At 48.9% G+C, this 71234-nt stretch overlaps 1 protein-coding gene across 1 annotated transcript; it reads left to right on the top strand.

The window, feature by feature from the left end:
* Positions 1-31808: 31808 nt before the first annotated feature.
* On the top strand, positions 31809-57114 carry LBH (LBH regulator of WNT signaling pathway). The gene is made up of 3 exons (XM_036262768.1): positions 31809-32040; positions 34505-34607; positions 54574-57114. The coding sequence occupies exons 1-3, from the start codon at positions 32015-32017 to the stop codon at positions 54760-54762; spliced, it is 318 nt and encodes a 105-aa protein (XP_036118661.1). The 5' UTR covers positions 31809-32014; the 3' UTR covers positions 54763-57114.
* The last annotated feature ends 14120 nt before the right edge of the window (positions 57115-71234 follow it).

Genomic DNA, 71234 nt, shown 5'->3' on the forward strand with positions numbered 1-71234 from the left:
GACTGGTCAGACAGAGACTGGAGTGTTACAAGCAAGGAGCACCAACGATGCAGGCAACCACCAGAAGCTAGAAGAGACAAGGGCGGCTTTTCCCTGGAGGAACAGAGTCCTACCGACACCTTGACTCCAGATTGCTAGTCTGCGGAGCTGAGAGAGAATGTATGTCTATTGTTTTAAGCAACCCCCACCCCCCGTCCCCATTTGTCATGGCAACCACAGGTAGCTAACATGCGTGTCTTGGACTTTGTTGGATATGGGGTAAAACCTTGCTCTTGTTACTGACAAGATGGGTGAACTTGGACACTCCACCAACTTCCTTGATCCTTGGATTTGTTATCTGTAAAATATGATAATAGCAGCACCTCACGTGCTGTGAGGATTACACCAAGTCATTCAGGTACGGCGCCTTGAACCTGACCGCTTGACTGGACTCTGGGGAAGTGACTGAACCAGGCTGGGCTAGGGGAGGGCAGCAGGCTCCGAGTTCCTCTTCCCCGTCACCTCCCAGTGCCGTGTGAAGCGAGGCTGACCAGTTCTTTATCTTGACAACTGCGGTTCACCTACGGTAGTGGCTGGCGTGTTGTAGTATAGTGATGCTGTTGGCTGAAGTGCACCGCTCCCTGACGTCAATCACACCTTCCTTCTCTGGCTGAAGGGTGATGCTCCAGAAAGATTAGGCTTGAGACCCGAGACCCACGTGCTGTTCCTGGCTTAGGGACTTGCTCTGTGACCTTGGGATTTGCATCTGGTGGGAATAACACCACCACCTTCTGCCACTAAAGGCGCTAATAAAAATGGATGTGTTCTTTTTTAAAGCTCTCTGAATAATGGAGCAGAGTTAATAAAACACAAACCAAATGAGCTATAGATAGAGATGGAAATTTGGATTCAGCTCCTAGAGAAGAAAAGAGACAGAATTCTCTCCTTCTTGTATGGACCCATCACATATTCTTTGAGCAATTGCTAGGATCTGGGAGCACAAAGAAAATAAGACACAGTTCCCTGTCCTGAAGGCCTCACAGTCGCTGTGGCGGATGGAGGGCTGTAGGCTCGGGAGCCCCTGAGAGCACTCAGAAGCTGGGACCCTGCTGAGAAGGACCTGCAGGCCCGGAGCTGGGGGGATTCGAGGCAAGGCTGTCGCGGGAGGAAACCCTATGCCGTCATTCACTGTCGGTTGTAACGAGTGCTTCTGGTCTCTAGACTTCCAGAAAGGGTGTCACAAGTCATGGAATCACCTTCACTTTATTTACAACACATGAAAGACCCTTTATCTCCTTCTTTGCCTTGTGTTTTCTTAAAAATGAGGTGCCTGGAAAGCTTATGTCCACAGAAAAACCTGCACCTGGATGTTTATAGCAGTTTTATTCATAATTACTAAAACCTGGAACCAACCACAGTGTTCTTTCGTAAGTGAATGGATAAACTGTGGTACATGCAAACAATGGAATGTTATTCAGCACTAAGAAGAAATGAGCTATCAGGCCATGAAAAGTAATATGAACCTTAAATTCATATTTCTTAGTGAAAGCAGACAACCTGAAAAGGCGACATACTGTATCGTTTAAACAATATGACATTCTGAAAAAGGCAAAATGGTGGCGACAGTCTCAAGATCAGTGATTGCCAAGGGTTAGGGTTGGGGACAGGGACATAAATAGGTGCCCGCCCCCCGGTAGAGCACAGAGGATTTTCAAGGCTGGGAAAATACTCTCTGTGATACCATAACAAGGGATATGCATCATTATCCATTTGTCCAAATCCATAGACTGCACAACACCAAGAGTGAGCCCGGGGCTCTGGGCTCTGATGTGTCAGTTCATTGATTGTAGCAAAGGTGACTTTCTGGGGAGGGCTGTTGAGATGGGGGGGCACGCATGTGTGGGACAGAAGGATATGGGAAGTCTCTGTGCCTTCTGTTCAATTTTGCTGTGAACCTGAAAATTACACTGTGTTGTTTTTTTTTTAATGAGATGCCAGTGGTCATCTCTTAATACATTGAAAAACGCCTGTTCCAGCTCTCCCCTCTCTCGTCACCAAACTGTTTCCTGCTCACAGTGGCCAGCGGGGGGGTCACAGTGGGGCCAGGTGTAGGGAAAGCGATCTCCACCTAAGGAAGAAGAAATGCCGGCTGTGTTCCAGTGCTTATTAAATTTGGAAACACGAAGAGGTTCTCCCCGTGTGTTGTTTGAGGTGGGTCCACAGGGGGCGCTGGTTAGCATGAGCACCCACCACTGTATGCTTCCTGAACTCATGTGCCGCAGATCTGTGTCAATGTCACCCTGCGATGAAAGTGGCTGGGTGGTGGTAGGACACCCTGCTGGGGTACAAGGGTCAGCAACTCCGGGGCTGTGGGCTGGACAGCAGAGTGGTGCAGAGATGAGGGGGGACTGTCGCAGGGGCCCTGGATGAACAAAACCCTGTGTCTTGAAGGTGGTAAAACAAGAGGAAGGAGGCAGCTGTGGCGGAGGGGGGTTGCTTCCTCTCCTCCCCTACCTTCCCCACCTCCTCCTTATCATTGATGGAGCCATGTTAAACACCTCACGTGCATTTCTTCGTTTCTGACAGTCTGAAGATGACCCACTCCTTTTTGGAGCTGTGGGACCCTGAGCCTCAGCTCCCCTGTGTGTGAAATTGGGACAGTAACTCCCCAGTTAACAAGCGTGTGGCGAGTGGAACCCACTCAGCTTGAGTGGGGCACGCCGGGTGCGGCTCGTCTCCTTGAGTTAGCAAACAGATTATCAGAGCTCTTGCACAGGGTCTGGGGGAAATTTTAAGGAACTTAATGAAGAGCTACATTTGAATGTCTGTGTGTACCAGCCATTAGACCAGTGTTCTAACGTGTGCTATCTCATTCAACACACAACACCCAACGACCACATAGGAGAGATTAAACTCTTCCCATTTCGTAATGAGGAAACCGAGGGGCAGAGAGATTAGGTCCTAGAGTTCTCTTTCTGTCCTTCAGTGAGCACCAAGACCCCCAGGTTTTGTTTCTTTATTTTCCTGCCTCCTGGGTGCCCCCACCCCACTGTCCTTTGCCGGCCTGCCTCCTGTTCGTTCAGAGCTCCACCGAGATCCCGCCCACCCCACCGAGTGCCTTCCTGTCTCCACCGACGGCACCTGGGTTTTCTGTGCCACCTGCTCTGGCTCTTCACCTGCACTCTCGTCCTCTTTGGGCCTCAGTTTCCTCTTTGTAACGGGGCAGAGGGAGGGTGGGCAAACTCTCGGTGGCCCCTCCCAATCTGTGATTCCACATGCGCGGGTCTAGGGGCCCAGAGAGGGTCTGAGCAACTTGAAGCATGAGACCCAGGCTTTCCCTGGTAGGGGTCAGTTCCTCGTGCCGGCGTGCACTCCCGGGACACGTGTGTGCAAGTGGACTGCGGACGTGGTGAAGCACTCGATTCCTTCCAGCGCAGGTGCGTTTGTTCAGTCTGAATCCCACTTTCTCTCTTTACATGATTCTTGCATCTTCCCAGTCGCTAAAATTCTTAGAAAACATCACTTTCAGTGGGTATCCTTGTCTGTGATAAAGCTACATCACAACGTATTTAACCATTTCCCTATTGTTGAACATTTATGCCGTTTTCAATGTTTCACTGTCTTAAGCGGCAATACGATAAACACGTATAGGTCTTCGTTCGTATCCCGGGATCTGTTCCCAGGAGAATGGAACTACTGGTGAGTGAGCACCAGCATTCAAACTTTGTTCCCCAAAGAAACCATAACCCAAACATTTAGACAAAAATATCCGGAGGAAGGAAGTGTTTTTTTCTACTCTCCACCCTCAAGCCAGGGATGGATCCAATTCTGATAGTTTGGCTGGTGCGGGGTAGGAAATGAATAGTTGCTCAGCAGTAGCCAGCTCTTCTTTTTAAGTAAGTGGGGCAGGAGCCCAGGCGGTGCTGAGCACCTGGTGCAGGGTGCCAGGGGGCTCTGGCTCAGGGCTGCTGGTGCTGACCTACTGCCGCCCCTCCCCCACCATGCTCAGCACGTGTTCTCCCCGCTGTGGGCCGAACACCTCGTGGCGGAGCACAGGGACCCTTCTGGACCTGGCTCCCCACACCCTGCCCAGAGCAGCTCTCAGCCTGGGAGTGCTGCCAGGGGCCGAGGACCGACGTTCCTGAGGCCAGTGCCTCTGAGGTTTTCTCGTGGCTGGAATTTGGAGCAGGGGGAAGGAAACTGCATCTGGGCCACGGTGAGCCGGTCCGGCTGGAGGTCCCTGGGCTAGTGGGAGGAGCAGGCCCCGGAGCTGCCAGCCAGCTGTGGTGAAGGAGACACCCGCTGCTGACTCACAGGGGACTGTGCCCTCTGCCCGAGGTGCCCTTTCATCTCAGATGGTTGCCCTGGCCTGAGAGTCACACAGTTGTTGTTTTAAAAAACTGTTTTTTCCTTTATTGATTTTAGAGAGAGGAATGGAGAGGGAGAGAGAGATAGAAACGTCAATGAGAGAGAACATCGATTGGCCACCTCCTGCATGCCCCCCACTGGGGATTTGGCCCACAACCTGGGCATGTGCCCTGACCGGGAATCAAACTGGTGACCTCTTGGTGTGTGGGTCAATGCTCAACCACTGAGCCACACCGGCCGGACCAGTCACACAGTCTTAAACCTCCACGGTTTGCACCTCAGTGCCAAGGCCGTCCCTTCTTTTTGTTTGTTTGTTTGTTTTTGTTTTTTATCCTCACCCGAGGACATTTTGCATTTATCTTCGGATAGAGTGGAGGCGGGGGAGGAAGGAAGAGAGAGAGAGAAACATCGATGTGAGAGAGATACATTGAGTGGTTGCCACCCACACGACCCCAACCGGGGCCAGGGACAAACTGCAACCGAAGTACGTGCCCTTAGTGGGAACTGAACCCGGGACTCTCTGGTCCATGGGCCGACGCTCTAACCGCTGAGCAAAACCGGCCAGGGCCATCCCTTCATTTTAAAAGGAAGAAGAAAGAAAACCAGTATCCCCTGAGGATTTGCTGTATGCCATGCACTTTACCATACATAGGAGGCTTATTAATATTCCCCTTTTAACAAATGGGCACACCAAGGCCAAGAGAAACACAAGGCCTTGCTTAAGGTTACAGGGCCAATAAATTACAGAGCATGGACTCGAACTGGCTGCCTTTCAATCCGTGGGTGCAGAGGCAGGTGCAGCGGGGGAAGATCACAGACCGAGGGTTCCCTCAGCTCTGCCGTACTTAGTTCTCTGAACCTAGGGCTGGTGCTCATGTCCCCAGAGCCGCAGCTTTCCTCCTCTGTAAATGGGCCCCCTGCCTTGTGGGGTTCCTCTCAGAGTAGCAGGGACAATGCTTGCAAAGGACCTGGCATCACGTGGCCCACAAGGAACTCACTGAGCCAGTTATCACTCACCTCTCTTGTTTCCGTCACCTCTGCTAATAGGGAAGCCCGTCCAGGTGTGGAGCGCAGGAATGGTCTCTGAAATGAATCCCTCCTTCCCCAGCTCTGCCCCCACCCCCTTGTGCCCCCAGGCTGGCACGTTGGCTGCTGGATCGCTGGGCAGCACTCTGGCTGTTCAGAGCAAACAGAAGGCTCGGGGCTGTATGACTCCCCTGCTTCCCAGATGGATCTGACCCCCAGGTAAAGGGAGGATAAGGTGCTGGCTCAGAGCCAGGGGTGAGGAGGCGGTAACTGGGCTGTCCTTCATCCTGCTCCCTCTTAAGGATCTCCAGGGAACAGAGGGCTTCTGGAGCCCATGATGGTCACTGGGGTTCTCTTTAAAAGCTCTGGATTGAGCACAGCTACCTCGAATGGGGTCACTACAGAGGACCAGCCGAGCCCTGAGAGCTGCTTCCCAGCCTGCCTGGGAAACATTTCTTTTTCTATTTGCAGAATCACAGATGTTGACTTTTTGATCTCTTCCTCTCTCCCTCTGGGCCTGCAATCAGCGACGACAGCCATTTCATCTCTTTTTTCTTTTTCTTTTTTCTTTTCCCTATAAAGAAGAAAAGTCAGGGGGGCTCAGAAAAGTTGTTAAAACATTGGAAGGGTTATTACACGCTGGCTACTGGGATGATCTACCCTCCCCGTGTGAAGCTGGCGGCAATCAGGAGGGGGCGGGGGGGGGCACCCTTGAACGCAGTGTTTCCTGATCTTCCTGTGATAGTAAACCATCCAGGGATCCTGTTACCATGCAGATTCAGGTTCAGTAGGTCTAACAAGCTCCCAGGTGAGGCCCACCCTGCGGCTTCAGGACCATGCCTAGAGAAGCAGACACGGAGGGTCTCCCTGTCTCTGCCTTGCTCCAGTCCCGAAATGATTGATGAGTCCTTCATGCAGCTGGGTCTGTGCAGGCAAGGTGCTGGCCACGCAGGCTTCCTTAGCAGACACTTTAATAAAATTAAAACCCACACTTAGATTTTTATCACTCCTGCTCTGTTGAAACAGAAGGACATTCAGATATGTGCAGATTTTCAAAGGAGGTGTCTTTGAACTGGAATCTGTCCCAACAGGTCATTTGAAGACTCTTATTGAGGATAGGGGAGGGGTCTTTCTTCTCTCACTCCGTTCTATCCCTTTGGCTTATTTGGTTTTTCTTTTTAAGGAAATTCAGCTAATTCATTATGATGTTACGCTAATTTTTTTGGGGGGGGGCATTCCACAAATGGGCAAATCTCTGAATACCCAGTAAAAATTAGTTTTTGTCCTTATATATTTCCAAGTTATTTTTTAAATTAAGTTCTATTTATTTTGTGTGCATGGGCTTAACTTTAAGAAAATGCATTATATGATAGTTGAAACATAATACAATGGATAATGACGATGCATTAGAAAGTAATTCAGGTTTATAAAAGAATTCACTGTAACATGCCTTCAGGTGATGAGCTCGTTCTGGGCATTTAACTGTGAAAACCTTGCTATCAGAGGTTCTAATTTAATGGGTCTGCGGAGGCACTAAGGCACTAATTTTTTTCAAGCTCCCAAGATGATTCTAATGCTTATTCAGGTTGGAGAACTATTAGACTAAATGATGTCAAGTTTCCAACTGGAAACTATTCAGGTGACTTGTTCATTTAAACCCAACATGCATTTTTGCACTGTTGTATGCCAGGTACTATGTGAGGCTCCAGAGACAGGAGGGAATCCCCATTCCTACCTTGAAGGTTCCCACAGTCTAGCAAGGGAGAAAAAGCATGCAGAATTCATTTTACCCTGAGGCCCCACAAATAGTGAAACAGGGAAATGTTGCCTGTATCATGCAAATAAAAGGAGAGGCAGAGGCAGGAATGGAGGACCCTGCATCTATCTGTCCATCATAATTAATTCCGCTCTCCCTTCCTCCCACAGGGAGTAGAACACAGATCAAATAGAAACACAATGACGTTGCAGGGCAGACACCCAGCTCTCTGATTGGAATTCTGGGGGGAATATGCAGGACTATGGGGTGCTGCGGTGTGGCCTTCCAGGGGAGGGGAATCTTAATGCGGGAGCGCACACCCTTCTCGCAGTGGCAAAGGCTGAGCTGGGGTGATTTCCTCTGCCAAATAATCAAGTAACTCAAGTCGCCTTCTCTGCCCTCCTCCCACCTCTTTTTCTGAATACTACTCCAGCCCCCACCTTTGGGTGCCCTTCTTCCCAGATGGCCTCAGCTGGTCCCCACACTACTCTATGTCTCTCAACCCACCCAGGCTTACCTGTCCCCAGATTACCTCCCACCAACGGCGGTTCTGACCCCCGTGCTGCAGGCGACCGTGAGCTCGGCTGGACTCCATCCGGAGCGATGAATGGCCCGGAGGGCTGCTCAAGAACACTGCAGAGGTCTGTTCCTCCAAAAGCCAGGGGGAATTCAAGAATGAGATACTTTAATGAGTGCAAAACCAGACAGCCCCCAACTTAAATGAATCAACTACAGTGATGCTGGCAAATAGATTTTGGCAAATAAGGAAACTGAGGCTCAAAGGAACTGGAAGATTTGACCAACGTCCCACAGAAGGTCAGTGGTTTGAGCCCAGGTTTCTGAGCTTTTAATCTGATTCTCATAATATGAGATCATGGTTTGTATTCTGCTCAGACATAGTTTTGCTCTTACTGAGTATTTATCTTCAAGAAAGAAAATGATCTCAAAGAAGAAACGGATTTGGGGGAATTGGATGTGTAGGTTAGCTGTCAGGGCAGTGCTCATGCGTCACCAGGAGGGGGCAGACGTCTGCCATTCTAGACACTTCACGTCCTTTCAGGCCCATGTGGGAGTCAGTGTAGTGAGACCTTTTTCCCTGAGAGAGAATCCAGAGAAAGCAGGGAAGGGCCAGTGTGGACTGTGGTGGAGGCCGGCTTCAGGAAGCGTGCACCTGAGAGCCAGGAGAATGGAGAGAAAGCCCTCCCCTCCATGGCCTGCATCCACAAGGCGACAGCAGCACAAAACCTGACCGTGCACAGGCTTTACATACAAACAATGCAAGATTTGGGTCCTCAATCTGCCGTGGTCCAGCCTGTTTCCTTTCTCTGCTTCCGCGTCTGCCTCCAGGAAAAGAAGTCGATAACAACTGCCTCGCGGGAGTATTGCAACTATCAGGTTAAAAGCACTTTGCAAACTATAAAATGTGCCCACAGGTTAGTGGAGGTGAGTTCGAATGCTGCTCCACCTAGTGTCTCTCACTAGCATGAGAACTGGTGACAAGGCGGCCAGGTGCAGCCCATGCTGGGAGGCTGGGGGAGGAGGCTGGGGCTGGCATCGAGGGGGCATGCAGAGAGCAAAGGAGATACCACTGCCCCCATTCTCTGGGCAGAGCCACCCTGACCTCAGGACATTCCATCCCAGCGCGATGTGCTTCGATGGGCTGCCTGTCCACTGGGTTCTCTGTCCTCAGAGGAGAGCCCTGAGCCTCCCTGGCAGGAGCTGAGAGGTCTGAGTTTCAGTGAAGTGACCCAGCTCCCTCAGGCCCAGGGACCGAGGTCAGAATCCCCTTCCAACCTGATGGCTCCGAATTAAAAAGCTGCTGGGAGGATAAGCAGAGACACCGAGCACCCGCACATGCTACTGTCACAGTAACCGGTTTCCAGCTCTGCCCAGGGCACGCTTTTCTGTCCCATTCGTCAGCTGGTTCATCAGACCAACAATCCTGAGAGGCAGGTAAAACAAATACAGCTTTAACACCCCCTTTTTCTTTAAGATGAAGAAACTCTCTGTAAACTTAACTGATTTGCCCAAAGTCACATGTGGTTAAAAAGAAAACTCAGAACCCAATCTTACGACTTTAAAACATCACCTTGCTGTGGTAATGTTCTCACCAACGGAGACCTTCCGTCTCTCTTTTTAAACTTCTGGGATATATATATGAGGTCATCATTTTCAGTCTAGGATACACCATCATTATCAGGCTATGCAAAGATCCTCTCTTGTTTTGTTTTATTTAATTTTATTTCATTTTCCCCATCATCCCAAACTTATATTTCTACTCCTTGATGCCCTTTTTCGCCCCACAAATGGGTACTCCCTCCAATTTGGTTGGTTGGTTGGTTGGTTCATTCATTTGTTCTTTCCTCCCTCCCTCCCTCCCTTCCTTCATTTAATCAGAGCCTTGAGCCAGATACATTTCTGACCAATACTGTGTTTATGATTTTTTAAGAAGTGTTTTTTATTATTGTTGTTCATACCTCATAGACTCTCGCCTCTGGTCCTTTATCTGCTATATTCCTAGTAATTTCTCCTTTTATATTTATATGCTTTGCTCATCCCCCACTCTTGCCATCTCTAAATATATTACTTGTGATTTGTGCTTACTTTGTTTTATTCTTATTGCTTCTGATTTGTTTTATGTTATTCTGGATTACAATGATCACCTTGGAGAAGTTCCCCTGCTTGTTTTGCATTATTTGTTTACTTACCGTGCATGTTTCTGAGTCCTCGTCCAAGTCAGTGACAGTGATGTCCAGAATCAACCACTTTAGGTGGGGTCTCAAGCATCACATACGTCCGAGGAAACTCCTTGTAAGGCTGACAGTAAATCATTGCTATTCTTGCTTTCATACGGGCCTTTTACACCTTTTACGTCCTCCCATAGTTGAGTGAAGGGGCCGTGGTGTCCACAGGACTTCCACAATAATGAGAATTTGACCTGTCCATTGTGGTGGCCACTAGCAACATGTGCCACTAAGCCGTTGCAATGTGGCTTGTGTGTCTGAGGAGCTAAATTTTTTTTAATGAAATGTATCGGGGTGACATTGGTTAATAAGATTATATAGGTTTCAAGTGTAGATTTCTGCGATACATGATCTGTATGTTGCATTGTGAGCACACTACCCAAGGTCAAGGCATCTTTCGTCACCATGTACTCGGCTCCCTTCAGCCTTTGCTACATACCCCCTCCCTCGGTGCCCATGCTATCGTCTGTGTCTGTGAGTTTCCTACCCCACATACGAGTGAAGTCATATGGTTCTTAGCTTTTTCTAAATTTTAATTAATTAAAACCTTATTAAATGCTTTTAAAAAAACCTTGAGATAATCATGAAAATTATTTTTCAGTTCATTAATGGTAAAAATTACATTGTTTTTTCTCGCATTAAACTTTCCCATATTCTAAAATAAGTCTTACTTGGTCACAACGTTTTAAATACACTACTGAATATGGTTAGCTAATATTTTATTCATAATTTTATATCTATATTCAAACATGAAATAGCCTTATAGTTTTTTTTTTAATCATTCTTATTTGACTTTGTAATAAAGGTTATGCCAATCTTCTAACAAAGTGGAAACTGATTTCTATTTTCTGGAACAATTTATATATGTCAGGGGATTATCTTATCTTTACAAGTGGGTGGAAATTATCTATGAAACACCTGACATCTGAGCCTAGGGCTCTTCAGGAAGAGGGTGGGTCTTTCACTATGTTGTAATTTTTATTTTTTTTTTATTTTTTATTTTTTTATCCTCACCTGAAGATATTTTTCCATTTTTTGTACAGATAGAGCGGGAGGGAGAGAGAGGAAGGGAGAGAGAGAGAAACATCGACGTGAAGGGACACATCGAGTGGCTGCCACCCGCACGGCCAACCAGGGCCGGGGACAAACTGCAACCGAAGTACGTGCCCTTAGCGGGAACCGAACCCGGGTCTCTCCGGACCGCAGGCCGACGCTCTAACCGCTGAGCCAAACTGGCCAGGGCTTTATTTTTTTTTTTATCCTCACCCGAGGATATTTTTCCATTTTTTGTACAGATAGAGTGGGAGGGAGAGAGAGGAAGGGAGAGAGAGAGAGAAACATCGACGTGAAGGGACACATCGAGTGGCTGCCACCCGCACGACCAACCAGGGCCGGGGACAAACTGCAACTGAAGTACGTGCCCTTAGCGGGAACCGAACCCGGGTCTCTCCGGACCGCAGGCCGACGCTCTAACCGCTGAGCCAAACTGGCCAGGGCACTATGTTGTAATTTTTAATTAAACACGTGACAACGGGGTTTGCTATGTGTTCTTCCAGTTTGGGAATTTCATATGTTTCCAGAATTCTATCAATTTTAGTAAGTCTCCAAATCACAATTCTTCATAATATGGATAGTTTAAAACTTTTTGTTGTGTTCATTTCTTTCTGTATTGCATGTCAACGTCTTCTCTTTCTTCCTCTCCTCCATTAATGTGTCATGTACCTGTACAGCTATAACCTTTAGAAAACCAGCCTGTTTAATGTCTTGTTGCTGTACTGTTTCTCTGCGGACCTTATAGACATGTTTTCCTTTCTTCTTCTTATTTTGTTATTGTTGTTGTTGTTTTAAGGTTTATTCTGGAGATTTTACTTCCTGCACTGAAAAATTGCCTTCAGGAATGTTTCAAAACGGAATTTGAAAGCCATTTGAAGCCTTATATACCTGATACCATTTTTATTTTGCTTGCTTTTATTATTTTTAATTTTTAAATGTGCTTATTGATTTGAGAGAGAAACATCGATTTATTTTTCCATTTATCTATGCATTCATTGATTACTTCTTGTATTGCCCTAAACCTGGATCAAACCCGGAAACTTGGCATATCTGGGACAACACTCTAACCAATAGCCAGGGCTATCATTTTGCTTGCTTTTAAATAATAGTTTGGCTAGATATAAAATTATAGGTTTGCAGTCCTTTTCCAGAAATGCTTTAAAAGATTACTTCCTTCTTGTACCCAGTGCTGTTACTGAGGTTTCACGCCATTCTGATGCTCTTCTTTTAATCCTCACCTGAGGGTATTTTTCCATTTATCTTCAGATAGAGTGGGAAGGAGGGAGGGAGAGGGAGAAAACACATCAATCCACATGACCCCAATCAGGGCCCAGACCCCACAACTGAGGCACGTGCCCTTGACCGGAATCGAACCTGCAGCTCTTTGGTCCCCAGGCCGACGCTCTAACCGCTTAGCCAAACTAGCCAGGGCTCATTCTAATTCCTTTTCCTTTGTAGTTGATCCACTTTTTCTTTATAAATATTTTGAGAATTTTCTCTTGGTCATTAATATTCTTAAATTTTACTCTAATACATCTAGGCGTGAGTTTCTTTTTTATTGATCTTGTTTACCGCTGAGTCCTTTCGACCTGAAGTTTTATATTGTCTTCATTCCTAAGAAGTTCTCAGTCATTATACCTTCAAACAGATCCTCTTTCCAGAATTCATTTTCCCATTCTGGCTCCAAAGCCTGTGATCCCAACCCTACACATTCTCCCTCTCTGACAAGAGCGTCAACACTTTGTTACCATTCTGTGTATGCCTCCCTCCGCCGCAGAGAGGCCGCGATGGTGTCCTACTTGGAGTCTGCATTCCCTCTGCAGCCATGCCCGCCGCGTGCTGAGTAGATGAACGAACTAAGAGCATGGAGGAATGGGGGTGGCCACAAAGCTGGAGCTTGAGGTGCTATGAGGCCAGGGCAGCAACCAAGCTGCATGACCGTACGTGTGTCCACACTCAGGTGCAGTCCCTTTAGCAGGCCCCTCCCTGGGGAAGTAAGCACCTGGGGCAGCAAATCGAGTCCAGCCATGCTCCAAGATAATGACCTAGATAACAAGTGCCTGCCATACCCTCACCCCACTCTCCATCTGGCCCGAGGTTCCCTTCTGACAGCTGTGGACCCTGACGTGAGGCCGCCTGACTCCCTCTCCAGCTGTGGGGTCGTTAGCAAGTTGTCTTCTTCTTTGACCCCGGTTTTCTCTTGCGTAACTCGGGGATAATGTCACGTCCTGTCTGTCTTCCAGAGGTGTAAGGGGCAGCAGAAGAGATGTGTCAGTGCTTTGTAGGTGTGCAGAGCTGCACAGTTGCTGCTGTGCCCAGTGACACCCCACAGTGCATGAGGGAACCTTTAGCCTGGAGTCTGAGCCCTGCAGGGAGATCCCACTGGTGATATGGAGTCCTTGATCTAACTGCTTCCTCAGGGGGTCCAGGCTCCCCACAGGTTCGTGGCTCTTCCTAGCATTGGAAGGGAACTTCTGGGAACCAGTCAGTTTCCACCCAGGTGGAGAAGTGACCTCAGGTTGGTGATCCCATCCACTCTTCACCTCCCCTCCCACACCTTCACCTGCCCTTTTGTTCTGTGTTTCTCCAGTCCCTGCCCCGGCCAGCCCCTCTTCTAGTTCCCTAGTGCCCGTTCTGGCCTTACTTGTTTGTGAGAGGGCCCCACCTTTGAGAGTCCTCTTCCCCTCTGCCAGCAGAGCTGCCCGTTCTTTGCCTTGTGCCTGCTCCCAGGTAGGCCGAGCTGAGGAGTCCAGTCTAGGCGCCTCCTGGGTGACAGATGAAAGGGCTTACTCCTCCTGAGTTACATACGTTTTCTTTCAATAGGACACCCAAAGTCTTACTCCAAAGGGGCACCAGGGGTGGAAATGCCAGGTCTCCTGGCAGTCTGGTGTCAGGGAGGGGAGCAGTCATCATCTCAGCCCCTCAGAAAGCCCACCGAGGCACCGATGCAGAATCCTGAGAAACACTCCCTCGGTTCCAAGGTGCGGACATTTCTCTGGATGAGATTCTTCGGGACCGAGGCCATCAGCTTTCTGGAATCACCCCCACACTTCCAGCCTTTCTCAGTGGCCACTCTCAGCGACCTTTGAACCTTTATTGAGTCATGTTTTTCCTACCATCTCCTCAGTTCTACTTTTTAAGTGGATTCGATGCCCTATCAATACTCCTGACTTTCTGATCTTCTTTCTTAAAAGTCTTCCTTCGCTATAGCATTTTTTTGGTCTTCTATTGTTTGCTTTTATAGCTTTTTAAAAAGTGGTTTCAAGCACGAGGTGGGAGATTGGACTGGATTATCCTGGGCACCTTCCTACCGGGAATTCATTGATTGTGTGAAATCTGCAACACAGTTAACACTAAAGTAGCACCGCTGAGGATCACTAATGAGTAAACCTTCAACTATGTGGGTGATGCCCTTTTGTTAATGAGAAGATAAAACACTAACCAGCAAGTTCTTGTGTGGGGTTAAGACCAGTGATTCACTCAGGCATTATCTAGTTTGAACATTCAAACTAGCCATATTCCCAGTGTGCCATGAAAATCCTGTCTTAGTGATGACAATCATAGATAACACACAGTATACCAGGCACTGTCCCAAGTACTTTACATACATTAACATTTATTTCTCACAGTAATGCTGTGAGATAATTAATATTTTCACCCCTGCATTACAGAAGAGAGTTTAAATACTTTGCCCGAGATTGGAGTCGGTAAATGATAGAGCTGGGGTTCAAGCTCAGCAGTCTGGCCTCTTGACCACTACCCATACTACCCCCTGAAGTTCAGCAAAGACTATTCAGCACCCCCATGTGTAATTATGCTGTCATAATTATGCTCTCCTTACAGGAGACTACCAAAACTTTCTCCCTATCCCCTTCCCATTGTGATGTGTGTCTGGGGTTTACCTTTCGCAGAATTAGGAGACCTTTAAAGAGAGAACCACCATGGGTGAAGAAGCTGAGGGCGTGCTCTCCCTCCCTGGAGCACACCTGCAGCTTTCCCTCCCCCTCCTTCCCCACCAGGCATGCCCGAAACTCCAAGGAACTCCATGGAGCTTGCAACCAGGGAGCATGTGCAGTGGCAGCTCGTCCTGGGCCAACCCCCTGCACCTGTTTCAAGGCCCCCTGTTCTCTGACTCTGCGGTGAGCTGACGGCAGCCCCTCCTGGGCTCACTTCTTTCCACAACATTTCTAGAGGCCAAAGCAGCCCTGCCCAGACCCTCTCCTGTTGCTTCTTCTGTCCTAGGCCCCTCTTTGTTTCACTGTCCCCAGCTTTTTTTTAATCCTCACCTGAGGACATTTTTTATTTATTTATTTTTTTGCATTTACATTCAGATAGTGTGGGAGGGAGAGAGGGAGGAAGAGAGAGAGAGAAGCATCGATGTGAGAGAGACACATCAACTGCTTGCCATCCACATGACCCCAACTCGGGGGGGGGGGGGCAAACTGCAACCGAGGTACGTGCCCTTGGTGGGAACCGAACCCGGGACTCTCTAGTCCGCGGGCTGACGCTCTAACCACTGAGCAAAACCGGCCAGGGCTGTCTCCAGCTTTAATAAACATACTCTCAAAATTAAAAAAGAAAAAAGAAACTGATGTCACCATTTTAAAAAAAGGAAATAAACAACATTTGGGTCAAGATAAGTAAGGCTGGAGAAGGGAGCAGAGGAGGACGTCAGGGGTCTGATGGAAGCTTAGAAATGATAAGCACATGCCGTACAAAAGAAAATGAAAAAAAAGAAATACTCAAAATCACAAAGATGTCAATTTTATTTGTAGAATTTATTTATTTATTTATTTATTTATTTTTATCCTCACCCGAGGATATTTTTCCATTTTTTGTACAGATAGAGTGGGATGGAGAGAGAGGAAGGGAGAGAGAGAGAAACATCGACGTGAAGGGACGCATCGAGTGGCTGCCACCCGCACGACCAACCAGGGCCGGGGACAAACTGCAACTGAGGTACGTGCCCTTAGCGGGAACCGAACCCGGGTCTCTCAGGACCGCAGGCCGACGCTCTAACCGCTGAACCAAACTGGCCAGGGCTTATTTGTAGAATTTAAATTGAAGTCCAACAGGGTGTTGTGTTTTGTTTTATCTTGTTTGGAACTAGACAATCGGATCCCAGAATTGATTTGGAAGAGCAAAGGGCCAAGAATAACAGACGCAGTTTTGCAAAAGTACAAGGCAGAAGAACTTGCCCTATCAAAGCTTATTATGAAAATATTTAGTAATAAGACAATAGAGTTGGGGCAAAAGGATAGACCAGTAGAGCAGAACAGAGAGCCCAGCCTCGCTCAACGGTGTTTGGAAAGAACGCAAGGCAGAGATGATATTACAAAGCAGTGTGAAAGGGTGGCTGTTTAATAAATGAGTCTTAGGAACAGCTTTTGTCCATATGGAAAATACAAAATTAGATTTCTACCTTAGATCATGTAGCTTTAATACAGGTGGAGTAAAGAGCTAAAAACAAAAAGCGAAACTTTGAAATACAAGATGAAAATATAGAAAAATTATTTGAGACCTTAAGATGAAGAAGGTCTTTAAACACACACACACACACACACACACACACACACACAATTAGAAACCATAAAAAATGGATAATTTTGACTACACACAAAGAAAGGCTACTAGATAGAACAAAGTGAAAAACAAGCAATAGCCTAGGAGATAACTTGTAAAGAAATCTCCCAAATTAATTAGAAAAAGATAAGGGGAAAATGAGCAAAGAACATAAACTATAAATTCATAGAAGAGGAGCCCAAGGTCAATAAAAATACCAAAAAATGCTTGCTCTCACGATTAATCACAGAAATACAAATCGAAATAATAATAAAATGCCATTCGCACCCACTAGATGTGCAGAAATGCATGTGAACCAATGCCAATGTTAGCAAAGATCTGTTAACTCACAGAGCCCCATTCACCGCTGGGACTGTAAGTTGATACTAGTATTTTGGAGAGCAATTTAGCAATAACTAGTAAAATTGTAGGTGGCCATGTCCAGAAATTGCACTCCTAAGCATATGTCTTGTGTGTGTGCACAAGGAAACATGTATTAAGATGTTTGCTGCAGCAGAGAAACAACCTAAATGCCCATCAACAAGAGAATGAATGACTAAATTGTGTATCAACACAGATAAAAATCTCACAACTGCAGTGTTAAAGAAGAAATGCTCATTGCAGAAGATTGTGATACTATATATACACATATAGTTTAAAAGCCAGCATGATAATACTTCAAACGTTTATGGATACATATAACTTAATAAAAATAGTAAAAATATATAAAAATATGCATGAGAATGGTGAACACTGAGTTCAAAACAGTGCTTAGCTTTGGGAAATGAGGGAGGCAAATGGAATGAGGAGGAATACAGGGAGAAACTCAGTTGTATCTTTAAAGTAAAAAAAAAAAAGCCTGAAGCAAATAAGACAATATGCTAATATATGCTAAAGCTGATGTGGCCATTAATGCTGCCCACCAAATGTTTCTGGCTCTGTTTTCCAGGCCCGTATTAGGATTAGATTTCCCATCCATTTTGAAATGAGGAGTGGCCTAGAGACTTACTTTGGCCAATTAACTGGACTGGAAGGGCCTTATGTTTCTGGACTCATGAGCCAGTGCACAACAGCTTTGGTTAATGTGGCAAAGACACAATGTGCCGAGACAAAGCTCCTGTCCTCCCGGTCCCTGAGCAGGCATACTCCCCAGGCAACCCACGGAGGACAGGTAGATGAGTGAGAAATGAACCTTTGTTGCTTTCAGCCACTGAGATTTGGGGATGTTTGTTACCACAGCACAACAGAGTTCATCCTGACTGGTACAACTAGACAGTGGGTCTGCAGGGGTCCACTGTATTAGTCTATGGTTTCATCTACGTGTTAAAATATTACAGATAATATTTTTAAAGTTTTAAAATTGAACTGGCTTAATCATAGTTCTCAGTTCATGCACATTATCTTTACTGGTCTGTGCAAGGCCCCTCTCTTATTTCATTAACTCTTATTTTCTATTCTTTTTAAATATTTTTATTGACTTTTAGAGAGGGAGGAAGAGAAAGGGAGAGAGAGAAACATCGATTTGCTGCCTTCTGCATGCCCCTTACCAGGGATCAAACCTGAAACCTAGGCATGTGCCCTGACTGGAAACTGAGCTGCCAGCCTTTCAGTGCATTGGACGACGCCCAGCCAACTGAGCCACACGGGCCAGGGCTAACTCTTATTTTCTTTCTTTCTTAATGTTTTTTTATTGATTGTTTTAGAGAGAGGGGAAGGGAGAGGGAAAGAGAGAAACCTCAACATCGATTGGCTGCCTCCCGCACTCCCCCCAAGAGGAATAAAGCTGCAACCCCAGCACGTGCCCTGACTGGGAATCGAACCAGCGACCTCTTGGTGCATAGGTCAACACTCAACCACTGAGCCACACCAGCCTGGCGAACTTTTGTTTTCTTAATGAATACTTTAGACTTGGGATGGAAGCAAAGTTGAATTGCAGGAGCATCTTCATCAGAGGAATGAATGATGAGTGTACTCCCAGCATGAGCCCAGGTTCCCTCCACTGCTCTGCTAGCCATCAGCCTGTGGGAGCCAGAAGCCCGGTCAGAAAGTCCTAGCTCTTCCCCGGGGAAGTGCAAACAAGAATTGTGATCCACGGGAGGGCCTTACCTATTGCTGACTCTTTGCATGGCTTTTAGAAAAATTCTTCCACCTTTTGTCCCCAATAGTCTGATGTGTCTGAAAGCAGTAGGCTCTCCCCAGGGGGTCCCTTCCTGCCCCCCCAGAGCCAGCACCTGTCCTCTATCCCCATGGACCAGCAACCGTTTCCCCAGATTCAAGTCACCTTTGTAAACAATGCTAATAAAACTTTCCCACACCTCTTGGATTCCAGGTTCCTTTTTTTGGCTGCTTGCAAAACCCTCAGGGAATAAAACCCCAGAAAGAGGGGGAGGGGGAGGGCAGAGCTGGGAGAAGGAAGAGAAACTCCTTGCTCTCCGCCAGTCCCGCCGGGCACTGTGCAGCGAAACACGAAACACAAGCGGTGCCTGAAGTCGCTGTGAAATGCGATGCCTTTGAGAAGTTCCGTGGAAAGAATGACATCATGACCAACCACTCCCCCACCCCACCTTTTTTCCAGTGGGAGTGAGAAATAAATAGACTGACACATTTTCCAGTCAGGGAGCAGTTCTGGAGAGCAAGTTTACCTTGGCACAGGCCCTCAGGTGGGGCAGTGAGAAACCTTATCTGCACTTGCCCAGTAAACAAGGAGCCCTCGATCTCCCTGGAGCCACGGCCACTGAGCAGGTGACCGCAGGAAGCAGGTGACAGGGTGAGCTGAGGGCTGGCCAGAGCCCCTGCAGAGTCAGCCTGACCCTGGAGCAGGCCGTGTTGGGTAAATAGCGCCTAGATTTGATTGACAGGCTCATTTACTGACTACCGGTTGCCGAGAGAAATGCCATCAGATCCACCAGATCCACAGGTAAAACTGCTAACCCTTAATTCGATGATTCTCAAACGAATGTGCATGTTGTCACCTGGGGATCTCATTAAAATGCAGCTTCTAATTCAGAAGATTGGGGCAGGGAGGAGAAATTGCATTCTAACAAGCTGCCTGGTGATGCTGATGATGCTTGGTCTAAGGACCACACTGTGAGCTAGCAAAATCTTCAGGTGCAGATGACCGTGTACATGTCACAGTCGAAATAGTCACCGTGGAAGGGGCTCCTTCTCCCTCTGCGACAGGTGTTTTCCTGCCATCTAGCTCTTTTACTCTTCACACCAACTCTGCAAGGTGGGCACCCTAGTCTTTGCCCCCTGCTTGGCAAGAAGATTGCAGCTAAGAGAGGTTAACCTGTGCTACGTATGTGTCATTTCCAAAAGATGTCATTACCACCTTTCCTTCCCTTCCCAGGGATCTGAAATAACCAAAGACAAAGGGTAACCAGCCGCCCATGGTAGGGCTGGGCATTGTCTGCTTGTGGCAATTGGCCCTCTTGACACCTGAGAAGGAGCCATTCCTTTTGTGCAGAATCACCAGGTCCAAGCACAGGAATTCAGGAATCCTGGAATCTACCTTTGACCTAGTAAACTCCGGCCTCAATAGAGACAGTTGCTCAGAAAGGTGAACAAGTCTGGCTTTCAAACCCCTCCAGTGCTGATGTGTTCACCCCTAGGACATGTGGTTTGAGGTTCTTAATACCAGGAGAGGAAGCTCTGATGAGTCAGCGTGGAAAGAATGCCCCTCGAGGGCCATGAAGGACGACGGGAGGAAAAAGTGCCTCCACTTGTGGAAACACCAAAGTGAAGGCAATTATAACCAACTGACCCACCTGGAGATAAATAATAACTACCTCAAAGAAGGTGATGTGCCCTTGCAACACCCAGACAGCTCCCAGGTATGAACTTGCATCACGTCTGGATCTCAAGGAGAAGGTGGCCCGACTGGCCGGCCCTGGCTGCACACTGTGCACAGGGCCAAGTCGGGAAGCGTGAGACCCTTGGGAGACCTGCATTCTGGTGACCGGGCTGCTCCAGGACTCCATGAGCACTCCAACCTCATCCACAGTGGTTCCCAGACAAGACCATGACTTGCACAGTGGGACGGGGAGGTTCCGGCTCTCCTGGAGCCTCATCACAACTCCATCCCTGGAAGTTGTTCGCCAGAAGAACATACTCAGTGCGGCAAGTCCCCGGACACACCGAAGGCCTGCAAAGAAGTCATATGTAATTTTGTTATTTACATATTTATTGCATCATTCTAGAAAGTATTTGAGGGAGTTTACAGAAACCACATCAAATAGAGCAAAGTTAAAAAATAACAAAACAAGAAGAGAGAACATGAGGAGGAGGGAAAACAAAAGGTAACAGAGAACACAGTCAGGTGTGCTTACGATCTTCTCAATCCTGGGACGCACTGGGACGAAGGCATCTTCAGCTCCAGCCCCGGCTTCCTAACCAAGAAACCAAAATCCTAAGACTAGCGCGTGCGGCGCTCCGAACCTACGGTGCGAAAGAGAAGCACCTCTATTCCTGACCTGAGGCTCCCAGGGGCCTCATAGGGACCATCAGAAGACACAGTGGGATGTCATGGAGAGTCCTCAATACCGGCTCTATGGGAACCTCACAGGTCATTTCATGGGGTGTTTCCTACAATGTCCCAGTGCATGCGGATGGCCGTGCCCCTGCCTAGTCCATCGAGAGAAATGATGGGAGGCTCCAGAACGACCCTGCTGAGCGGACTTAATCCAGGATAAAAATCAAAGGCAAGGAACTGCTTTGGGCATCTGCCAGTTTCTGAGCACCCCTTTCTGCCCTGACTCTCGGGGAATCTGAGTTCAGTCTTCGCCCCAGGTCTGGTGCATCCTCACTCAGTGCTTTGGGGACTGAATCCCTAGCACTCCCAGCAAAACTGAAGACAATGAAGGGCAAGGCAGAGGACAAATATGTAGCCCATTCACAGGCTGGGAGGACCAGCTTCCCACCGTGACCCGCTGAGCACAGAGCAGTCTCCTCTCGGGACAAGCATAGCCTGAGGAGCCGGAGGACCAGCTGCTGGTCCTGAGTTCATCACTCACGTACTGTCAGACTGAGAAAAGGCAACCCCTCGCTCTGGGCCCTAGTGGTGTTGACTGCAAAATGAAGAAGATGGACTAGCCCCTCATCTGTCCCTTCCCCACGGATTCTCCCAGCTGTAGTCCCTGTAACGCATGGCAAACCGAAGAGAGGCCATGAAGGAGCATGTGAACTCTGGGGTCTGTGATAGAAATAAAACCGCGTCACCTGGATCCCCGTTCAGGGGCGGACCTGCTGCCCAGTTGCGTGGTCTGCAAACTGCCTCCAGCTGTCAGCTCCCTCGAGTGGGCCTCTGTGGGAGACAGCCACCGTTCCCCAGGACAGCCCACGGTTAAGACTGGGAGAGGCAGGGGAGCAAAGGCCCGGGCATTTTGTTGCAATGCTGGGCACGCTGACAGGTAATATTTGCTCCAAAGCTTCGCATAGACTTGGCTGAGATTTGTTGAGTCTGCACCTCAGTCAGACTTCTCTCTCGGCCCAAGCCTCCTTCTTCCCCTTCCTCGCATGGATGTTGGTTCCCGGAACCCGTCTCTGCATCTGCCTCTGAAGAACCCACCTGGCAGCAGGGCCCAGCACCCCCAGCACAGAGACTTGCCAAGCAGGTGCCCTCAGAACAGAAGCTTTAGCTACCAGGGACCCACGAGCGAGAGAAACAACCAGCGTGGACGGTGCGACAGCACTGGGAGCCGCAGCGGCAGCTCAACAGGCAGGCATCTCACGGAAGCCCCCACCGTGCTCACAGGCATGACCCGCTCCTTCCCAAACCAGCCTCTGCGGTGTGCTCTCCCAGTGGACGGAGCCAGTGTTTCAGTCACCCAAGTCCAACCACTCCAAGCCTTTTCCAATTTCCTCTCCCTCCTGCTCCCACAGCCGAACAGTGGCTGAGTCTGAAGCCTCCATCTCGGCCTGGCCTCCCACCATCGTCCTCACCTCCCACGAACACTGCCCCCTCTCTGCCGTCGCAGCAGCCCCCTTGCTGGCCTCCCTCTCCCCTCTTCACCCCCTCCTTTCTTGCTATCAGAAGGTTATCCCCATGGGGCTCCTGTGGTGGAGATGCCCCTCGCTGCTCCCCCCTCGCTGCTCTACAAAAGGAAGAGGAAGCCAGGTGTACTGGAATCACACCCGTCCCTCACACCTGTTTCCCCTGAAGTCACTGGGAGGTGTTCATTGCTGCTTGTGACAAATACCCAAACACAAACAGAGCTGGTAGAACAATGTGAATTGGATGAGAGGTTTCTGTTTCTGTTTGGAGTGAGGTCAGTGTTATTTCCCTGACTTGGCTTCAGAAAACAGAGTACTTATTCAACTGCCATGAGGCCCCTGGCACACAGGGTCTGAGCCTGTGTGGACGTGTGGAGGTCCCAAGGACAAAAGAACTCGGTGACTGGCTGGCAGCCGATACTAGGGTGTTTCTTCATGCGCCTTGTTGAACAAATAGCTTTAAGATGCCCATGTCCCCATATGTGGAGGGCGGGCTGTGAAGCTGGGAGGCTGCATGCCATCCAGTGGGGGCCAGTGTAACCCCCTGGGCTGCTACCGAGTGCAGCAGCTCACACACCTGTGCGCTTCAAGCCAAGGTGTTGGCAAGTTCAAGACCCGGGGCAAATACTCTAAAGATGTGCTGGAAAGAGGGAGAGATGAGACATTAGTCATTGTATTTGGCACCATTCAATGAGAGCTGGTTCAGCCTCTCTCAGCAAACACAGGGGGTTGCTGACTCTGCTATGTTTCCCTGTTAACAAGCAACAAAATGAAATAATTGATGTGGCTTTTACTTTCCCTTCTTTACCGTTCATCTCCCGGCACACTCAACAGAGACACCTCAGGGCTGCACCTTCCTCCAAGGTGGGCGTGTGCGTGCCCCTGCTGCTCCCCTACCGAGCCATGAGCTGAGGGCAGGGCTGTCGGGCCCACTTTACACGGGGTAAACTGAGGCCAGACCAGTGAAGGGACATATTTGTTCTCTTATTAAGAATGTCAGACAGGCCCTGGCCGGTTTGGCTCAGCGGTTAGAGCGTTGGCCTGCGGTACAGAGAGACCCGGGTTCGGTTCCCGCTAAGGGCATGTACCTCGGTTGCAGTTTGTCCCCGGCCCTGGTTGGTCATGCGGGTGGCAACCACTCGATGTGTCCCTTCACATCGATGTTTCTCTCTCTCTCTCTTCCTCTCTCTCCCTCCCGCTCTGTCTGAACAAAAAATGCAAAAATGTCCTCTGGTGAGGATAAAAAAAAAAAAAAAAAAAAAAGAATGTCAGACAGTCTGGCCAGCGTGGCTCAGTGGTTGGGCATCGACCCACGCACCAAGGTGTTGCTGGTTTGATTCCTGGTCGGGGCACGTGCCCAGACCGTGGGCCTGATCCCCAGTGGGGGGCGTGCAGGAGGCGGCCAATCGAGGTTCTCTCTCATCAATGTTTCTATCTCTCCCTCTCCCTCTCTCTCAAAAGTCAATAAAGGAAAGAAAGGAATGTGAGACAACATCCTATCTGGCGTTTAATTCGTCAGTCTTCACGCTTCCTCTTTGCAGATGGAGACACGCCGAAGCGCTGCGGCAGACCAGGGTCCCGGCGAGGAGCACTCACCCGAGAAGACCCTGGCGTGTCTGTGGGCAGGGAACCCTGCCCAGTGCGGAGCTGGAAGTGGGGTGAGTGGGGCTGTCATCGTGTGCTCTCCAACCACCCCAAACGAGAGAGCAGAGGCTAGGAGTGGGGAACGCACCCCACCCCAACCTCTAGAAAGACCCAGGCACACAGAAGGCTCTCGCTTTTGCCAATAGTGACACCAGAGGGATTAAAGAATGATGCAGGAAACTCTGGCGAGCTGCCGGCGGCCTTTCTGGTTCCCTTTCCTAGATGAGGCCCAGATAAGGAGGAACAAGACAGCCAGGCACTGGCGGAGAGGCAGGTGCGGAGGGCAAGGCAGGGCTCCTGGAGCGGTCGGAGCAGAGGGGGGTGCCAGTTGCCCACTGTCCTCCGAAGCTGCCCGCAGTCATTCACTGGCTCTGCCCCAGCCCCGGGCCCACCCCGTCTGCTCACTGGGCTGGGAAACCTTCACAAAAGCCTCACCGCCCGAGGCCTCAGTAAGCACGTGAAAAGGCATTTGGCCTTTCTCACCATCAGGCTGTCGTGGGCTTTGCTCAGGCTGTTGCAGGACTTTGGCAGTGAGGTCAGGGCCACCTCTCCTGGGCAAGGGCACTGGGGCCCGGGGCCCACTTGTAGGGTTCCTTTCAGTCTGAAGCTCTGTCCTCCTTAGTAAGAAGGGAGGAAGGAGAGGGTCTGCTGAGACCTTTTATTCCCCTCCCACTGGTCTCCGGAGCGAATTCACTGAAATGCTGTCATTGTGCTAGAGCTGAGGGCACGGGTTCTAATCAGATCCTCCCTGGGGCTGTGACCAGTAGGGAAAGTCATTTTATGTGGGTGTCCACGGGTTGCACCCACCCAGCTCTCCCAAGAGGTTCACTTCCTTCTCCGTCCTACCATGAGACTTCGTGTATTACCCATCATCAGCCCCACGACCGCAGACCTCGTCCCTCTCACCCACTTACCCTGCCAGAGACTCCGCTGTGGGACAGGGGCCTGGGAGGCATCGCGTCCTCCTCACAAGAGTGTGAATTGATTTGCCAGATCGAGTTCGCTTGCTTGGCAAGGAGGCGGCCTGAGATTAGGGAGCTGAAGGGCGAAGCTTTCAATGGAAAAGAGAAGAATGTTTGGAGTTCCGGAGCCTGTTAGGAAGGGAGCCTGGGTTTTTTGAGATCAGTGGGTGCGCAGAGGGTCGAAGGGAGGTGTGAAACAAGAGGGGATGGAAAGGGGAAGTCTCAGAAGACGCATTTCACATAAACCCAATTTGACCTACTTAACACTTCTGCTTGGCCCCACCTAACTGCAGGAGACAGGCTGATATTAGCTCAGATAATGCAGACATGAGGGAAACTGGGTTGGTTTGGCTAATAGAAGGGACAGGAGGTTTTTCCTGCTGGAAATTGTGTGCACGGTCCATTCTGCAGAGCCCTGGACCCTGGACTCAGAAATAAGAATGTCAGTTAGCACACAGACTTGAAGTTGGGGGGACTCCAGGCCCCCTCCCAAGGTCTAGATTCCTCTGCTCACTTCTAGTGCGCAGCACACCCCTGGCACTTCCTCAACCCAGTGCCTTGGTTTTCATGGTGTTCCCGTTGCAAGGATGGCCCTTCTCTGGCTTCTGCTCCTCCTCTGAGGCGAGCTCAGAGGCATCCCTTCCCTTTGGCTTCTCCTGATGCCACTCATTCGTCCATGCAGCAAATATTTCTTGAGTGCCTACTATGTGCCAGGCATGCTTGCAGGTGGTGGAGGTCCAGCAGTAAAGAAAACAACTCAATCCTTACCCTTCCAGGGTTTATAATCTGGTGGTCAGCACCCTTGTCCCCAAAACAAGGGGAATCACACCACCCACGGTCACTTGCCTCCACTGTGGCCGTTACTGTATGGTCGGTCTTACAGGGGGCTGACCTCTGGTCCTCCCAGTCCCCCAGTGACAGACACCATGCCCCGCTCCAGAGGCAGGCTGATTGCTTTAGAAAAGAAACTCGGGCGAAGCCGATCTGGAGGAAGGGCAGAGGCTCGGGTCTTCTACGAGAACTGCGCTGGCGTAGCAAGTGTGCCCTTTCACTCCGCTTTATGTTCACGGAGGGGATCACTAGAGCAACTTAGAGGATGTGTCTTAGAGCTGTGTTGGCCTTAGAGAGTGTGTTTCATTTAGGATGGTTTGGGGGCTGGCGGAGATGGGAGAGAACTGAAATTCCCTTAAAGCGGTTCCTTGGAAGCACCACGGTCTGGTCCACACTAGATGCTTCGTGCCCAGTGGTAGACTGGTTGAAAGGGCCTGAGGTGTAACATGGGCCCGGCTATCTGATCCCAGGGCTGTGCCATGTGGGTGTGAAGCACACCTGGGGCTCCAGTGCTGGTGGGAGCTCGGGTTGCAGGTTAGGGAGTTGGCAGCCCGTCCGGAGGAGCTGCTCCTCTCTGCATAATTCATCCCTGGCTGCCGGGGGTGGGTGGGGTGGGGGGTGGGGGTGGGGGTGTGAAATCGGCAGGGACACAGCTGCCCCTGGAGGAAGCTAGCCGACATCCTGTACATTTGAAAAGAAAACTGAAAGTGCTTGTCTTCACAAGAAACTATTGTAAGTGTTTTCCTCTTTTTTTCATCTCCCCTCCCCCCCAGGGACAGCGGCGTTTCTCTGGCCCAGAGTTGTGGGTGAAATGGCAGGGGGCTGGGGGGAGGACGGAGAGGTATGAAGGAAATGTGGATTGTTCGTGTGGTGCTTTGTCTAATCTGGGGAAGGTATCAGCCTGCGGGAGCCCGCCCCAGGAGCCCTCTGCTATATGATGTGTGTCCCGGTGATAGCAACCTCTTTTCTGGCTGCTAAAGTGCATTCCTGTGCAGCTGTGGAGAGAGAAAGCATGCTAGAGTCAGCTAGGACAGGAATGTGTGTATTTCCTTAATTGGACACGAGAGCCTTGAACTGGTTCCAGTTTGAGTGTTTTCTTTTAAGAGCCTGGACCCTAAAGATTCCATAGAGTTTTCTTTCTCTGAAAAATCCCTTGGTTCAAAGGCCCCTTGATAGAAATAAAGAGAAAGCCAGGGCTCAATCTCTTTGATATGTGGGAAGGCAAGAGTTCACGAGCTGCCAGATCCCAGGCTTCTTATGGGGGCAAGAGGGTTCTGGGTAGAAAGAAGGAGGCTCCTGCTGAGATGGCACACGGGGAGTACCCACAGGCTTGATGTTGGGCCGCAGAGCCCTGACGGTAGGCTGCGAAGCACTTTCCTCCAGAGCATTTATAGAAGCACTTTCTCTCAGCCTTATTAGCACCCTGAGAGCTGGAGAGAGACGTCTGTAGCCTGCGTTATTGCTTTAGGAGTCTGAGACAGAGGTCCCGCGACTCGACGGAGGACTTCGAACAAAGCCGACGAGCGGCTGGAGGGTTTTGCGTGGTGGCTTTGGGTGGCTTTGTGTTGTGGACTGCTAATTCCCTAACAGCCAAGATGGGACAGCATGCCCACGCTCAGGCCTCGTCCCTTCATCGTGTGTCCAGAATCCAGCTGGACGCTTGCTGGGGGGCACCGAAGACTGGGCGCACTTGGGGGATGTGAGGGGAGATGCTGGGGTGCCGAGACCACAGCAGCAGCCACCAGGCAGAGTGTCACTTCTTGCCCCTGTCCCCCACCGCTGGAAACTTCGGTCAAGGGCTCCAGGGGAAAATGGGGCAGTCTGTGGTTGAAATTAGTGAAACATTAAAGCAGATGCAATCAACTCTGCCGAACCCTGTCTTTTCCCCCAAACCCCTTAAAAACAAGCCATGTGTCTGCTCAGTGCTTTCCAGCTCCCCAAGTGTTTTCATAACATTATCTCATTTCAGCCTCACATCAACCCACACACATTCTTGCCGTTCAGATTTCTTCTGTACTCAAACGAGTTTCGCCGAAAAACTGACTAGAAACTCCCCCTCTCCTATTCATTTTTCTTCTTCTTTTTCTTAAACCTCAGGCCTTTGACTGATATTTTAAGAAGCTCCCCGATTCCCCGGGTGGGAAATTTGTTTATTTTGCTGGCTGTGCCCCACTGATGGACACCAGTAGTCCTGGACTTTGCTATTTATTGGAACCAACACTTTTGTATTTAGTTTATGGTTCAGCTGTTAAAACAAACAAATAAAACCACAGAGACCAGGATAAGTGGAGTATTGTGGGGAAAACAGCGGCCTTGGAGCCAGTGAGCCCAGAGTCACATACTTGGAAAGCCGTGTAGCCCAAGTGACTTCACCTCGCAGAGCCCCTCTTTCTTCATCTGTAAAATGGGGCAATGGTTCTTATGTCTTCAAGTTGGCGTGAGGCATAGATGTGCTACAGATATAAGTGTACCCCAGCAAACAGTTCCTCCGTGAAGGAATGCGCTAACCAAAGGATCAGCTTCACCACGACTAGACAAATGAAATGAAATCCTGTCGTTTTTGCAAGCCAGAAGGGAGACAAGGTGTGGGAATGGATTGTTAAATGAATTTAAATGGGGACTTTTTACTCCATGAATAATTAGCTACATGCCCTGCATACATGGCACAGTAGCACTTGAGGTAACTCTAATAAGATATAAAGCTCAGTACCTTTATTATTATTTTTTTTAATCCTTACTTTAGGTGAAGGAGAGAAGGAGCTGGAAAACTGGACTTATATCACGTTGGAAAGCAAAGCAGTTCTGAATACACTTGGATTTCTATTGAAGCAGAATTACAATTCAACCCTTTAGTTCCTGGGACAAAGCTGGGAGGGAGGAGGGAGTGCAGAGGGCTCTGGCTGGGTGTTTAGTTCACTGATCTGCACATAGTAAATGCTCACTAAGTGTTGGTGGTGGACTGAGGTGATTTAAAGTCCAGATCGTGTACCTGACTTCTGCTGCTGACTTCTTGGCAAGTGCATTGCAAGATGTAGGGTTGGAGTGGAAAGAACATTTGACCATCTGTCTGAAGGACTTCGTTCAGGTTCCAGCTACACCACTTAATAGCCTGGTGACCTTGGACCTGCCATTTAATCTCTTAGGTTTCTTCTCACCTGTAAAATGAGGAAACTGGATTAGATGATTTGGAAGGTCTCTTTCAGCTCTTAGTTTCTGGTGCGCTAAGTAACTTCATTCACTTGTCTTTTTCTTCATTTATTCAAAGGCAGTGTAGATAGAAAGCTATCTCATAGGATATTAAGAAGCACTGGTCAGTCTGCATGACAGATACCTGGTGTCTTTAGAGATCTGAAGGAAATGCAGTGACCCAAAACAATGTAACAGGGTAGCTCTGTGATCTTTGGCAAATCCCCCAATGTATTTCAGCCTCAGTTTGCATATTTGTAAGCTGGGGGCTGTAAGTTGTGCTATGTTACTCTTACTATTTTCTTTTGAAAGCCGAGTTTATGAAAATGCTTTGAAAAACGGCAGGGTGCTATATAAAGTATTATGACTAGAAATGGAATACTTGCTATAGTTGTATCAAAGTTCAGCCCCATGCCTCCCTTTGCAAATGAATGAATGTGTCACCGTGGTCCCAGAAGGGAAACAAAGTGTAGACTTGGGGTCACAGCCCAAGGCTTACTTTCTACTCCAACTTACTGACGGAGGTGAAATTTAGTTGAAATGGGCATTAATACAGCATTTCCCTTAGAGTAGGCACCAGGTAATTACCTCAATGTTCTCCAATGTGGGGACTTTTTCTAGAGGCCAGACATCTGCTGATGGAGCTCTTACTTCCCGTCCTCGGCTCCAATAGGAGGCCACGCTGACAATTTATGGTATGTGTGGGTGTGGGTGTCGTTTTCTGAGTTTTGAAAGTTTCACTAAGCAATAATCACAAATATATAATGTGGGGCTCTTGGTACGTAGAAGTGGTGAGACAAGCCCTTTCATCCAGGTCTTGCCAGGAATTGCTACTGGGGGGAAGTGGCAAAAGGCTTGCCCAGGGCTTAGCTCAGAGCCCCAGAAGTCCCAGCCCAGAAACCAGCTCTCCTAGCATTGGCTTTTCCTTTGGCTAAGAAAAGGACCCGATCACACCCAGCCTTTGAGAAGCTTCCCCACCCTGTGCTAAAGGCACAAACAGCCTGCCCCCAGCAGGAACCCCACACCGGGAGCATCCCCCCTCAGCTCCTGTCCTAGAAACATTGCCCCCCATTAGACACTGCCTCCAGAGGAGCAGAATGAAGGTGGTACTTAGCAGGACAAGTCCATTTCTGTTTTATCTTGTGGGGTGGAGGTGGGGAGAAGCTCCCGAATGTCACTGCTTGGAGGGAGCAACTAGGGGGCTTATCTTGAAGCTGCGTTTTCTTAGAAAGTACACTGTTTTTACTCAGATTGTATATATGAATGACTAGAAATAGCAAAATTGTTCTTATTCTTATCAATTATTTTTTATAATCACAATCAACAATCATTATCAGTTCTTATTGATTACTTTTACTGGGTTGGCTTGGGAGCACTGATGAAAATTATTGGGGTCTCTGCTACACCCTCACCATTAATCCAATCATCCCACCTTTAAGCACATATAAATGGATTCAACACATTCACTACCTTTCAAAGAGCTGGCTGACTTCAAAGCACATTTAATTTGACAAGTTGTTGATCCCACCCCCTACACACACAGGTCGGGGTTATAAAGCCATTCACAGGAGCTTTCGGAGCAGAGGTGTAGAGCAATGCACGCCAGCCACAGAGGGGCAGAGTCCCATCCTGGCTCTGGGGGCTGTGAAGACTGACCTCCAGGACAGACCCCCCGAGTTGCAGTTCCTAGGCAGTGTGGAAGGGTTCCACTGAAGCTCCTTGTTTCTTCTCCTTGGATCAGATCTGGGAGACAAGGCTGGTGAGGTGTGCTTGAGAGACGCCCACCCGCACCCCTGCCCGAGCCGCTGGTGTATGTGTGTGCCCGCGCAATGGAAAAACCCTAAAACGGTACCGCGTCCTTTCTCACACAAACAAAATGCTCCGTGGATCTTAGGGCTGCAGACTAGCCCCTCGAAAACTAACCCAACCCCCTCGGGCTTTTGGTCCCCCAAGCTCTGCATTCCCTCCCACCTTCCCACCGTCTCTTTTTAAGAGGTGTTCTCATTTTTCCACGCAGCTTGCGGGGGGGGGGGGGGGGGGTTAAGGAGTGGTGCCTCCGGCGCAGGGATGGAGGTGCTGTGGGGGAGGATGCCAGGGAGAGGCCTAGTTTGGGGGATGAACGCTGAAGCAGGGTCCCCAGGTGTGGGCTGGGGACAGCGAGTGGGTGCAAAGGAGAGCTGGCGCCAGGCAGCCAGTGTGGAGGCATAGCGCCCTCCCTCGGCGCAGCGCGGTGGCCAAGTGGTCCCGTGTGGAGCCGGCTCAGAGCTCTCCTCAGGCATACTGTTGCCTGCCCCAGAGTCCCGAGTGGTGAGTGCAGGGAGGGGGCGCCAATGCAGGCAGGTCTGTAAGCTCCAAGCGGTGTTGACATTGAACCCCAGCCCTGGTTCGTGCCTCTGTGTGTGTGTGTGTGTGTGTGTGTGTGTGTGTGCGCGCGCTCGCGCCCGCGCGCCCGTGTCTCCACGCGCGTGTCTGCGTGTGTGAGTCGGGGCCGGGGGCCGGGCTAGAAGCTGCAGCAAACCACGGCCTTGGAGGAACAGAGCTAAGCGCGCCCCCGAGCTGCCGTCCGCAGGATCTGCGAGCGCTGAAGCCATTCATGATTTTGGTGACGTTATTACAGGAGTGGGCGAGGGAGGGCGGGGCCTCCCAGGCCGAACCCCGCCTCCGCCCCTATAAATACGGCTTCCCGGGCTCTTTGTGGGGCCTCGAGCTCGGTGGAGAACCCTGAGCTCAGTCTGCTCTGCCGGCGCAGCTGGCAGCGGGGCTGTCTCCGGAAGGTGGACGGCAGACGCCCAGTGCCCGCACTCGACCTGCGCCCTGCCTGCCGCGCCTGTCTGTGCCCGTGACATCCTTACTCAGGACGCAGTGACCGTTTTTAAATCACAAGGGCGTGGGTCAACCTCCCCTAGGACTTCATGTCTGTATATTTCCCCATTCACTGGTGAGTATCCTGCGCCCTCGGCGGGCATCCGTTTCGCGGCTGTGACTGCGGGACTCAGGTGCCTGCTTGTGTTGGCTCGGGTGCGAGGGGAGCAGGCAGCATTGGCGCCGGGCACCAACCCGCCGGCCAAGCCCGTGCAGGAGTCAACGTCAAGGTTGCAAAGATGGGGGTGGGGGGAGGTGGTGCTGAAAACATCCAGACAAAGGAAGTGAACTCAAAGCCCTCACATAAGGGACGTCTGGGAAGGTGTATATGTGGTGGTGATTGGGAGGGGGAGCAACGAGGGGTCACGCCTAAACCCTGCTAATAAAACTCCCAGTGCGGAGGACTGCAGGAGGTGGGAGGCTTGCCTGGCCCTGGGGGGTCCTGCCCTTCTCGGGCCCCTCCCCTCGTTCTTTTTGTTTGCTTTCAAGTCTGGGCGTCGAGGCCAGCGGCAGCGGGGCTGAGCTGGTGCAGCAGCGGCGTTTGCAGAGCTGGGAGGGGTGGGGGGAAAACGCTCTCCCCACACGTAACCCTTCTGAAGCCACAAGCAGCAACACAGGCGCTCGCTGCGCCTTCCAGACTCCTTCCCTTCCAATAGCACTTAAAAACCGACGCACTTTGTGGGGGCTTGGGCTGGGGAGCAGCCACTCTCGTGGGCCCGGGATAGAAGGAGCCTGGGCCAGGCGGGGGGCGGCAGAGATTTGCACTCCACCGGGGATCAGGCTAGGAGGGATGCGCCTCGGCTCCCCTCTCGTTGCGGAGCGAGGCCCCAGGCCACTAGGACTTGCGCACCGGCTGCTGCTTCCTTCCTGCTCTGTGGAAGAGGAGGAGCGGCCGGGGTGCGAGCGCTCTCAGGTGCGGCGCAGAGAGCCCGGCCTCGCAGTCTAGCTCGGCGTGTTCCGGCTCAGCCAAGGCACCCACCGCCAAGTTCATGCTTCTCCCTTCAACTTTTCGGGCCGCGCAGGAAGCGAGCGCTCTTACACCAGGCGAAGAGTCTGGCGAGAGCCCTTTGCGCTCTCGCTCTTCTGGCCCAATTATTTGGGGGTGGGGGGGGGGGGGTCGGCGGCAGTCTTTCAATGACCTAGGAGAAAAATGCCTTTGGGGACCCATCTCCTCACCTGAAACTTGCCCAGAAACCCAGCATCTTCTCTTAGACCCCTCTCCTTTGAGACTCCCCTTCCCTACCACCTTCTTCATGGTGTGTGAGCAGCCAGGTGCCATATGGGTGAGACTGAAGACTATTGGAGGCTTTTTGCCCGTGGCCACTCAAAACTTGCCAAGGCAGTAACCTCTTAGAGTCCACTGGAATTTTTATTCCCTGAGAAAAGAAGATTTGGGGTTATTTTATAGTTGATTAGTGCTTCATCCCCCGCCCCTCATTAGCTCTTTAACATAACTGTGACATATGCATTATTAGCATCATAGTAACAAACAGGGCACCTGTGACTCATAGAAGTTATGTGACTTGTTCAAGATCATACAGTTCTTGAGTGGCAGACATTGGACCAGACCTATTGCTTCTGTTTCCAAATCCAGTGTCATTTCTATTCTATAGTAACCCTAAAATGAAGAGTTTGGTACCCCTGTTTCCTCTAGACATAGTCTCTCTAAAGCCTATTCCATTTTTAATTTTTTAAACCACATGTAGCGGCATGAAAATATTGGGTGTTGTGTAGCTAGTACATTGACTTTGGTGTGTACCATTTGGCATTATGCTTTCGGGACCCTGTATGTGCCCATGGCTTGTGTGAGGATAATGGAACGTTTGTATCCTGCTTACAGAGTACAAAGCACTTTCACATGTCTGCCATTGGTGGGCCAGCTTGGCCCCTCTGGAAATTTCCTTTTCAATCAGAGTCCGGGCATCTTTAAGGCTTTTAATCCAGGGATGTTTTTCAAGCTGTGAGCTTGCAGCTGCTGTGGCTGAGGCTGGAGAGGGGGTTGGATGGCAGATGTGTAGCTTGCAGAAAACTGACCCCTTGGGACTTTAAGTGGGACATTTTTGCAAAAAGAAACAGAGAGACAGACATTTAGGAAGGCAGTATTATTAGATGTGGTTTCCCTGAGGTTGACCTGTTATTATTATGTAATAATAATATGCAGTTCCCCTGGAGAAGGATTGAATTGGTTTTAGTATAGACAGCTGGACTCAGCTACCTACCGTTTTGTGTTTTGTTTTTTAGTTCTGTCACTTAAAAGAAAACCCAGAGTCACTCTGTGCCAGTGGGGACTGGTACAGGAGAGGAGGGGAAGGGAGGTTTGATCAACAATGGGCTTTGTTGATAAAGGATGAGAGCCCTGGTGCTCTTGGATTTGTAAGGCACTTCCTCGGGGTGTGAGCTTGTTTTTCTGTGAGTTTTGTTTTGCACACCTCTCATCCTGCCTCTAGACACTCCCCTGATCTCACAGCAGAGTACACCACGAGTGGGAACGTGAAGTGTGTGTTTGTTGACTTTTGTTTTTGGTCTGGGTTTCTTGGCAGCCCTGACTATCTGAGATCGGCCGAGATGACTGAGGTGATGATGAGCACCCCATCCATGGAGGAGATTGGCCTCAACCCCCGAAAGGATGGCCTTTCCTATCAGGTGAGTTCAGTACTGGGTTCCTTCTAGCTTTTCAGAGCCTGGCTTTTGCTGGGCCTGGTGACAGACTCGGTCTGCATCCCACTGCCACTTATAAGAGATGTGACCTTGGGAAAGTCCCCTAAGGCCAGTAAGCCTCAGTTTCTTCATCTTTAAAATGGAGCAACAATGTTCTTTACCTCATAGAACAGTGGTGAAGATTCAACATGATGGGAGGATATGTATAAAGCATTCACAGTAAGGGCTCAGCAAACATGAGCTGATGCTATTAACTAGTCATCCAGGTGGCTGTGGACTCTTCCATTCATGGCTTCTAAGGAGGAAGGAACTTGTGCAGTCAGTTGAGCAGAACTTCCCTCCCAGCCTAATGGGGAAGGGTGGTCTGGTGCAGGAATACCTGTGTCAAACCCTGCTTTCTTCCTCGGGGTGAGGGTTGACCAACTGATTCCGACAGAGTTAATATTCAAATGACTTAGAATTGAGGAGAGCTCTCCCCAGAGAGAGGCTGTCTCAGGGGCTCCATTGCTGGAATCTAGGCTAGAAATTGCCCTGTGTAGTGGGTTTCAGATACAAAGAATACAAAAATGTGACCTAAGCAAGAGCTTTGGCTTCTCAGCACAGCATTCTTTCTGGCCTGCCGTGTGGCTCTTCCACTGTCCCCAGACGGCGTCAGAACACCTTGGGTTACCTGTGAGGCAGATTTCCAAGGAGAGTACCTAGGTCTGTTTTTAAGGGAAGACCCTGGGGCTGGGGAAACTGTAGGGTGGCTGGCCTGGGGAAAAAACTGGGCTTGTGATGATGGGCCCTTTCAGCACATGTTAACTGAATGTCCGCTGTGGGCCACGCACTTGACAGATGATACTCATTCACTCTTTTAAATTTTTATTTATTAATTTTAAAGAGAGAGAGAGGGAAGGAGAGAGAGAAAGAGACATTGATTTGTTGTTACACTTATTCATGCATTCATTGGTTGATTCTTGTATGTGCCCTGACCAGGGATCAAACCCACAACCTTGGCGTATGGGGATGCCGCTCTAACCAACTGAGCTACCCGGCCAGGGTCTCATTCACTCTTGACCACAGCTCTGAGGGGGATTCTGGCTCTGTTCCACAGGTGAGGAAACAGGCTCATGCTGAGTAGGTGACTTGGGTCTCCAGCTACAAAGCTTTGCTCTCCTGTTGGACCGTGTGTTTGTACCTTGGGTTGGTTCTCACCTGGCTTCCAGACTTGCTCTGGCTAGCCATTCCTCAGCACCATCCCAGGGGCATTCATTTTGTAAAGGAAGAAACAAATAGAAAGCCAAGTGGTGCGATGGAGGGAGGGTGATCAAAGACCGCCCAGATGAAGGCTAAGGTTGGGGAAGGTAGGGTCACCCACAGGGGTGCTTGGGAGGTTCGAGAAGGCCCTTTGCTTTGTGTCAGTGTGGTCAACCGCCTTGTGCTGGCTGGAAATAAATATTAAAGTGGCCTAAGGGGTGTGGGAGGGAGGAGAATACCCTTTCCTGGTAGTTTTATACCCTCTAAGGCCAGAGTGGGTCTGAGCGAGGCAACTGAAGGCCCCGCAGCCTGTGGGAGGGTGGGAGTTTCCTGGCTCATCGGCTGGGATGTTTTCAAATACCAGTTTCCAAGCCACTGAATCAGACTGAACCTCTTTGTGGTTACAGGTGAGATTTTCTTTCAGTTCTGAGTTTTAGATTTCCATCACAGAACCTTTCCAAACACAGCTGTCGGTATGTGTTGTGTGTGCTTTTTATATTCTCCTTTTGAATATGTCCCAGGATAAAGGGCCAGATCCTACAGGGCACTTTTCTTGGGCCATTGTGAGGGAGGGGGCAGGTGATGATGGCGGACGGGGCTGCAGCACTGGGTGAGGAAGGCTGAGTCGGGGCTGCAACAGCAGGAGGAACATCAGACCCCTCTGGGCTCCTGAAACGTCTTGGTGCTGCCTGAGAAAAAGCCGTTACATCGTCCCTGTGGTGCAGGACTGAGGGCCACCACCCAGCTCTCACAGCCCCGCAGGGAACTTGTCCCTGCTGCCTGGGTGGGGGCTACTGTCCAGTTCCATAATACCTTACTTGGAACTTCGAAGCAGTCTGTCGCAGATACCAGAAAGGTCTCGGGTTGCCTGATGCGGAGAAAGGGGCGAGGTTGTAATCTTCAACCAAGCAACATTTATTGGCCACTTGCTACGTGTGACGTGCTGTGCTGGGCGCCTGCTCAGAGAGGGTTCAGGGCTCACGTGGGAAGCCAGCAGGTACACAGCAACTGGATCACAGGCAGTCTGGTGGAGCAGTGCAGAAGCCACGGTCAGTCCAGGTGTGGGTGGCCATGAGATGGCTTGGATTGAGGTCAGACTGGGGCTGGGCTTGAAGGAAAATTAGGACTTTGAGAAGGCACCTCCACCTCTAATCTAATTTTGTTGCATCTCCTGATATCCCTTGGCCCGCCCCTGTTGATGTCAGGTGCAGGGCTCTGCAGAGAGCTGGCTTGACAATTGCCATAAGATGGATAGTCTCTGGGCCCGCTCAAAGCTAGTGTCTTCCAATTAAACACATTCCCACCAGCGCTCTGGGGATTGGCTGGGGCTGCCCTTGGCCGGAGCCTGTCCACCGTGCATGCTCAGGCTGGGCTCAGATCTGGGGGCGGAAGATCTCAGAGCTCTGTTCTTGGCATTCTGCCTGAGGGTAATAATAGTACGCGGCTTTTTACTGAGACCTGCTTTTCCAAGGAACTGAAAGTGGGAAGGAGACATCAATCCCGACTTGGCAGCTGAAATAGAATCTCAGGCTTGTGATTTGACCTTGAAACAAGGTTGTAAAATAAATAGGCACACTGGGCTTTGTCAATCATTCTCCCACCTCCCAGACCTACTGAGAAGGAGGCTTTCCTGGTTTCCTGCCCCAGATATGACCCCTTTCAACACCTGTGGCATGTTGTGCTTTGACATGATGCTGCCCTGTGTTTGGAGGATATGGGTCCCTTACCGTCTCCCTCCCAGGTGTCCAAGGCAGGGGAAGACTTCTCACCCTCTTTGTGCCCATCAGCCATCACCCTTCTTACACTCCTCCTGAAGCAAGGTGCCACGGGCTCCGCGCCTCCACGGAGCGTGCTGAGGCAATGGTGGTGGTTTCAGTGACGTCCAGTGTCCTGATTCTAAAGGTGGCCACCTCACTTCTTTAGGATCTGTAAAGGGCCAGCTCAGCCTGTGCCTGTCACGGCTTTGCATAGATGACTTTTGTCTCCTGAAAGACCCAGGTAAGCCTAGCGCTTGTGCTCAGGACGTCAGTGCTGTTTTGTGAGCATGTAGGAAAGTCGACAGAGCCAGTGACTTGTTTTGTCTTCATATTTATTCGGAGAGTCAAGTCAATATGAGAAATTCATGTCTGCATACTCACTTGGCATGAATTATAACACCCACCAGTTGGGTGAGTAAATGGTTGCTAGAAAGTCTGAGTACATTTTGGGCTGGCTGTGGGTGGCAGCCAACTCACCAGGACTGAGTGGGAGGGTCTCATCAAGGACATTTTTGTCCCTGATAGCTGCAGTTCCCTCCCCACACTGCATCTGTGGCCTTCCTGTTGTCCTGCCCTGGGACAGAATGTCTGCCATGTAAGGCCTTCTTCCTTCCCTAATTTGAGGAGGCAGGTCAGTGGCTGCCCGGCAGGGCCCTCCCTTGGCTCCAGGGGCTCTAAGAATGTGGCATTTTTGGAATGCCTCTCTGATTGGGTCTCCTCCATGCTGCCCCTGATTGGCCTGGCTCCTGAATGAGGAAGGGTCCTAAACATTTGCCCAGGGACACAGATGCTGTCACAACCCAGGGGCCCCGGCACAGCATGCTGAGGCTTCTGCAGTGTTACAGCCCTGGCTAAGTTCTAGCTAGAGATATGGCTCCCCAGTTTGCATTTAAATCCATCCCTTCTAAGGCATCTGGACCAGGATCTGATAACTGTGTCCTTCCCTGGGTTCTTTAAATTCCTCTCTGATCAGTGCACCTATCCCTTACCAGCGGCCCTTTGTATTCCTTCTGCTGCTCTTGGTCACGTACTCCTACCATGTGATATCCATCCACCAGTCACACAGGCAGCGGCTCCCCTTCTCAGGGAAGGTGGGAGGACATGCTGTCAACCAGAGGGAGCTAGGTCTTCACACGCCACCGTGCCCTGTGCCCTCCCTTTGATCCGCAGAGCTCAGAGCTTCCCTGCTTTTCCCAAGACAGGAGGGAGGGAGAGCCTGCGTTTTATACGGTAGGGAGGAGAGACAGTGGGGGGGGGGGACCTCTTCTTGCCACAGCCCTGTCATCTGCTCCTGGCGGTCCGAGAGCCTCGGTTCTAGCTCTGCATCAGGACAGCTTTAAAGCAGCGTGCAGGCTGAGAGCTAGCCTCTCCCTGGACCGAATTTCCCAGCCTCTTCTCTCTCCCTGGCCCAACAAGAGCGACTCCTTTCTCTGCCCTCCTCACTCTTCATCAGAAGCAACAACGCCGCGCTCAGAGAACAGGTGCCGTTTAATCACCGAAGTCAGGCAGAGGTTCAGAAATGCTGTCCTCACTCACCAATCCAAGCCTTCCTTGTGAAGATCCCCAAGCTGGCTTTCCCTGAGCTGTCCACCTGCGTAAATGCACGTGTTGAAATAGGCGGTGGGCTGGGCTTCTTCTCCGAGTTAAGTCCTCAGAGTGGTCCTGCTTCGGGTCCCTGCCTCTGTCTCCCACGAGCCCCTGCTCACGAGGCCGTTCTGGGCATAACTCATCAACCACCTGGTCTGGGGGTTACCCCACCTGTGGGGCCCCGCACGTTCTGGTGAGCAGCCGCATGGAGTCCTATGGTCACCAGGAAATCAGCTTTCACAACATCAGACTTAAAAGGCCTCAGTTGTCCCTGGAGAGACATGAAGCTAAACTTCCAAAGCACTGGCAGGAGATGTCCAGGCATGGACACACCATGTTACTGGAATCGCGGCGGGCTTTCTGTCTCCTGTCCCTACCCCTCCACCCGGCTTCCTCCTTGGTGCAAGTCATAGTCGCGTGATGCAAAGCAGGCAGGTAGGGCCACATGGCCCGGACCCACAGGGAGCCGTTTCTCTGAGCGGCGCTGGGCCTGTGTCTGCATGGTCTGCTTCTCTCTGAGTCAGTAGACACTGTTCAGATCAAGTCCACTTTGTGTGAGGGATCCAGCACCTTCCTTCCTAGGCCCAAAGCCTTGACACAGACATTGTGTTCTCTGTTTCCGAACGCCCCTGGGTTAGGGCCTGCGGAAGGCTGGAATTATTCCCACGGGGGGCTCCCCCCCAGCGCACACACCGTGGTCACAAGAGTGGGTCTGTAGCCCGTCCAGGGAGAGAACAAGCTCTCTTCACTTTCCCGGCCAGTGCGTCGCACACTGGGACCATACAGCCAGCCTGCTCTCAATGGGCCTGTGTTAGGCCCCACGCCTCTCGAGTGCTGGTGTGTTCGTCACCCGGAGCTGGGCCTGTGCTTCAGACGGTCTTTGTTCCTGCTCAACACAAGGGCTGCAACAGTTGCTCACTGAGTGCTGAGTGCGTGGTCGGACCTCCCTCCCTTCCTTCCCTGCACTGAGAACGATCCCTCTGCTGTGGCCACCCCGTGGCGGAGACTTTTGTAGGATCAGCATTGTCTCTACGTCATCCCAGTCTCCCAAGCTGGGCAGAAAGGAGAATTGTGCCATTCGGGGAAGGGATGAGTTTGGATGGTGAATCTTGTGACTGGAGCCAAGAGCTATTCCTGGGTGTCTAGTGAATGTCCTGAAATGATCTTCAAGGCCCAAGTCCTAAAATAATCCTGGGAGGGTATGAAGACAGGCCCCCATTCACACGGAGCTCGGAGCTGATGGGCTTCACTCCTGTCCAGTCTCCTCACCGCTGTGCCCCTCCGCTGCTGTCATTTCGCCATCTGTCCTTCCCGTGTCCCCGAGCCCACCTCAGGAGGATTCTCTCTCAGCAAATCAAAGCCCATGTCTGCTGCTTCCCTCCTCGGCTGGGGCAGGGCTCCTTGCACAGACCTGTCTTAGAAGAAAATGAAAATTAGCCACGTTTCCCAAGTTGTTGTCCAGCTAGCCTTTGACCTCGAGGGCTGTCTGGGAGCTCCCTCGGCCCCCCCCCCGCCCCAGCTAGATTAATTGCCTTGCACTGTCAGAGGCTCCTTTTCGGTAAACTGTACAGAAGAAGCAACCAAGCATTTAGCTGAAGCAACATCAACTACTTGCTTCTCGACCAGGAATTTTATTGGAGCCAATGGGAAAGGTTCTGGATTTCTCAGTCAAAGTAGAATTAGCCTGAGCAAGGAGGTCATTCACAGACCTCAGTCCAGAGGTGGCCGGTCTCTAGGTCTGACTTTCCCCAAATTTGAACTTGAATGTGGTTCCCAGGCAGAATTAATAGAATACCTTAAATTTAACAGTGGTTCCCAGACAGAATCAATAGAATACCTTCTGCCTTTTCTTTGGAGACTGGCAACACCTGCTTTGCCCATCCTGGATTTGAGAGGCATCCTTGGTGTGCGTGTGTTATAATTACAAAAATAATATTTATTCCTATTAGAAATGTAGGAAAATATAGAGGAAAAAACCACCCGTATTCTTATTACTGAACCATTCTGGTATATTACTATGCATATATATATATATAATTGAAATAATACTGTCTATGCTATTAATGAATCTCTTTTTCACTTATTATAATATTGTGACTGTGTTCCTGTCATTTGGTCTTCTTTGTGAAATGGCGTTTTAATCTGTTATGTACCACTTCTTATCACTGAACATTTAGGCTGTGGCATGTTTTTTTCTTATAAGAGCACTGTTCTGAGCCTCATTTCACAGTCATCTCTGCACAGGTCTGATTCATGTCCTTGGAATAAATTCCTGGAAGTGGAGTTACTGATTCAAAGAGATTCAACATTACTAAGCCTCTTGATTATATAGTACCTTAAAAATAGAAAACAAATCAGAGAGTTGAGCAAAATATAAGCTCTTGGCATTGAAAGTTCCAGCACCTAGAATCTCAGGGGTGTCAAATCTATAGAGATGGAATAATGGAGGAGCTTTGTGGATTGAGTCAGAAGGGTGTTTGGTTATTTTTAAGTGGTTAGGAGATGTTGTACATCTTCCTCTAGTTTGTTAATTGTTTATTTTGAGCAGAGATGATAGCAGTTGATGATGTTAGGCAATTAGCCAGCATTGCAAAATAGCTGGTGATCAGATCCTTGTCCCACAGTGGGTGTGTTGACAAATTACACATGTATATTTGTATGTGCTCTATTTAGCTCCTTTATTCTGTCAATGACATTGGAGCATGTGCGACTTTTAGGAAGACCAGCGAAGTGCCTCAGCCTGGAGACCCATGAAGGTTGGACAGAGGGACGTGTAGTCCCCTGAGCCATCTTGGTATTCCTGGGGTTCCAGGTCTGACTCATGAAATAGTCCTTGTTTAGAAAGATCGCGTCCCTGACAATGACGGCCTGAGCTCTTAGAAGTAGGTCTGAACACGAGTCCTGGGCCCGGTCCAGTGCTCACGGGCCTCTGCCCAACACTCCGCACGCCTCCAGGGGCCTCGCAGCAGGTAGACAGCCTCAGCCAGCGTTCCAGTAGGGTCCACACTCCTGATGGTTCAAAAGGCTAATGTAGGTGTTACACAGACACACTTTAAAAATGTTAGTGTATTTTCATGGTTACTACCTATACTAAGTAATGCTAGTTTTCTATTTGTGTAGTGATCGTTTTATTTTTAAACAAATAGGTAAAGTAAAAATATAATTGAGCCATAATGTGTGCATGGACGTGAAGGAATAATGACTTCCTTAGGCTGACATCACTGCTGTTACCGTAAAGGAATTTTTTCTTCAAGAGTTGAATGCGCCGTGGCCGGTTTGGCTCAGCGGTTGGGGCGTCAGCCTGTGGACCAGAGAGTCCCGGGTTCAGTTCCCGCTAGGAGCATATACAAAAAAAAAAAAGAGTTAAATGTGTCCTCTTAGAAGGAAGCATTCTTAAAGATTAGCTAGTCCTAAGTTATTATTTCTGCATTCCTTTGGTCATTTGTCCCCTCAGATATAACATTGGAAGGTTAGGATCCTTCTTGGCTGTTTTCCTTGGCATCCTGATACTGGAGGTTTTCACGCCAAGTTACTTTTTAATACATAAAGCGTTCTGTGTATACATTACTTCATGTTTTAACAGTGTTAAGATGGGAGGCCAGCTGCCCCTGGGATTCACAGAAACTTTCCAAGGGATATGATAGCAGAGAAAATCAATTTCCACATCTTCAACTTCCTTCTGTTGCTTTTCTAAGATTGCATTTCCTGAAAACAGGCTTCACCAGTTTTTCTTTTTTGTTTTGATTTGTTTGTTAATCTTCACCTGAGGATATTTTCCATTGATTTTTAGATAGAGTGGAAGGGAGGGAGGAAGGGAGAGAGAGAAACATCTATGTGAGAGAGACACATTGATTGGCTGCCTCCCACACGACCCTGACTGGGAAGGGGACTCAAACCCGAAAACCAGGTGCCTTTGACCAGAATTGAACCAGCGACCCTGGGCCAATGCTCCAACCACTGAGCCAAACTGGCCAGGGCTGTACCAGTTTTCTTTCCCTGCCTTTCCTATCACAATTGCCCTCCACACCCTTATAAGAGAAGGACTCGCCTCTCCCCCTCCTGAATATTTCAAGGTGCTTTTCCCCAGGATACAGAAACCATCACAGCATTAACACATGAATCATTCAAAATGTTACTGTCTAGGAAGCTCCATAAATCCCACCCATCTATCACATTAAGAAACCAATCTCAAAAAATGTGCCTTTGGCCCTGATTGGTTGGGCTCAGCGGTTAGAGCATCAGCCCATGGACCAAAGGGTCTTGGGTTTGATTTCCAGTCAAGGGCACGTACCTGGGTTGCAGGTTGAATCCCCTGACCTTGTCTGGGTCATGCGGGAGGCAACCAATCAAAGTGTCTCTCTCCACTGATGTTTCTCACTCTTTCTCTCCCTCTCTCCATTACACTCTATCTAAAAGTCAATGGAAAAATATACTAGGGTGAGGATTAACCAAAAAAAGGAAAACTTTGTGTTTAATAATTATTTGCAGTATTTTACTGATCGGTTGTATACTAATAGCTGCAATAAGCTAATTCAGATTTTTTTTTTTTAATTAATAAGCCTTAAGGTCATGAGACATAAAACCTTTGGTCAATTTTTATACAGAAATACATCTTTTTAATTGCAAAGAAGTATGAAAAGATAATAACTTGAAACTTTCAAACATAAAATATATTAAGAAAAATCCTATAGGGAAGTAGACTGGAAATACATTGTCAAGTAGAAAAAGGAATAAGATTTCACTTAAGAGGTTGTTTATGAGTTTTTTTAAATAAGTGAGTGTTCAGTGGGGGGAAAAGGAGAAACATCTGTAACAAAAATAAATTAATTAATAAAATAATAAATACATAAATAAATAAATAAATGAGTGTTGATATCAAATTGCTGCTCAGTCACTGAGTGCATTGAAAAGAGTGGCAAAAAATTTTTATTTAAAAATTTTAAGATGTATAATATATCAGAAGTTTTATGCTTCAGTTTTTAAAAATTCTTTTAGGGGGTACACAACCAAAATTTTGGACGTATACACTGTCCTTAGAATCAAAACTGTGGCACTGTGGTACCTCGGGGTGGGCACGGCCGGTCTCCTACCAGGGGTGGGCATGCGTTCCACGGTAGCGTGGTATTGGTCACGGAGGGGTTCTTTGGACACCGCCGGTGACTCAGAACTCGGACCCTCTCGGCACAGCGGGACTGTGGACCACGAATCTGGGTGACTGGTTTCTAATCTTGGCTTCGCCACTGTGTGTCAGCTCAGGCAACTCAGGTCACCTCTTTGGACCTTGATTTCTCTGTCTTTAAGGGAGAGTTAATTGTGTCGTTTTTGTTATTAGAACATTGTAGAGTGAGGTGAAATTGGCCATCCTGATCCTAGGTCAGCCCTGGAGTTTAAAAATCTGCCCTCTTCTTATGTCAGACATTCAGACAGGGAAGGCAGCGTTTGTCCTCTCCTTAAATCTTATAAAAATTTATTGATCGCCCTGGCCAGTTTGGCTCAGCGGTTAGAGCGTCGGCCTGCGGTCTGGAGAGACCCGGGTTCGGTTCCCGCTAAGGGCACGTACCTCGGTTGCAGTTTGTCCCCAGCCCTGGTTGGTCGTGCGGGTGGCAGCCACTCGATGTGTCCCTTCACGTCGATGTTTCTCTCTCTCTCTCCCTCCCACTCTATCTGTACAAAAAATGGAAAAATATCCTCAGGTGAGGATAAAAAAAAAAAAAAAAATTTATTGACCTTCCATCTCGACTTATACGATCATCATCCCGAGGGCGCTTGTATTCTCTAGGCCGGTGGTGCCCACACTTTGGGGTCTCAGTCCCTTTTATTTTCTTAAAAATGATTCAGGACCCCCATGGATATTTGTTTATGTGGACCAAATCTTCTGATTACTTCTTGTGAAAAATAGATAAAAATATTTCTCTATTTTATTTATTAATTCCTTTTAAACTAACAATAAAACCACTGCATGTTACTATAAATAACAGTTTATAATAAAAACAAATCTATTTTCCAAAACAAGAAAAGTTCAGTGAAAAGAAAAGCATTGTTTTACATTTTTGCAAATTCGTTTGGTATCTGTCCTAATAGAAGACAGCTAGATTCTCTCTCTCTCTCTTTTTTTTTAAATTTTTTTCCCTTTATTGATCAGGAGAGAGAGAGAGAGAGAAACATGGATGAGAGAGAACATCAATTGGCAGCCTCCTGCATGCCCCCCACTGAGGATCAGGTCCACAACCTGGGCATGTGTCCTGACCAAGAATCGATCCGGCAACCTCTTGGTTCATGGGTCGATGCTCAACCACTGAGCCACACTGGCCGGATGAAGACAGCTAGATTCTCATACCTGCTTCTGCCTTCAGCTTGTTGTGGTATGACATGTTGGTTAGAGTAAATAAAGAAAATCTGGCTCATGCAGATATGTAGTTAGAAAAGGAAGACATATTTTAATAACCTTTTAATATGTTTTTCTTTGATATTTCACCTAAACTTGACAAGGGTTGGTTTCTTAAAGGTTAGTGGCCATGTGAAATCTGAAACCTTAGCAATGAACTTCCTGTACCCTTACATTAAAACCTATTAGTCTCTCTTGCACTTTGAATGAAACTTTTATCTATGCTTGGTTTTATAATATGATGCATTGATCATTTAGAAAATGTAGGTTCACTGAGTTATGCAGATCTTCCAAATATTGACACATTTCATAAATAATGTCAAAAATCATATTTGGCCCTGGCTGTTTTGGCTCAGCGGTTAGAGCGTTGGCCTGCGGTCCCGAGAGACCTGGGTTCGGTTCCCGCTAAGGGCATGTATCTCAGTTGCAGTTTGTCCCCAGCCCCGGTTGGGGTCGTGTGTGGCAGCCACTCAATGTGTCTTTTTCACGTCGATGTTTCTCTCTCTCTCTTCCCTTCCCATTCTATCTGAACAAAAAATGGAAAAATGTCCTCAAATGAGGATAAAAAAAAAAAGAGAAAAAAAATTATATTTGTTAATATCTCCACTGGCTTCATCAGAAATTCTTCAAGTATTAGGGAACTGTCAAGTTTTCAGTAGCTGAGGCAAGTTTTCAAAAATTCTGGTTTCTGTTTGAAAGCTCAATTTTTATCACTGGTAACAAAAACCCTCAGTCATTTTCTTTGAAGTGAGAGGCTCATTTTATTCATTTTTGAGAACGTGTCTGCTAAATAACAAAGTCTGAATAACCATAGTTTGTTGGTCATTTTTTCAAGTAAAAATAGTGTTCCATGGAAAAAGTGGCTAGTTCAGCTTGCAACTCAGTCACGTGAGTGCTTCCTTCCCTCGAGACGACACTGCTTCGAAATGCAGCAAAGTGTTTCATGCCGACTTTCCATTCCCTCACACTGCACATTGAAACAACATGCACTGAGTCAGTGTTTAATAAAATTACTGCTTCATTGCAACATTGTGGATTTTTTTTATTTTATTTTCTTGTGAGTATGAGGTGGTGAGGAATATAATGACCACAGGTATAGTTTATATCCCAGCATTCATTAATTCTTACTAAGGTGCCAGCAATTTCACCCACCATTGTTTTTTATACCCTTAGTGCCAGTGTCAACACAGGGAAAAAGGCAAGAGGCATCTCAGTATTAAGAAAATATTTAACTCCATGGACATTCCCTCTCTGAAAGGACCCTGGGCACTGAGCTTGGAGAACCACGGCTCTGGGCTGCACAGAATCTGTCTGATCAGAGGCCAGCAGGACCTTTGCTCTCCTGTTCGGGCAGACTGAGTGGACCAGCAGGAATATAGCCCTGTTTCTCAGTGTTTTTAGCATCAATACTGCAGTTATGACCAACTCACATCGCTAGTCCTCTTTCACAGGAGGCCTGTTTGGGAGAAAATAAAGTTTTTAACTTAAAGGCACGGGAATCAGCGGATGACCTCACTGTGGGACAAGGTGGGCCGGAGGCGACGGATGCCATCCAGGTAGAGATGTCTCACAGACGGTGGGGAAGTGGAAGGGTAGCTGTGCACTGGGGAACCGTCAGCCCAAGATGGACAAGTATAGCCAGGAGGCTGCCTGAGTCTGGAGAAAATCCTGGAATGAGCCCAGGTTCAGGGAAGCACAGGGAGATGAGGTTAGACAGGTCGGGTGAACCTGAGCAGGGCCATGAGACTCGGCCAAGCAGGCTGACTGGCCTCGCCGTGTGCTGCGAGGAGGTGGTGACGGAGGCCGAGTGGAGCAGGGCCGGGCTGCAAGGAAGTCCTAGAGGCTTGAAAGAGCTGTTCCCATACAAGGTGGGTTTGGAAGCCACGGGGGAGGGGTTAGGAAGGGAACCCCAGACAACCATGGGAAGGCTGTGGGACCAGGCCAGATCTTCAAGGTTTTCTTTGTCTCCAAAACAAAGAATGCGGGAATGGTTGGAAATGGCAGCCATGCCAGTCCGGGCTTTCTGACAAAGGAGATGTGGCTGTGGGACACTTGGGTGGCACCAACGGAGAGAGACAGAGAAAGGGATCTGCCATCCCCACGGGCCCAGAGGTGACTGGGAGGCTGGTCTTCTTTCCAAAGGGCAATGCTGATGTGGTTGATAGGATGCAGGTATTTTAAATCATCTATGCCAGACAATTGCAGTCTTTTCTCCCTGCCCTGGAGAATTTGGAGAAACATTCTTTAACATTTCAAAAGCCCCATCAGCTCACTGGGCCCTTAGAGTTATCAGCAGCAATTAGTGCTAATTAATTGGAATTTGGAACTCCTGACTAGCAGGATGGGTGTGTGTTTGAGACGTGTTTATGAAAGGTGGTGTTTATCCAGCGGATTTCCTTTTCTTTGAAGTCAAGGCTACAGGCTTAAGCATCTTTAATCCAAAGGAAGGAGATTCAACAGTTGTCATAAAGCCGCATACCTCTGCTCAAGTCTCCTATAGGATTAGAAGCACCAGAGGAGGGTAGGAGAGGGAGAGATGGATATGCCATCGCCGCAGCCCGGGAGAGATGTGAGTGAGGTGAGCGTCTCAGAGGTGACTCGCTTCCACATGGAAATTACAGAATGTTCTTCCCTCCCTGAATTCAGTCGGTAGCCACTCTGGCCCTTTGCTATATTTCTTTCTGCTCTGACCAGCCACATTTCACTTTGAAACGTCAGTAGAATGTAAGTCATAACGATGAAGATGAAGATGATGATGATAAAATAACAGGAGGTATTTCAAAGAACATATTTCTTGCCTTCACCTATTGTTAGGGGCAAAAAGCAGGGTGTGCTTTTCATCTGAATTAGTTGCTGCTCATTCATTCAGCCCTTAAAGAGCAGGATGCTGGTAGAGATCTGCCCAGTGTTACCAAGCAGCCCGTCCCAGGAAGGAATAAACACACAGGGCCAGTTCTCCAGGGAAAAGAAGCAAGCCAGACTTTGGGAAGCCGGGGGGCAGGAGGGGTCTGACTTAGCCCTGCAGTAGGCTCTGCGGAGGCGCAGAACAGGAAGACCTCTGGCTCTGGGACGTCCACTGAAAGACCAGGATCGGGACGAGGCTGTGGCTCCCATTCCAGCCGGCTGCCCCGTGCCCTAGGAAAACACAGGCGCTGGGAGGGAGCAACGAGGTCAAACCATTTCCCCAAACAACCTGTCCTAGAATTGTGAGCACAAGCCCAGGAGGGTTGGCTAATTTGCTCCTGTCCCCAAGCCATTGCTATTGACTTTCCAGTCCCTCACTCTAAATGGTCCTCGGAGACCCCAACTTTACCTAATAAGAACCACCGTTAGGAATTTAAAGTTTACAGAACGTGTTCACACGTACCCGTATTTCGTTCTCTCCAAAGCCCTATTAGATGGGAATTAGCACTAATCCCAATTTATAGATGAAGGGCTGGGGTGGGCCTCCATTTCCTTGAACCTGTGGGGTACTGTACTGGCGTTCAACGGGAGCATCCTGGGAATCTTCCTCATCTTACTCAGGAGGCAACTGAGGCTCAGGGAAATTAAAATGACTTGACCATGGTCATGGAGACAATCTGACTTGGGGCCAGGTCAAAGCCAGATCTTTCAGACTGACACGGGAGTGGCCATTTTCCACAAAGGTTGGAGGCTGACTTTCCCCCCTGAACCCAGGGAGGGGAGGGGCCACTGTGTGGTTTCATACAGAAAAGCAGATCACTCTCCATTCCTTGGGGAGCTACCTGATTATTCCTCTCCTTCTGCCCGACCTCCCCTGGCCACCACACCCTGGCACGCCTCTGTTCCACCCCAGCAAAGAGAGCTGGATGTTCAAGCTGCAGAGGTCTCAGCTTGCAGAGCTGGTAATTAGCCCTTTGTGTCCAGTTAACCACCTTTCATCTCCTCTACCTGCTGGTGTCCGCTTTCCCTGTTAGCATCTCTCAGCTCCGTGCCGAGCCCTCCGCCCTGTTTGCGGCCAGCTCGGGTTGTTTGTCCGGGATGACGGCTGCGGATGCGCGCATGCACACAGGGGAAGGCTGGTCCAACCGGAATCACTCACATTTTCCATCCGAGGTGCCAGGCATCTCTCTCCTCGCCCTGCCCCAGAGACAGCCAGGTTAGGTCACCTGGCTTAGAGGCAGACAGTTGATAGCTAGGCCCCCAAATTTCAGGCCTTTGGAACCCCGGTATTGCCTTTCAGTCCCTGCCGTGGCTGAAATGGGAGCTGACTGACAACTTTTCTCCTCAAGCAGAAAGCCTGCCGACTGATTCCGCATGGCCAGGGCTCACCCTCCACCCCAGGCTTCCCTGCTCCGGGGCTCTGTGTTGGTCCATCAGCCCAACATCCTGAGTTTTCCTGGACAGTCCTGCTTTTACTGTCTTCATTTGGACACATGCATGTTTGTGCTGTCCAATGTGGTAGCCACAGGTAGCTATTTATATTTATATTTAAATACATCATATACATTATTATTAATAAAAATAAAAGACAATTTAAAATATTTTTAGGCTTGTTTCAAGTGCTCAGGAGCCACATGTGGTTAGCGGCTGCTGATGGGGGCATTCCCACTATCGCAGAAGGTTCCTCAGACAGTTCCCATCTCTGCAGCCAGGAATTCTGGTCTGTTAGCATCCAAGCCACATCTCACAAGCTGTTTCTTCCTCTGAGAAGGTCCTCAAGTTCCCTTGATTCTTCGAGTGAACCCAGTAGAGTTCCCAAAACGTCAGGGCCTGTTGGCCTTAGAGGTCACTTGGCGAAGGATGGCCCTGATGACACGTCTCCTATGAAATGCACCATTAGCAAGCTTGCCTGCCTGCTATTTCTACACCTGGGGCCTAGGATATTCTCGATGTGTGCGATCTTCAAAACATCACTTCCTTTGCAAAAGAGGGAACATGGGGTCTACTGGTTTTATCCAAGCCCTCAGCCCTGACAGCCAAGTGTGACAGCTGTGGTCCAGTGCTGGCCAAGGGAGGAGAGCCCAGAGTCACAGCTGGGGATGATTCTTCTAGATCTGTCCTGTCGTGGGGGTGAGGGTGCAAAATGCCTCTCAGAGCCTCCCCACTGTCCTTTCTGGACCTCTTGGATATGAGCCTTTGCTGCAGAATGAAGAGAAAGGATTTTTTTTTGGGGGGGGGGGTGTTTTTCTTTGTCCAGAGAGAAGGGTAAGAGGTTTAACCAGAAGCACTTTCTTTTTGGAACAGGGGCAGTTCGCATTCCCTGCCAGTTCCTGCGGGCACACCGCATACCGGGCGGGCCCACGGCCTCAACCCTACCTGTCATGTGCTTGGCAAGACGGACTTGAGTCCTTTTTTCCACTGCCTTCCCCACCCTGTCAAATAGCAGTTGCAACCTCTCATTTTTCTGCTGCCTGGATGATTAAAAAGCATGACTTAGTGGAAAAATCTTGACCTCCGTAGGGTCAGCCTCTCAAGCAGCTGCCGTAGATAAGATGGTGCTGGCAGGGTGCTCGCAGACCTCTGCAGGGCGTGCTGTCTGTGCGCCTTTGTTTGTCTGCAGAGGCCACAGTTTTCAGAGGCAGACGTTGGTATTATCTGATAATAAAATCTCCGATTATTATAAATCTCTGAAGGGTTAGATTATGATAGTGATTTTAAAAAATGTAATTAACAGGCTTTGTAAAATTAATTTTTTTTTTTTTTGATGGCGCCTGCTCTGACCAATTCAGGGAGCAGAGTTCTCTCTGGCCACTAAGCAGTATCAGAAGTTCACTGTTCAGACTTCCCCCGAGGACTTCGGAGACTGACTTGCGCGGCTCCTGGTGGGAGAGGCGTTGTCTGCAGTGGTCTGAATGGCTGTGTTAGTACGGTTGCCTGTTGTTTGCTGACTGAACACTTAACTGGTCCTGTTGCAGCTGCTCCAGAAAGGACATTCAGATGTGAATTTAGCGTATGTCCTCAAAGCATTATGTTTGTATTTGCCAAGAACTTGTTTCCATCTGGTGAAATAAGAAAGTCACTTTGCTTTGCAAAAGGAGAAACTGAGGAACAGGTGATTGAGAGGACTTGGTTCGGGTTATACAAGTGATGTCAAGGACAGAATGAGAATCGGGGTCTGTGGCTTGACACAAGGGTGTTATCAAATGAAAGCCTTACTTGAAGTCCTTTAGGTCTGAGGTTGGGTCCCAGATCAGCCACTTCCTAGCCTTGGGGACGTCACTTGCCCTCTCTGTACTTCAGTTTCCTCATCTATAAAGTAGGGATCACACCACTACATACTTCATAGGACTGTTGTGAAGATAGAAATTCTGATCAACAAATATGCCCGGCATATCTTCCATCATTATTATTATTTTAACGTTCCTCCCCGCCTCCCTGCCAATTTTTGTTAAAGACCTATTCCCAGCTTAAAAGTCCTCGCTCTCGACCCTTATTGTTCTCCTCCTGCTGCTGGCCTTGCTGCTTCTAGGCTCTTTCTCTCTTCTCAGCTTGGGCGACCATAGCCAGAGTCTGGTTGCCATCTCTCTCATCTGGGGAGTCACAGCGCAGGCACAGCCCTGGGCTTGGGTCCGGGGGTAGAGGCAGGGGGCCGAGTCTGCCCTGGACCCGGTGTCCATCTGCTCTTGATATTTCACAGCTGTATCTCAGGTCCTGAAGATTTAGAACAACTGTCTGGACTAGGAAACTCAACTTATGGACCTGGCTGTCCAGAGGGTCAACTTGGAGCCTCCAGCTGCTGAAGGAGCAGTTAAAACCCAGGGTCTTGCCCATTCTCTCTGGTCAGTTTTCTATCTGTAAAATGGGTGTGTTCATCCAATGGCATCCATTCATTTTTTTCAAAAGGTACAGGCATTGAAAATAGACCTGGGTTTGAATCCTGGCTCTTCCACGTGACCTTCAGAGCCCCAGGGTCTCACTGCTCCTGGGGGTGGAGAGGCCCAAAGGAGAGGATGTCTGAAGGGCTTTGTAGACTGGCTAGCTTTGCACTTCTTGGGGCTCCCCTTGTTTGCGCCCTTGGAAAGGCACCTGTGTCGTCACTCAGGGAGGGGCTCTAGCTCCACATGAGGAGAAGGGAGGAGGGGCCCGAAGAGGCCACTTGACCTCCTCCCAGCTCAGCACGAGTGGATCTGTGTGCAGAACTGCAGGTCACATCCGGAAGAGAAAGCCCGCAGTGGGGTCAACCTGCCCCATGCTTTCTGTCAGCCCCACCCCCCTAGCCCTCCTCTGCCTTATTTTCCTCCTGGCTGCCATTAGGGTACTTTTTATAAGGCTTGTTAAGTCTTTAATGATGCCTGGTTGTGCAGCTGGCTTAAGGCTTAATCCCCAGCAATAGGGCTTTATTGGATAAATGGTTAATAATCACTTGTCTGCAGGGATTGGGAGGTTTCATAGAGACCCATGACTCCCAGCAGCTCCACGTGACCTGTGACATGGCCAGTGACTTGACTGGGACAGCACTGCTTGGGGTTAGGGTGCAGTAAGATGGGGCACCCTCATAGCACCATGGAAGTTGGGGAGACCTGAGATTGCAGGAGAGCACTTCTGCCTCTGGGGAACATGGGCTTGTCTGGATCTGAGCCAGGTATGGGCAATCCCCAAGACCTCTTCAAATGTGTGTCTCTACCCATTCCTGGATTTACCTTCCTTTCTTTTGCAATTAACAATCTGTGTGACCTCAAGCAAGTCTCCTGACCCCTCTGGCCTCAGTTTCCTCATCTATTTTCATCTACATAGAGAGTTTGGAGGAGATGGCCTTGAAGGTGCCATGTGATTCTGTGATCCCCAGCATCCCAGGCAGAGGCTCCCCCCTCCGGCTCTCTTCACCAAGGTCTGTGAATGGCAAGGGACCAGCAGCCCATCGGATTACATGTTTAAGCTGCTGGGCAAAGAATTGGGTCAGCTGTAGTCACAGGGCAGGGTGTGCGAAGGGAAGACACAGAGGCCCTTGGTTTTCTAGCCTGGTTTGGGGTTTCTCTCAACTCTAGGCAGGACACACAGTAGGCATTTTTTTAAAAGGCCAAGTTGATGGGACTCGGGAGAGAGAAGTAAATTCTTTCAGGTGTAGAGCAGTCAGGGAGTCAGAAATTGTTCACAGATGAAAAAGGAGCCTGAGCTTTTGTTCCCAGCTTGCCTGTGACTGGGGGGGTCACACCCTCAACCCTTATTTGGCCTTGACTTTACAGATGCACCGAGGTCAGGGAGGAGCGAGGGTGGTATTGGGGCATAGGCATAGGAGTGGGGGTCAGACAGACCTGGGTCTGAATCTCCTTCCATCCCCCATTTCCAGGCTGCATGGTTTGGGCAAACTCCTTTTTCAAACCCGAGACTCTTTAAGATAGTATCAGCACCACTTATTTTTCAGTATGACTATGCTAGTTCAAAAGTATACATGTAAAGCACCTGGTAGCTGGTTCATACTAGGTATCAATATTAATCCTGGGAAGAACTTTTTAAAAAATCTTTTTATTGATTTGAGAGAGAGAAGAAAAGAGAGAGAAGACGAGAGAGGGAAAGAGAGAAACATCAATGTGTTGTTCCACTCATTTATGCATTCATTGGTTGATTCTTGTATGTGCCCTGACCCAGGACTGAACCCACAAACTTGGCATGTCGGGGTGACGCTCTAACCAACAGAGCTACTGTATGGGACCTGTCATATACTTTGCACTGCCAGAGTAAAATGCTTGCGATAAACAGAGATGTGACTTACTGGGGATGACATGATTTTGAATTCTTTTTTCAGAGATTTAAACAAAAAGTGCAAACAGAGCTAGCCCACCTTTTAGACGTGGTGATGCTGCCCTGAAAACTTTCAGCTTCAAGCTAAGGGGTGGTTTCCATGTTGGCCCAGAATTGCTTCCTGGCTCCTGCCGTACACCAGACGCCCCCAGGACCCCAGGCCTAGCACAGTCTGTGGCGTACAGCGTGGCTCAGTCCTGCACCGGGATGCGAACGGAAGGAATGGAATTGCTCTTTCTAGATCTGTCTGTGACCCGGTGCTGGCTTTGCTGTATTTCAGATCTTCCCGGACCCGGCCGACTTTGACCGCTGCTGCAAACTGAAGGACCGCCTGCCTTCCATAGTGGTGGAGCCCACGGAGGGGGAGGTGGAGAGCGGGGAGCTGCGGTGGCCCCCCGAGGAGTTCTTGGTCCAGGAGGATGAGCAGGACAACTGTGAAGAGACAGCGAAAGAGAACAAGGAGCAGTAGAGGCCCCACCGACTCCCACCGGGTCACACCAACAGCATCTGTACCTGAACTGTGTTCTTTCCCATCGCGATGGAAGAAGAGAGTGAGCCACAGCCTCTGAAAGGCCGGGCGATGGCTTCTGTTTTGCACCTGCGAATCACTGATCGGTCTTCTTTCCTTTCCTTTTCTGTTTTTGAACTGCGGAGCGGTGGAGCCCTCTGCGACACTTGCAAGGCCTTCTGAGAAAGGAAGCTGCTCCGAGCGGGGCTGGGGTGTGGGGAAGCTTTGGTCTTTGAGATCATTATCGGAACTCAAGCAGCTAGAGGCGGTGGTGGGATTCCAGCGGGCTCCGGGGGTGGGGGATGGGGACGTGCACAGCCAGCAAGGAACATTGGGGCTAAGAAAACAAACGCGGGACGGAGGAGAAAACAGACGTTTTAGAGAAAACATTGCGCAGAGCAGCAGCGGGAAGCCCTCCTCGGTCTGCTGCAGGCGGAGGGCAGCGCATCTCTGCACTTCGCCCACCGCCAGCCTTTGCTTTTACTCCGGTGTGTTGTCTGCTGCAGGGGAGGAGGTGCCCGGGAGCAGTGTAACCCGCTGCCTGCAAAGCCCCTGGAGGTGCAGCTCGGAGAGGAAAAGGTGTCCTGTTCCTTCTCCCTCTGTCCTGGCTGTGGCAGGTTCACAGACCTGCAGTCATCTGGAGTGTTTGTTTGTTGTTTTAAGAGGCATCGCTTTTCGGCTTCTCTCCCCTGACTTATCCTTTTTGCCCCCCAGCTCTTTGGGAGCAGTGACAGTACTTCCTGCCCTGTTGGATGACCCACGTGGACACTTGGACACAAAGGTCCTCCCAGCTGCTCCCTCCACACTGGGTCTCAGTCTGAGCAGAGGCACAGGGCCGGTGGGCTCTGCCAGGCTGGCCCTTCCTTCTCCTCACACAGCCCTCCCCAGCCCTGCAGTGGGTTCCAGCCAGCCTGGTCAGCGGCAGTCCCCACGCCCATGTGGACGCTTGGCCTGTTTTTCTGGTGGGAGCTGAGTGGAGAGCAGAGGAGGCTTTTTCTGTTTCTTGTTAGGGAGGTCAGCTTTAGTGCGGGCCCGGAGCTGGCGCAGCCTGGGGATTATTGGATGGGGGTGAGGAGGCTCTCACACAGCCGCCTGGGGATTGAGTTTGAAACTAAAAGGTGTCATGAGACCCCTGGCTTCTCCCCAAAGGTTCCTGGGTACAGGTGGGAGGACAGCATGGTGAGGGAGCACTGGACGGTGCTCCTCATCACTCCCCACCTCCCACCTGTCCCTTGCAAGGGCACAATTACATGAGAAAGGAAGCCTTGGACTTAGAGCTTCTCATCACAGTTCAGAGCCACCAGGAGCAGCAGGATGCAGGACAAACTCTTCAAAGCATCTCTGTCAGAGCAGACTGGGCCACCAAGAGGGGGCCTCGAGAGCCTCCCTGGGGCTGAACTCTGCCAATTGAGGCACCCATGTGTCCCCTCAGGTGTCCAGTCAGTCCAGTCGACCTGGTTTTGGACTTACATAAAGGTTGCATTTAATACCTCAAGGTTAGTGTGGCTCTGGGGGATGTTGGGCAGGAGGACCAGGGTGTGCTGTCGATACATCAGCAGGATTCGGTTCTGGGCAGCCGACACTCTCCCTTCCTCCCTGCCCCTTCCTCTGTGTTGTCTGCTTGTGTTATACACACCGATGGCAATAACTTCTTCCAGCTCCTCGAGGAAGTGGGAGAGGCCGGCAGCCTGCACTGTGGGCGTTTCTCTCTCTTGCTCCCCCTTTTCTTCTGTTTTGGCTGCAGAGAGCCTTCCCTCTGACTCTCATTCCCTCATAGCAGCACTTCTCATCCCGTGCCTCCTAGTGGATGGGGTTTTGCCTTTCAGAATCCTGTGTTTCCATGTCCGCCTCTCCTGTGCTCCCCTGTATCATCTGTCCGTGTGATGGCAACGTGCTTGTAATCTGCATAACAGATCTACTTTGTGTATATGTGTGTTTATGGGGGTGGTTTATTGTTTTTGCTGGTCGCTGGACCCCTTTGTACAACCATCTGGAGTCTGAGCAGGCCGGAGGCTGGCAGTGTGTCAGGACCCTCAGCGGCGAGCCTGTTGGGGGGACCCAGTCGCTCTCGGACAAGTGGCTGAGCTCCTGTCTGGCCTCTTTTTTTTTTTTTAAGTATCTTGTGTGTATTTCTAACTGATTGTATTGGGGAAAAAAACACCTAGTATTTCAGTAAAAATGCCTGTTGTAAGATGAACCTCCTATAACTTCTATCTGTTCTTTTTTGAGGCTCAGGGAGAAACTAGCATTTTTTTTTTCAAACTACTTTTTGTCACTGTGACAGTTGTAAATAAAGTTTGAAAATGCTTTCCACTCTGGTCTGGCTTCCTTCTTTCTTCCTGTTCCATTGGAACTGAGAGAGTACAAGGGAAACCGGATGCGGTCTCATAGGAGGCTGGGTTGGGGGAGCCCCGTGTGAGGTTCCTTACATATCTTACTCGCTGGCCTTTTTGGGGTGAGCCCACCCACCACTTTTTTAATCACTTGACTGAATGAAAACAGCCTGTTTTCTATGCCAGTGGTCTCGACTCTGGCTGTGCATCAGAGTCACCAAGAAATCTTTTTTAAAAATGTACAAATACTTGGTCTTCTACCCCAAGACTTGGCTTTCAGTAGGCTGGGGTGAGGTTGAAGCATTTGTATTTTTTAGAATCATCTAGGGAGATTCTAACACACAGGCATGGTTTAAAACCACCATTCTGACAGAAGAGAAATACCCAAGATATATTGTAAGGCTGGTCACAAGAACTAGGGGTGCGTGGAAGGGTGTGTATGTACCTGAAGAAAGCTCTAGCCCTCCTCAGACCATCTGAGTGCCTACCACTTATCAGGCATGTTAAGAGGTTGCAGTAAACAAAAGAGCAGTGGCCCGGGTCCTCACGGCCCTGCGTCAGTGTAAATGTCAATGATAAGTATGGTGAGTACCAGGCAGCGAGGATAGGGCACTCTGAGAGATCAGTTGGGAGGGTCAGGAAGGGCGTCTGAAGAAGTGGCAAGGGGCAGGAGAAGGGGTGAGGTGCATCGAGAGAGCGTGTCTGGCAGAGAGAAGGCTTGGAATAAGCTTGGCTAGTGGGGTCGGGGAGGAGGACATAGTGTAAGGAGGGCAGCTTAGGCCTGGGTGAAGATTTTATTCTAAGTGCGGAGCCTAGAAAGGTACAATTTATATTTTTATACACCTGGAAATGGGACTGGAGGGGACACAATAGAAGGCCCAGAGACCAGGAAGGAAGCTTCATGGAGGTCAGAGTGAGAGAAGGTGGTGCTTTGTGGAAGGGTCTTTTGGACATTTTTCTAACCCAAGGCTGGATATTTTTGCCTTTGCTCAGCCCGTATCTGGGCTCATCACCATCATGAGTATAGATAATCAAATGATCTGTGCTGACAGTGTCCCAGTATTACTAGAATATCAACCCCTTTTAACCTAAGTAAAACCATTAGATCTGTGGATCTGCTTCCCTGAGGATAACTTGCAGGCCTCCACCATCTTCATTTAGAATTATCCCTCTATTTTCCTCCAACAGCCCAAGAATGGAGTTTATTAGAACACAGCTTCCTTGAATATAGCTCCTCATAAAACTGTCTTTATTTCCAGATAACATCTATGCAGAAAATCCCATGAAATCTACCAAAAAAAAACCAAAAAAACTAGAACTAACATGTGAGTTAGGCATAGTTGCAGGATCCAAGGTCAGTATACAAAAATTGACTGTATATCTATATAGTAGAAATAAAAATTGGAAGTTGAAATTTAAAATACCACTTACATTAGCATTGAAAAATACAAACTATTTAGTGATAAATCTGACAAAAGATATGCAAAACCTCTTCTATGAAAATTACAGAACACTGCTGGAATGAATTAAATAAGACCTACATAAACAGAGAGGTATACCATGTTCATGGATCTGAAAACACAATGTTAAGATGTCATTTTCTCCAAATTGATCTGTAGATTCAACACTCAAAATCCCAGCAAGTGTTTTGTGTAGAAATTTACAATCTCATTCTGAAATCCATATGGAAATGTAAATAACCTAGAATAGCCAAAACAATTTTTTAAAAAGAACAATTTGAAAAAGAAAAAAGGACTCAATTTCATTATTACAAAGCTACAGTGATCAGTATAGTATTGGCATCTAGATAGGCAATAGATCCATGGAACAGAACAGAGAGTCCGAAAATAAATGCACACATATATGGTCAATTGATTTTGACAGAGGTGTCAAGGTGGAGAAAGGATAGTCTTTTCAACAAATGGTGCGGAAACAATTGGACATTCACTGCAAATAGTCCCTGGGGGTGGAAACATGAGTCTTCACTTTTGTCTCCCATTGTAATTTTTATGTAATTTTCTAAGTAGAATGATTATGCATTTAGAAATAAATTCCCTTTTCATGGTTGGCCAGTTGCTTCAATACTGTCCCTATTGCACCCCAGGTTGTTTACTCTCTCCCTAAAAGAGGAGCATTGGGTGGCCACAGGTGAACTTTGTTGTATGATTTTGGCGGATATGGATTCAAGTCCTGCTCTGCCCCTCTGTGTGTCATTTGGAGCCAGTTTCTTAATGTCCAGATTTCTCAGTGTTCTTTATAAAACAAAGCTAAAACTAGTACCTCCTGTACAGGGGTGTGAAGATTGAACATTCAGTAAGTGCTCCACAAGTCAGGGTTTTTTCTCTCTTTCCCTTAAAGACCTGGTGTCTGAGGAACTAGCTCCTGCCTTCTCGTCCTGTTTCTTGCTCTGGGACATTTGTGCACAGCAGAGTCAAGGGAAACTTCAAGATGAAGACACCTCCCTACCTGGAAACACAACTCCCTTAGTCTGTCCCTTTTGTTCATCACTGTGGGTGTTTGGAGGGCAGAAAACAGGGAGAAGAAAGGAGCTTTAATGCCTTCTGCCACCAAAACATTGGGTAGGAAAGTGGGAAAAATCTCCCATCAAGATGGGCTTGATACCTGGCTCCTATCCTACAGAGGTAGTCCTGGGACAGAGACCTATTTGAAGTGATGGCTGAGCTTTGTATCTATTGGGGAAATATTTTAGGCAGGGATGACACCCAGTGCAAAGGCTCTGCAGTAGAAATGGACTTGACTTTTTTGAGGACTGTCTGTGAAGCTGGCATGGCTGGAGTGCAGCGAAAGGAGTAACTGTGGTCAGATGTCACAGAGAATCACCATCGTGGGAAGCCCACTGAGGAAGGAAGCAGCTCATCAGGCATCCCAGCCCCTGAAAGTCTACTGGTCAGTCCATTCAAAATTACCTCACTCATGACAAATGGCAGTCAGTATTGATGGACCTGAGGCACTATCATATCCTGAAGGGGCTTCTGGGTCATCAAGGAAGAATTAAATGAGGTAGAATTTAGTTTGTTCATCTGTCCTCCAATTACTGAAGGGAGGTTGTGGCTAAGAGAATGGGCTCTGAGATCATACTCTTGGATCTGTAGCTCAGTCCAACCTCTTACTAGCTATATGCAAGTTACCTAGGAAAGTTACTTTTGTTTTCTGTGCCTCACTTTCCTCATCTGTAAAATGGGTATCCATCTCATAGAATTGTGGTGAAGTTTAAATGCATTATTACAAGGAACATGCTTAGAACTGTACCAGGCACATAGTAAGTGCTCAAGAAGCATTAGCCAGAATAATGGTAGGCAGAATAATGCCCCCACTCCCAAAGATGTACATGTCCTAATCTCAGGAACCTGTACGTTATGTTACATGGCAAGTGGAAATTAAGGTTGCAGGTGGAATTAAGGTTGCTAATCAGCTGACTTTGATTTGGGGAGAGCCCAAGTTACCCAGGTGAGCCCAATCTATTCACAATTTCTTTACAATGAAATGGGGAGTCAGAAGAGTGTCAGAGTCAGAGAGAAATTTGAAGATGAAATGCTGCTGGCTTTGAAGATGGAGGAAGGGGTTACTGGCCAAGGAATTCAGGTACCCCAAGAAGCCTAAAAAAGCAAGGAAATGATTTTCCCTAAAGCTCCCAGAAACACCTTGATTTTAGCCAAGTGACACCCATTTCAAACTTCTGACTGCAAGAACAGTAAGATCATAAATTCGTGTTAAGTCACCAATTTTATGGTAATTTGTTACAGACCTAATAGGAAATGAATACAGCCATTGTTGTCAGAGCTATAAAAACAATGATGATAACATAGACTTTTCCTGTGTGGCTTCAGAGAGCTGGGTGGAATGAACGGGAGGGGGTCCCAGGCAGCCAAGGGGTCCACTTTCCAGCAGCTGGGGCCCACGCCTTCCTAAGGCTAAGTTTCTGGATGTCACCAGGCAGCGGTATCTGTCAGATGGAGGGGGCACCACTGCACTGGGATTGGATACATTTGTGTAAAGCCCTTATTCTAGAATTTTGAATTCATGTGTGATAGTTTCATCAGTATAGTCTATGAATCGGAATATTCCTCAGAATACTGCCTTTTCTCCATTCACCTTGCTAGAAGGTCCTGCTTTGAACTGTGATTCATTTGCAATACTTCCTTTGCCATTCCCCCAACTCCTACCCCTAACCCCCCCCCCCAAAAGGTGAATTCACTCTTTTCAAATCTTACCATTTGTGGAGCACTGGGCTACAGGTTTAACTTCATTCCTTCTAATTCTCACAACAGTTTTGCCAAATGTGGGTTTTCATGTTTAACTTTTTTGGGTGGTTTTTTTTTTTTTTTTTTGCACAAACTATATTTAGCAATGATGGAAATCATTCATACAAGATGGTGAAATTTGGGGAATTCATCTTTCAAATCCCATCACAGTAGCAATCAATTATTTGCATTTTGTTTCTTTCCAGTCACTGTCCCTCTTACTTACCAGAATGTACTCAATGAACACATATTTTTTCTATGAAGTAGGCATTTTAAATGTTATTTTATAGATGAGGAAGCTGAAGTCAGAGGGTTTCAAAACACACCAACTTTGGAACCAGAGAGAGCCAGGTTAGACTCGGTGGTGGGCTGGTAAATGTGTACGAGCTGGCTTTCCAAAGAGGCAAAAAAACAAAACCAAAAAAAGGCACCCTAATTTGTAGCATTTACCAATTTCCATGGTGTGAATGCTCTCATTATGGCTGATTTCGTGGGCAAGATACTCAGCCTGTCTGCACTTGAACTTCCTTTCTCTGTGAAATGGGTGTAACTCCAAAACCAGGGCAGTGCCTCGTTCAGAGCCTCCATAAACTCGAGTGCCCTTTTCATCCAGAAAAGAGAAATCCTCTGGAAAGAAATGTCTCATACGGTCTTTTTCAAATTGAATTGTGAATCCTTATCGGGTTGTGAAATTGATTTACTTGTGGGTTGCAGCTAGACTTTTTTTTTTTTTTTTAAGGAAAGAAAACAACTAGAAAAAAACTAGAGCAGAAAAACATCTGAGTACAGCAGTCATAGGAAGATGACATGTCATCCCCCGAAATTCTTGTTTCACTTCGCCATAGGTATGGATGTGTATACTAGGTCATGAAAAAGGATCTTTTTCTTACTACTGGTCGTAGTCAAAACTGTTTCAGAGCCACTGACAGTGAACCTAACTTTCTAGAAAGCAGTGCTGCTACCTTATAGAGTTGTGGGGTGAGGGAGAAAACCAGCATTTCCTTCTCTGCAGAGGAAATGGGGCTGGGGCACCCAAGGGCAGAGCCCGGCTGGCCAGTGCATATGTGTGTTTGGGAGGGAGGACAAGCCCGGAGGCCACGATGCCCTTGGCCTCCCGCATGGCCCGGTTCGCTCCAGGCAGCCCTCAGAGCCTCGGAGCCCTGGAGGAGGGAGGCCACCTCGCAGGAGGGAGGAGGAGGAAGCTGCACAGGAAATCCTGGCTGCAAGTGCACTGCTGCTGGAACCCACCGCAGCAGCTACCAGACAACCAACAACAGTGCCGTTAGTTAAAAATAACCCACGGGGTCTGTAGCACTGTCGTGAAGGGGCAGGGGCACGCTGTCTAGAGAGCGAAATGTCAGCAGGTTGTGGCTGGGGTCACGCTGCTTGGCGCCGTGCTATGCCTTGATTTCCTGATTGCTAATCAGAGGGCAGTTTTCCAGGCGCAGGTCATTTGGGCTGGTGCCAGGAATGGGCCCCTTGCCCCAGGGTCTCTGCTCCCCTGCTGTCTTGCACAGGGTGATATGGAAAGGCACTCATGCTAAGACCTTGAGTTCTGAATGCACCACCTCTCCCAGGTGGACTTTCATCTTAAAAGAGGGTCCCAGGAGGACCTGCCCAAAGCTTCTCTCACACAGGGGGATGTACAGGGCACCGTGAGGACACTGGTGGCCCTCCAAGCCTCTCCCTTGGCTATGGCAAGGGCTGAGCCCAAAGCCCCCCCAGCTCTTCCCCAAAGCCCCTCTCTAGGCTGAAGAGAAAGGCTCCCCGGGTCCCCTAAGCGCCCAAGCTCTGCCAGCCGTCCCTCCTCCAGTGCACTGGGGGATGGAGGGAGGAGGCCAGGGTCACGCCAAATGTTATTTAACCACAACAAAGGCTATTGAGGATCCGCAGCCAGCTCTTGAACACAGAGACTGGGCGCCCCTGATTACTTCTGGCCTCACAATGTGCTGGCCAGTAATCCGGTGTTAGCCTGCCCGTCCCAGAAGCACCCACATCCCTCAAAGACTCACAGAACCCACAAGAACACTGTGCCCTCAGTTTGCAACACAAGTACACACATCTGATCTTTCATTCACGTACACAGCATTTTTTCAACTGGGCACATGGGTAGAATTCAGGAGTGTGTGTGAATCTGGATGGGACAAAAATTATATCTATATTTTCACTAACCACTAAGTAAAAATTAACATTCCCTGCTGTTAGGAACACAGGCACCAACCACAGTAGTGTCTACAGCACCTGTGATTGTCATCTGTAGCAATTGCATGGATTTTCATCCTCCCAGTACCTTGTGGCAGGGCTCATGAATTACCCTGTGTAGTCATGGTCACCTCCACATCACACCTGCTGCTGGATGGAGTTAAGTAAAGCATTAATAAAGGACATATGACTTTATGACAAATGTGTTTTTAAAAAATCTTTTCATAGCTGTATCGCATCATTGATTTTCTTTTCAACTCTCTGTATTTTATCGTATTCATTAAAAGCATTATTCTAAGAAGTGGATTAAAACTCCTTCAAGTTTCCAAAAGTATCCAAGACACAAAAAGATTAAAAACCCCTGAAGCACTGGTGCTGGGCCCGCGAGCTGGAGAGGAGGGGCAAACGCAAGGAGGCCTCCCCCATACCCCCGGGCTCGGAACCAAGAGAAAAACCCGAAAGCAAGCACACAGCTGAAGACTGAGCGGTGTGTGCTGCGAAGGCAGAGATTATATAAACAGAAGGCACACTTGGGGAACACCTGGAAAGGCATGAAGCAGGTAGCCACTACCTCATTTCAGACTTGAGGTGGGGGGATTTGCAGCCATCTCTGGCCAAAAAGGAGGAGCCTATCTATCTAACCCGTCCTGGGCTCTCCGTGAACATCTCAGGGGCCCTGGGTGGCTTCTTTCTGGGCCTGCGCCACCAGCCTCAGCCCTTAGCCTGGAGCAGCCCCACTGCCTCTGCCTCTGCCTGAGACGTTCCCAGACTGTGCTGAAACCAGAAGTCCTGGCAACCTGTATGGTGGTTGGTCACCCTGTTTCGACTCCCCTACCCCCTTATGCCCGGGGCTAATTCAACTGCCTGGAATTTGGGTCAACATATTCCCATCAGCACCTTCTCTGTCTGTTTGTCCATCCCCGTCTGTACCTGTCTCTCTGGGTCTCTCTCTGGCGTCACCCTCTCCCCTTCTACCCGGTTTCCCAAGCTAGCCAAAGTCGCAGCTCCAAGCCGTCAGGTGATGGCAGCTTCTCACTCCCCTGGTCCCTGTAAAGCACGGCTTGCGCTTTGTTTTTAATTGAGGCGCAATTTACATAAAGTGCTCAATTCCCTTGTGAATAGCTCAGTGAAGGTTTATACACCCGTAAAACCACCACCCAGGTCTGGATATAGAATGTTATCACACCCCAGAAGGCTCCCAAGTGCGGCTTCACTGTCAATTACTCCTCCGAAGAGTGACTGCTGTGACCCCCACCCCACGACCTCGGAACTGGCCCTCTGCAGCTGAGGCGCTGCTGACTGTCCCAGCGTTAACAGCCTGGCTGGGGGAAGCCCCTCCAGCAGGATCACCAAACAGGACTGGACGGAGAATGTGGGGGAAACATTCGCCCTCACGGCTGCAGGGATAAACAGCCTCGTTTTCAAGTAGGACCGCAGGACTCCAGGACTCCTTGGAGAAGGACGGCTCACTCACTCGCTCCTTCATTTGACCGGCAGTGACTGGCTCGGGAAAACAGCCCGCTGCGGAGGCAGAGCTGGATTAGAATCCAGAATCCCAGGGCGACGTCCTTCCTTTGAACCTTCTGCCTCCTTTGGGCAAAAGCCAGGGCTGACTCCTGCTGGCTGCGAGGTTTTTGCCTGGGGAAGGGCCGAGCAGGCATCCTCCGCCCCCACCCCCAGGCCTCTCGAGCCCGAAACTGCAGGGCCCCCGAGCTGCACCTCAGAACCACGGGGGAGCTTTAAAAACTCCTCGGTGCCCAGGCCGCTCCCAGACCAGTGAACTCAGTCTGAGACCCAGGCGCCAGTGTTTCTTAAAACTCCGCAGGCGGTTCCAGTGTCCTCAGCCAAGTCTGTAAAGCAGAAGGCTTCTCAAACCTTAGAGGCGAAGCTCTGGGGGCTCTTGTTAAAATGCAGATTCTATTCCAGCAGGTGTGGGGTGGGGCCTGATACTCTGCATTTCTGACAAGCGATGGTGGGGCCGACGCTCTGGTGAGGGCCAGGAAACACGCCTGAGGAGCAAGACCTAGAGACCCATCCTGCCCTATCCTTTCTGCCACCCAATTCTTCTTCATATAAATAGATTTTGCAGTGATTTATTTTTCAGTTTGTCTCTTAAACATTAGGTTCACTCACCCACCCAAATAATTCTATGTTTACCCACCTTTCCCAGGAAAGGGTGCAATAATTTACCATGTGATTTCTATGTGCCAGATATTATCGTCAACAACTTTGAGGATAGAGGAGATAAAAAAAGTTTTGAAAACTTGATAACATCGGGTTGGGGGGGGACAGGAAGAGATGAACCAAAGAACTTATATGCATATATGCAACAGCCCATGGACACAGACAATAGTGTGGGGTGGGGGCTGGGTGAAGGGGCAAAATGGGGAGACAGGGGACCTCTGTAATACTGTCAACAATGAAAAATATATATATGACAACTCGAGTAGAGACACAGAGAGCAGAAATAGAATATTAATCACATTCATCGGGGCTGCCAACAGAGATGAGAAAGAAAATGAGGGCATACAATACTCAGCAAGAAAATGGATGAGAATTTGTCATAAATGACTAAAAGCAACATTCTAAAGATTTGAGAAGGCTGCGAAATCTCCCCCAAAAGACAGAGAAACACACACCTCGACACAACAAATTAAAACATAGAAAACCTTAGACAAGAAGGAAATCCTAAAAGCAGTCAGAAAGAAAAAGACCATAAGCTTCAGTGGAATTAATTTTAAGTGACTTCTGAACCCCTCCCCCCGACAACAACAAAGAGACCGTGAGGCGTGACAGCCCTGTTTTAATGATGAGAAACCAGCTCAGAGGCCTGCAGCGCTAGGTGCAGTTTTAACTGCCGGGCACCAAGGTTCTCTTTACTAAACCACTGGCCCCTCCCTACCCATCCCTTTTAAAAATTGTCAGCACTGTATTAACGTTTGGATCTAATTAAAAGTTGACCTTGAAGGTCCAAACCTCACCTAGTCTTTAGTACAAACTTCACTAGAAAAAGGTCCCATTTTTCTGATCTCTGCCTCAGATCTCATGTTCACTTCTGAGTTCCCTGATTCCTTGCTTGGCCCAGCCAAACCTTCACCAAAACTTCCCAAACGCCCTTCCATCCTCACCGCTTACTGCCACCCCAGCCCAACCCCACTGCCCCCTCCCAGGACAATGGCAGGGCTTCTCCCCAAGAGGGTTACAGAGAGCTGTCCAACTAGAATGCCCTTAAACAGCTCCCCGCAAACACCCCAGTCCCAGCTTGCTTCTCCATCCTTTACCCAACACCAGGTAGGTTGGGGTTATGGGATCCTGGCCTAAGGGGCCCCCAACAGTCCTGCCATGTGCCCTGACCTCTACAGGATTTCCCTGTAGAGGTGAGGGCTATGTCCCCAGCATTGTGACAGCAATTTAAGGACCCACCCTACTGTCCCTCTGCCTAGGGCAGGACAGGTAACAGCAGACAGTGGACAGCAACGATGCCCAGCAGGATTCTTGGGCTAGTTTTGCCCATTGTCATTTTCTAGCAAGTCTGTTAAGCAGCAGCCGGTGATGAATACAGCAGGTTCTCTTTGTTCGCCTGTGTCTCTGTGATTGGTGGGAGGGAACCATGAGTGGCTACTTCAGGAACTCTCTGGAGGTGTGGCCAAGTGCCACAGTTGGGCATACAGGACCATCATGGGCCAGCAAGGCAGCTGTCAGGTGTCAGGTGGGGGGTAGCCTTGTGTGGTGTGGTGGCAAGAGAATGTTTCGCTGTTGTTCTTTTTGAGAGAGAGAGAAAGGGAGAGAGAGAGAAAGAAACATCCATGAGAGAGAAACATCGATCAGCTGCCTCTTGCACACCTTCCACTGGAAACCAAGCCCACAACCTGGGCATGTGCCCTGACTGGGAATCGAACTGGGACCTCTCAGGCTGTGGGACAATGCTTAATCCACTGAGTCACCAGCCAGGCAAGAGAATGGATTTTGAAGTGAGACAGACCTGGATTCAAATCCCATTCCCCTGGCACTCACTAACTGGCCCTTTGACTTAATTCTCTGTGTTTTAAGTTCCTTGTCTATGATATGGAGAAAGACAATCACTAAGTAGAATAATTAATGTAAAGATTGGGTCTGTGGAATGTCTGACATCTAGTACGCACCAGGTTTCAACAATTCTCTGTGCTGTGAGGACTACAGGTGCATATGGAAGGGGTCAGCTAGCTGCGCTCCTGGCTCAGACGGTGCTCACCAAGTGTTGTCTGTCTCCTGTCCTGTCCTGATGACTGTCTCTCTGATGCAGATCAAGACATTTCTCTGCTCTGCCTTTATCGCAGGTAACAAAGGGGTGTGGGGTGGAGCTGGAGGTCAGGCCTGAGATCACAAGCTTCCAGCCCCCTTCTACGGCCATGCTCCTGGCGGGCCTCCTTTGACCATTTGGCGCCTGTGCCTTTGCCAGCGATCCCGAGCCCAGCACACTTCCAACCGCAGGTGTGCGGTAGCTCTCTCAGGTGCTGGGGGCGGGGGAGAGAATGTTGGCCTGCGGACTGGTTCTCAATGGCCCCGGCTCACAAGCTGCCACGGATAATCACTGTTTATCAACTCAACTCGCTGGAAAAAATGACTATAGTTACATTTTACACATCAACAAAAAGGAAAAATAAAAGCTCCATTGGAATGTCTGAGTCACTCTTCAGATCCTCTAAATTACCCATTCGTTCCTTATGACCCTTCTCCCCACCGCTTCCCCTTCCGTGCAGGAGGAAAGAGCCGGGCACTGCAAGTGCTTCGCCGGGGGCTTGCCCGCCTGGCCCTCTGCACCCCGGATCTGCGGGGGGCTTTCAGCGGCCAGCCGAGCGTCGTTAAAGGGGTCGGGGAAGCTGGAGGTCCTTCTTTTACCGCTCAGTGCTCTGGGCTGACTGGTGACTTGGGTGTGTCATTTATTTACACGTAGGTACAAGAGCTGAGCGGAGTCACGTCAACAAGGAGACTTGCTGTCACTTGGGGCCAGTGTTTGTGCCAAGATGTAAACTTTCCTTGTTTAGAAACCGATCGCTTCATGTCGGAGAAGAGGGTGGGAAGAGTCCGTGCCTCCTTCCCCACCCCAGCACTGTACCTCTTCTGCCTGCAGGCATGTGCAGACCAACACGTCATTTGAAACGATCCATATGGCCCCTAAAAACTGGGGATAAGTTAAACTCTGATCTCTAAGATCACATTTTAAATGTACAGAGACAGTGGTGTTAAGAGCATTTGGGGTGTCACACCCCCCCTTTGAGAATCCATGGAAGCTGTGGTATAGACTTTCTGTCCATAAATACTACTTAATGTTTACAAAGGGAATTCACGAGTTTCCCCTGAGAAGCAGGGTGTTCTGCAGTGAACTGGCTGTGAAGTGTCCTGTCCTGGGAATCCCTGCCCCACTTTGCCCTTTTTGTGTGTTTTCTAACACGTCTTGACCAATAGGGCTTGCTTATAGAAAGAGAAGCAGATTTGATACTGAGGTTTATGTGTCCCAGCCCAGATCATAACGCCCCCGGATCTCTCCTTTCAGCTCATTCAGATACCAGGACATTCTTTCCGACCCAGGGAATCAGATCAGGCCAACCTCGGCACAAAGTGCCCTCTGTCAGGGTCCAGTGGGTAGCCTGGCCTCTCACGGGTGAATCCTGGTGCCGCTAACAAACAGGACTATCTCTCAGCCAAGCCCATAGCCCCTGCTCCCCCAAAGGGAATGCTATCGAAGGGCAAGGCGAGACAGGTTTCAGGATGAAAGTGCACACTATGATACCCAGTGCTTCCAGAGTCTTGGCTATTGTCCATTCATTCTTGGATTTGGTCATTAAATCTGTGGGCTGCAGTGGGCGGTGAGCAACAGGTCTGGGCTAGAGAAAGCTGTTTACGAAGCAGTTTTATGCCCGCCTGTCTGTCTGTGAATTTTGGATGGCTTGTCTACCATGGCAATACAGTTATTATCAATAATGACGATAATGGCCCTGGCCGATGTGGCTCAGTTGGTTGAGTGTTGTCCTGTGCATGGTTCAATTCCTGGTGGGAGAACATGCCTGGTTGTGGGATCTGTTCCCAGTGGGGTGTGTACAGGAGGCAACCAATAAATGTTTCTCTCTCCCTCTTTCTCTAAAAAATCAATAAAAACATATTTAAAATGATAATAATGATTTCTTACATTTGTATGATATTTTACCCTGTGAAAAGTGCTTATGCATGTATTTTTATTGTAATACAATATACAAAAAATGGACCATTTTAACTATTGTTAAGTGTCCAATTCAGTGACATTAAGTACATTTATAATATTGTGAGACGCTTCTAGGAAGCCCAAAACACCAATCGGAAAGAATATATGTTCATAGCAGCACTATTTACAATTGCTAAGATCTGGAAACAGCCCAAATGTCCATCAATAGATGAGTGAATAAAAAAGCTGTGGTACATTTACACAGTGGAACACTATGCAGCTGTAAGAAAGAGAGATCTCTTATTCTTTGAGACGACATGGAGGGACCTGGAGAGCATTATGCTAAGTGAAATAGCCAATCAGAGAAAGACAAATACCACACGATCTCACTTATTTGTGGAATATAATGAACAAAATAAGCTGATGAACAAAATAGACCCAGAAACATAGAAAGGAGTACAGTTCAGACTGACAGACCTCAGAGGAGGGGGCCAGGGGGATGGAAGAGATAAACCAAAGAACTTATATGCATGTATGCGTAACCAATGGACATAGCCAATAATGCTGGGGGCGGGGGGTGTCTAGAGCAGAAAAAGGAGAAACATCTGTAACAAAAATAAATTAATATACTATTGTGAGACCATCATCAATCTCCATTTACAGAACTTTTTCATCATCCCAACCAGGAATTCTGAACTTTCTCTCTATGAACTTGCCTGTTCTAGGTGCTTCATGTAAGTGGAATCACATAGCATTTGTCCTTTGGCATAGGGTTTATTTTATTTAACATAAATGTTTTCAGATTCATCCACGTTGTTAAATTTCATCCCTCTTCATGGTTGAATAATATTCCATTGTATGTATACAGTACTGCATTCTGTCTGCTCATCGGTTGATGGGCATTTGGGTTGTTTCCAGCATTTGGTTACTGTGAACAGTGATGCTGTGGACACACGTGTGCAAATATCTGTGTGAGTCCCTGCTTTGAACTGTTTAGGGTATTACCTAGGAGTGGGATTTCTGGATCATCGGTGATTTTATTACATTGCAATATAAATAGGAGAATGTAAACAACTCTTACTTGATTATAACCAGTTAAACATGAGGATACTGAGGCTCAGAGAAGTGAAGGAAATGAAATCACTTAATGGAGGTTGCTAATTTAGGGAGTGGAAATATTCCTGAGCCCAAGGCTGGGGTAGGGCAAGGCAAGTGAGGCATCTGGGGTGTAACATTTAGGATCACTCTCAGGTTCGTGTGACTCCCTCACCAGGGCCCACTTAGCCATTAGGCACAGTAGGCACAGTGGCTGAGGCCCAGGACAATGTTCGAGGCCATGGAAATGTTTTAATTTATTTTAAAATCAGAAGAACAAAATGAATATACTCTGGCTTGAATTTTTATTTGTCTTTATAGCAATGCGATTTAAAAATATAAATTTCAATATATATTTTTTAA

This window comes from Molossus molossus, unplaced genomic scaffold (genome assembly GCF_014108415.1).
Source record: "Molossus molossus isolate mMolMol1 unplaced genomic scaffold, mMolMol1.p scaffold_m16_p_15, whole genome shotgun sequence".
Taxonomy (NCBI): Eukaryota; Metazoa; Chordata; class Mammalia; order Chiroptera; family Molossidae; genus Molossus; species Molossus molossus.

Bases quoted from the DNA above. Each gene is read 5' to 3' on its own strand.
- LBH (XM_036262768.1), top strand. From the start codon at position 32,015: ATGTCTGTATATTTCCCCATTCACTG. The intron at 32,041-34,504 runs GTGAGTATCCTG...GTTTCTTGGCAG, and splicing joins GTATATTTCCCCATTCACTG to CCCTGACTATCTGAGATCGG. The intron at 34,608-54,573 runs GTGAGTTCAGTA...GCTGTATTTCAG, and splicing joins AGGATGGCCTTTCCTATCAG to ATCTTCCCGGACCCGGCCGA.